Below are 69,857 nucleotides of genomic sequence, written 5' to 3'. Positions count from 1 at the left end.
AGAAAAAAAAAGAGGTGATGGGTTTTTCAATGATCCCCATCCCTGACCCCACATCTGTGTCCCCTCTGGACAAACTGCAGCACAAAAGATTGAGGTCAGATTGCAGAAGGGACTTTTAAGGGATGGGGAAGACGGGAGAGTGAGTTTCCTAGGGTAAAATGGGAAAAGGGGTGTGGCTCTCCACTCACCAATATAGTGAGTGAACTAGCTCACTGAGCTAGCTAACTATCTTTCATATAGCCCTGGCTGGTGGGGTAGGGGGTCCCCCAAAAATGTGAATAGGGAGGGGGCTGTCACACAGATACCCCAAGGGAACACTTTTCAAGAGGCCCAGCCTCCAGAGACGTGTCTGTGTGAGAGGAGTACTGGACCCTGCTGATTGGGACCCAGAAACAGGTCTACAGAAAGCATCTGAGAAGCCAAGGGCAGCTGAGGATGCAAATGATATGCAAATGAGTGCTTTCAAATCCCACCTCCCTACTCCCAGACCTTACTTCAGCTCTCCCTGGCTCCTTCCCCTCCTTCTGGGGGTCTGGGCAGTTGTAGGGGGAATAGTCCAGCTAGATACTGCAATACCCACGTGTGGGTGGAGATACTGTGAAATACTGTAAGGTCTTTTGCGAGGTGGAAGGGGGGCAATGGCCCACAGGGCCACCTCCACCTCTGACCCCAAGAGCCCCCAACGACGGTAGATATGTACAAAGTTACATCAAGAATTGTTTTGGCACTCAAATCTCCAACTGGGTTCAGTCTGGAGATTAGGGGTGGGGGCAGCAGCAATGGGAGGTGAGGGATGGGGAAATGGAGTCTGCCCCCCACCCTGGAGATGAAGAGGGCATGGAAAAAGTCACCCTAGTGCCCAAGCTACAGCCTCCCATCAGGTGGAAGGGCTGGGGTGGGAAATTCAGTGCAAGGTACCTTGAAGGCTATTGCTTTCTAGGGATTTTCACATTTTGATTTGGGGGTGGCTCTCTAGCGAGGGGCAGGGGTCTTCCAGGCTTTAAGGGCGGGAATTGTCTCTGGCTTTTTTTCCCTCCTTTTTTGGGAGAGAGACGAGGAGGCCGGATTCCCCTAAAGCCATGGAGAAAGGAAGGGTCTGGAAGACCTAGGAGGGGGACAATTGGAGGAGAGGGTGGGCATGGGGTGCCCCTCCCCCAGAGATGCTGATGATGGAACCAGGGCACGGAGGGCCCTGTCTTGGGTTGGAGGAAGTGGAGGTGGTCTCCATGGGGGAGGGGGAGATGGACAGGGGTAGAGGTGGGTCTCAGCTATCCTAAGTCCATAGGGTTATCAGGCCCCAAAAACTCAGCCTGCCAACAAGGTCTTAGAGCTGACCACAGCCACAGTGCCCAGGGAGCCACTCACAAACCAACTCTCGGGGCTGCCTGGCTTGGCAGACTTCATCAGAACATTCTAGGTCCTCAGAGCCTATGGTGAGAGCACCAAAACATTCTGATCCATCAGACACCACCAGAGTACTCCAGCTTGCTGGAAAGCACAAGTCAATCTAATACATTAGACCACACGAAGCATTCTGGCTCAAGAGACCCTGCCATAGCTCACTGAACGCTCCTGGGCCACCGTGGCCTGACAGAGCCACCATACATTTGGCTCACCAGACTTACGAAACAAAGCCACGCAGACACAAGCATGCACACAAAAGGCGGGGGTGGGAATGGGGGTCTTTAACGGTTTTCACTAGCATCATCTCCCACCCTTCCCTGCCGGGTGAGTCGGACTTGGTGTGTTTGGATGGAGATGACCCTGACAGTAGTGGGTCTTTTTCCTCAGAGTCCTCCAGATTAGATCCAAGTCCCTCCCCTTATTCTCCTCCTAGGAAGACCCCCAAGCCAAGACTCACCGAAGAGGGGTGTGGGTAGAGAAGGAGGAAAAGTGACTGGCCATGGCCCGATACAGGAAGTGCATGCGTCACCCTGATGACATCACAGGAAGTAACATGCCTCCATGATATCACGGAAGTAACCTTCAAGGAAGGCTCATTGAGACCTCATAGGAAGTACCTGTCTCTCCTGTCGTCATAGGACATGACCTCTGGTTGCAGCTACTTCCTGTGACATCACAGGGAGTGCCAGAAGCACTCCTAGAAAGTACTTGACTCAGTGACATCACAACAGGGATCTTCATACCCATTACTCTAGGAAAAGCCACAGGAGATGCCACAGGAAGTTGGTCTAGCCTCTTGCAAGAGTCTTACCCACCAGACTGGCCGAATCCCAGAGCCGGCCTCATTCCCAGCAGCACCGCACACCCCCCACACCCCTTTACCATCTGACAACAAGAGTGAAAAGTTGCACCTAGGAGGGGCAACTCCAGTGGGGGGAGATTAGCTGAGAAAATCTGGGAACTCTGGGGTCCCTGCTCCAAACACCCCATTTCAGCTCAGACTCCTCTGCTCCCTCTCCTCCCATCATTTCCCTCAGATCTGGAGCTGGAAGCAGGAGAGGTGGGGTGTAGTTTCAGGGAGGCCCCTCATTCTAGGTGACCCAGAGGCTCCCTCCCCTCCTCCCATATGGAAACAAAAACTTATAAAGGGGGAAAAAAATCCTTATCAAAGGGGAGGGGAAAAAAGGAGGGAAAGAAAGAGAAAATAACGCTTTGTTTTCTATTAAAATCAACAAAATGCAATATATACAGATATCACACAGACCTGGGCCCTGGGAGAGGAGGGTCAGGCCCAGTCAAGCATAGGGAGGAAGGAAGGAGGGGTCAGTTCAGGGCTGGGGAGGGAGCTTCTGGGCCCCATCCCCAGCCATCACTCAATCCTGCCTATGACTACCAGAAAGGAGGGGTGCAGTCAGGCCTACCCCAGCCCCATCCCAAGAAAAGCAGGACTATACCGAGCTGAGGTCAGGAGTTAGGGGCGGGTGGAGGAGAAGGAGGAGGAGGAGCAGGAGGAGGAAGAGTAGGGACAGGGAGACGGGTGGGAGCACACACCACAGGCCTCATCCCACCTTCTGGGGGTTTGAGGCCCTCACTCCCTGCTCGTAGGTGACCCGCTGGCTGATGAGGTATTGAGCGGCTTGCGTGGCCGCGGGGCTGCCAGTGATGGTGACCCGCCGGTTCCGCGTGCCTGGCAGGAACTCTCCCTTCTTGGAGATCTGGATGCGGGCGCCTGTCAGCTCCTGGTACTCCACCAACGTCTTGCCCCCCTTGCCCAGGATGGCTCCCACCAGGTTCTCAGGCACCGCAATCTCCACCAGCTCCTTGGCACTCTCAGCTGCCAACTTCTCCGCCGTCAGGAAGCCCCCAGCCGCCCCCGCGGCGGCAGCGGCGGCCACGAGCGGGCCACCCCCTCCGCCTGCCCCGCCACCCGCCCCGGCCCCGAGGTAGCCATTGGCGGCGGCGGCCAAGGCAAAGGACCCCAGGGCTCCGGGTGGCGGGGGTGGAGGTGGGGCAGCCCCTCCGGCTGGCCCGGCCCCTGCTTCACCGGCGTAGGATGCCAGGAGGTTGGCAGCGGCGGCGGCGGCAGGGTTGGCACCGGCAGCCACGGCAGCCAGGACCCCGGAGGCTGCGGCCGAGTTGAGGCCCAGGCCGAGGGAGTTGGTGTTGTAGCCGTAACTGGCCAGCGTGTTAAGCGCCGTGCTGATGGCCAGCAGATCGGTGCCTGAGAAGGCAGGCAGGGCGGCAGGGAAGGCTCCCACGCCCGCCAACCCCGCAGGGCCCAGCAGGCCAGAAGCGGCAGCGGCCGAGGCAGCGGCAGCGGCAGGCAGCACATCAGCGGGGCTGGCGTATGGCGAGCCGGTGGGGTTGGAGTTGGCCACGGGGCCGGCCACGTTGGCGTAGCTGATATTCAGGCAGCTGCTGCTCTGGGGATCTTCCTGTACCTTCTGCACGATGGCGCTCACGGCCTTGTGCACCTGCTCCGGTTCACCGCTGACCGTCACCACGCGCTCCTGCAGGTTGATGCCCTCTGGCTTCTGGGACAGCTGCACCCAAGCACCCGACTGTTCCATCACCGCCTTCACCGTCGCGCCCCCCTTGCCGATGATCAGGCCCGCCGTGCTGTTGGGGACGATCAGCTTGGCCTGCGTGTGGAGCCAGAGGGAGGGTCATCAGAGACTGAACAGTCACATTAGTCTATGACTTGCCTTCTCAAGTCATTCCCACCCTGACTCTCAAGCGTCCAAACTCAGGCTCAGTATGCCCCTTTGATATGCATCAGTATGGTCCTACTGGTTGTTAGAAATATTGAACACCTTCCATATTGGTTGGTGAAAAATGAGTTAGTACTGCAAGTCCCCTCAGTAGCCTCTCAGCCACCCTGTTCCACACCCCTGGGACCTCTAGGACCTCCCTTCCCTCCAGCACTTCAAAGCTTAATGACTGACCCAGTAGGGGCCCTCTTGGACCCCTACTCCAAGCTTGCCTTGGTGCCCACGCCCTTTTCTTACATTGAGTCTGACTCGCAGCCCCCTAGAAAAGGCCTCACAAGTCTCACTTTACAGATGAGCCACTCGAGGCCTAGGAGATGAAAGGACTTGCCCCAAGGTCACACAGACAGGGAAAGAACTGAAACCCAGCCTCATGGGTTCCACTCCATTGTGCTCCCTGCTCTATGGTGTGGTCACCTCACTCAACCACACTTTTGTTATTGTTATGGGCTGAATTGCTGCCCCCTCCCCACTCTCCAGTTCACATGTCAAAGTCCTAACCCTAGTACCTCAGAATATGGATGTATTTGTCACATTCTGTATTTGGAGATTGGGTCTTTGTTATTAAGGTTCTGTTTTTTTAATGGAGGCATTGGAGACTGAATCCAGGACCTCGTGCATGCGAGGCACAAGCTCTACCACTGAGCTACAGCCTCCCCCTTGGAGACAGGGTCTTTAAAGAGGCCTTGAAGGTTCAACGAGGTCATTAGGGTGGGCCCCTACCCAATATGGTTAGAGTCCTTGTAAGAAGAGGAGATTAGGGCACGGACATACACGGGGGAAGACCATGTGAGGACACAGGGAGGAGATGGCCGACTAAAGACAAGGATAGAGGCCTCAGAAGAAATCAACTCTGTTGACACCTTGAACTTGGATCTGTAGTCTTCAGACTTACGAGAAAATGAATTTGTTTAAGCCACCCAGTTCATGTACTTTGTTACACAGCCCTTGTAATCTAATACAGTTGTCTTATCTGTAAAATGACGGTAACAAAACCTTACAGCTAAGACGGAGAAAACTGGTCACTTAAGTATGATGGTCCCCCTTTCAGGTTATAGGGCAGCCCATCCTTTGCAGCTACAAAGCTGATCAGTCTTAATTCCAGTGGGGATATTTCAAAACCAGATGTCTCCTTTCACATCTCCAAGAGCATTTCTACACATAAATTCCTCCTTCTCAATCCTTCCCGCGTTCCCCTTAGACTAGTGGATTCTACTCTCTGAAGCTCTTATCTCTGCCTCTCCTTTCCACCTGCAAGCCAGACCCCAGGGGTGTTTGAGAAATTGTTGGAGTTGTTTTGGTTGTCATAGTACCTGGGGGCAGATGCGGGCATTCAGTGAGCAGGGACCCGGATGTCTGCACCTGCAACTTGAGAGTCAGATTCTCACAATGAAGAACCGTCCCAGGTCCTGTATGACTTTTGAATGTCCCCTGTAACATTCATGTTGGTGAAAGTCTATTTCCAAATCTCCCAACCTTCTGATACATGTAAGTACCAAGTTTTGTTTTTGTTTTTGTTTATTTTGGCACGGTTTAAAGATCTACTGAAATTTCCAGGAATGTAACTCTCAGTAAATCGAGGGATGATTGTACTTTGGTTCTCAACTTTACCAAGAGTCATTCACCATTTGAGAAAACTGTGGCATCGGTAGTAATGCCATGTGTAAAACTTAAATCCAGTACTCTGCTCTGGATCACCATGCTTGTCTCACTCAGGCTACGTTAGGTGTGAGCAGCTGACTATTTCATGATTTCTTCTACTGTGGTCTCCGGGCTGAGCATTTACATATTAAAATTCATCTTACTTTCTAGCAAATCAACTTCCATTCACTTCTCCTTTATTTAAAAAAGTCTTATGGGATATAGAAGATGTACATCCATACAATGGAATATTATTTGGCAATCAATTTATCATCTAAATTTTTGGGTGGGGAGGTAATTAGATTTATTTATATATTTATTGGAGGTACTGGGGATTGCACCCAGGACCTCATGTGTGCTTAAGCACGCGCTCTACCACTGAGCTATACCCTCCACGGGCAATCAGTCTAAACAAACAAAGTAAGGATGCATGCTACCACATGGATGAACCTAGAAAACATTATGTGAAGGAAGTCAGGCGCAAAAGACCACAGATTGTATAATTCCATTTATATGAATGTTCAGAATAGGCAAATCTATAGAGACAAAGTAGATTAGTGGTGGCTTAGAGCAGGGGTGGAGGGAGCTGGGAGGATTGAGGGGTGATAGCTAAGGGGATCAAGATTTCCTTTTGAGGAAATGAAATGTTCTAAAATTGACTGTGGTGGTGGATGCCCAAGTCTGAATATAATAAAGCCATGGAACTGCACACTTGAAATGGGTCAATTGCATTTATGTGAATTATATCTCAATAAAACTGTTAAAAATCTTACAGATGTAGCTATGTTTATTTATATATATATACATATATATACATATTACATATACATTATTTCAGAGAGGAAAGTGGGCATGCGAAAATATTTGCAGGAGAAAGGGGACATCAGGTGTGACAGGGCTGAGAACTCTACATGCTGTTTTCTGATACTGCTCTGACTTCACTCTTCCCTGTCCCTTGCTAACTCCACGGCAGACATATCAGATTCCCTCCAGTTCCTCCAACTTGATCAGCTCGGCCCAGACTCAGGGCCTTTGCACCTGCTGTTCCCTCATCTGGAATGCTCTTCCCTAGAAAAGGCGGCTCATCCCTCTCTCCATTCAGGTCTTTGCACAAATGCACCTCCTCAGAGAGACCTTCCCTAACCACCCGATGATCAAAGCTTGTCTACGTGTTTATGTCTCCAGCATCGACACCTCTAGACTTGTAACCACCAACCTCACATCTCTAGTATGATGTTGAGTGGACATTCCAAACATAAAGTCCAAAATTGACTCCTCATCTTCCTCTTCAAAAGCGCTTCTGCCATGGTCTTCCTCATTTCAGTAGATGGAAGATGGATCCATCCACCACTCAGGCCCAACCCTTACGAGTCCTCTCTTCCCTTTACAAGCAACATCCAATCAGCAATTCTGCTGGCTCTACCTTCAAAAATATACCCCAGACTATGCTAGATTAAAAGAGATTACTGAGGGGGGAGGGTATAGCTAAAGTGGTAGAGCGCATGCTCAGCATGCACAGGGTCTTGGGCTCAATCCCCAGTACTGCCACTAAAAATAAATAAATAAACCTAATTTCCTACACCTCCCCCCAAAAAAGTTGAAAAAAAAAAAAGATTACTGAGGTATAACCACCAAATGCAATGCATGAACACTTAAAGAATCATTAATAAAAAATGTTCTAGAGATATAAAAGCTATTTTGGGGCAATCTGAATATGGACTTTTTATTAAATAATATTACAAATTTAGTATTAATTTTTATAGGAGTGATAATAGTAACATAATAATACAGGAGACTGTCCTTGTTCTTGGGAGATACATGCTGAAATATTTAGGAGTGAAGAATCATGAGGCCTACAACTTATTTTCAAATGGATCAGGAAAAAAGAAACAAAAAACCATGTGTGTATGTGTGTGTTTGTGGAGATGAAGCAGATGCTAACAATCGGTGAATCTAAGTGCAGTGTAGACGGAGTTCATTGTCTTGTTCTTTAAACATTTTCCAAATAAAATATTAAGAGAAAAAAAAACCCCAGTATTTCCTTTCTTTCTCTGTTTTTTCTTCTTAGTAGTTTCACTCTCTGACATCCTACATATTCTATTTATTTACTTGTTTATTTTCTGCTTCCCATGAAAGAATTTTAGATCCACAGGGACAGAGATTTCCATCTGTATTGCTTACTACTGGGTTCTCAGTGCCTAGAGGAGTGCCTGGCACATACTCAGCAAAGGGTGGGTGAATGAATGGATGGATGAAAAATGGATGATGACATGCCCAAAGGACCAAGCAGGAATGGGACTGAGTGGAGGTGTGGCTCACCTAGTGGTGGTGGTGGGGTGTTTGTGTATATGAATTTAGGTAGCCAAACTCAGCCTGATATGAGTTTTATAGACTAACTGGAAATTCTGACTTGTAAAATGTGAAGCATCCTAGTTTCTAAATGTTGGCAATCACTTAAAACTGTGTGAGAACCACTGTGCAGTAGCGAGGCCACCAGACTGCAATCTGTGCACACAAATCCCTGAAAAGCTGCCTTGGACTCTGGAGACATCTGCTCAGGTTCAAGTCCTGGCACCATCACTGATGCTGGGCAAGGGACATAATCTCTTTGAAACTCAGTTTTCTCATCTGTAAAATGGGGATAGTCATATCTCCTCCATAGGATTACTGTGAGGTCTAACAGAGATCATGAATGAAATGATGAGTTAGAAATTCAACCACGGCCACAGTCAGCTAGAACTGTGCATGGCTGCCCTTCAGGTGACATGCAGTGACTACCACTGCCAGGTTATACCGAGCTGCCTCCCCTCAGTTATGTTTCTGCTTGGTCCCTGTGAGCATGTCATCATCCATGCATTCAAACCAGCAACATTTGCTGAGCACCTACTATGTGCCAAGCATTGGGTGCCATGAGAGCATGCAATTAATATGTACCCATAGTAGGTGGTCAAGAAATGGTTGTCATTGTTATCCCCATGAGCAGACCTGGATTTAAATCCCACATCTGTGGTATAGCCACTTGGGAAAAAAGTCTGGCAGTTCTTCAAAAAAGTTAATATACATAAAAGTCATAGATCATGTGACCCAGAAATTCCACCCTAGGTACATACCCCAGAGAATTGAAAACATATGTCCACATATATGTTCATCACCACCATTATTCATAATAGCTAAAAAGTAGAAACAACCCAAATTTCTATCAAGCCATGAACAGACAAACAAAATGTGGTATATCCTTACAATGAAATGTTATTTGACCACAAAAAGGAATGGAGTTTTAAAAAAAAAAGGGGGGGGGGATTAGGTTTATTTATTTAATGGGAGTACTGGGGATCAAACCCAGGACCTTGTGCATGCTAAGCACGCACTCTACCACTGAGCTATAGCTTCCCCACCAGAAATGGAGTTTTGATATATGCTATAATATGGATGAATCTTGAAGACATTATATACTAAGGGAAAGAAGCCAGACACAAAATGCCACAGAAATAGCACTCAACTTATGTAAACTATTCAGAATAGGCAAATCCATAGACACTAAAAGCAGACTAGTGGTGGGAAGGGGGTGGAGAGGGAGAGGACTAGGGGAATGGAGAGGAACTGTTGATGGGTATGGGGCTTCTTTTTGGGGTGGTGAAAATGTTTTGGAATTAGATAGTGATGATCAATGTGCAACTCTGTGATTATACTGAAACCACTGAATTTTACATTTAAAAATAATGAACCATACAGTATGTGGATTATATTTCAAAACAGCTGTTATTTTGAAGAAATCATTAGGAAAAAAAGAAGTCTGACAAGTCAAGGGGATAGAACAGAAGAATGTACAAAATCAGACCTAAGAGTAAAGGGGTATTTAGTATGTGATACAGCATTTCAGAGCAATGGGGGAAGGATGGAACCTTTTCATCCAAGGAACAGTGTTCACCCAGAAATGTTTCCTCTGTACTTGTTTCCTCATCTCTGAAACTAACAAAACCACAGCTACCCTATACAAATATTGGGAATACTGAATGACTGAAGTGACCTTCTACTGCCTGGCACATGGGAAGCCCTCAGAAAACAGTAGTGGCCTTCATGATCGGCCCAGATCGCAGAACCACAGCATCTTAGAGAGATCTGCAGGTGCAGTTCAATAGAATCCTGGAGTCCCAGGATGTCAGAACAGTAGATTCTATGAATAATATATGTTTAGAATGTTGGAATCACAGAGCCACAGAATTATAGGAGTTTTAGAGCCAGAAAGACCTCAGAGAACACCTGCCCCAGGGGGTTGCAAGTCTGGAGATTTAAAAATAATAGTAACAACAACAACAACAGTAGCAGCAGCCCAGTAGCTGCTAGCATACCACATGCCAGACACTTTTCTAAATACTTCCATATAGTAGCTTACTTAATCTTGGCAACAACCCTACAAGGCAGGTATTATGATTATCACATTTTATAGATTGGGAAACAGGGGCACAGAGAGGTAAGGAACTCGCTTAGAGTCACAGAGATAGTGAATAGTAGTGCCAGGATCTTATCCCAGGCCACAGTCCATGTTAAGATTCCCAGGCCTTCTCCCCAGGAATTCTGATTCACTGGCTCCAGGCTGCAGGGTTTTTTGTTTTGTTTTGTTTTCTTATTTGTTTTTGGGGGGATTGGGTTTATTTATTTATTTACTTACTTATTTACTTTTTTATTTAAATGGAGGTACTGGGGATTGAACCCAGGACCTTGTGCATGCTAAGCATGGGCTCTACCACTGATCTATACCCTCCCCTGAGAAATCTGTGTTTTAAGCTACCTAGATGATTCAGATACCAACCAGGGCTGAAAACCACTGGTCTAGCCCAGAGGTGGCAAACTGGTGATGCTCTAGCCAGAGCCAGCCCACAGCCACACAGCAGTTTAAAAACTAAGCCAACCTTGAAAAATCAATTATTTTAAAATATTTTGGACTTCTTTCGAAAAATGTGGAAGATGTGGTAACACTACGTCCACATTCGCAAAGGGCAAGAATCAAGTCATGCTGAGCTTCCCCCTTTAGGGAGGGTATTATATCTCTATGATGAGGCCACAGTCCCCAATCGTTTATGTTCCATTTCTGAATCCTGGAGGCATTGCAATTTATAATCCCTGGTTTGGCCCGGCTTCCCCACTGTAAATGAAGGGAAGCCTGAGGTACACAGAAGGGAAGAAGCAGAGTAACACAGCAAATCCAAGGCAAATAGGGAACAGACCTGCCTCCTGAGTAGAAAATCCCGTAACAACAGCTAACATTTTTGGAGAACTTTCTATGCCTTAGGCATACATGCTAAGTGCTTTTCAAACATTAATGAATACTAACCATCACTCTTAAGTAGTTACCATAATAAACCTCATTTTATATGAAGAAATCAGGTCACTTGCTCAAGTTCACTCAGGTAAGAAGTTATCAGAGTAAAATTCAACTCAACATCTGACTCCGGAGCCTGAGCCTTCAGCCATCATCTTTCTTATTCTTTGGAGCCCACGAGTAATAAGGCAGAGAAAAATCCTGGTTCTGTAACCTTTCGACTCCACTAAGTCAGAGTTCTGTGGCTTAGGGGGTGGGGTGGGAAGCTCAGGCACAGATGGTGCTGACCCCATTTTCCCTGTAACACGTACAAACTCTTGATGAACCCGGAGCCCCTTGTGGCCACGACCAAGGCGGAGGGAGGAGGCAATACCCTCGCCTCGTGTAAACTGGGTAAGCTGTGGCCTGTGATAGGAAGGGATTCAGAAGAGGCCTGGCAGGGCGCAAGGAGCGGAGCTGCTTCAGCACCAAGGACAGCAGCCGCGCTCCAAGCCCCAAGCCCGCAGTCTTTTTTGGGAATGCTCCGCTCTGCAGCATTCTTCCGGGGTTTTCTGCCACCGTTTCCCCACGAGCTTGGAGGGACTCAGGCCCGTGGTCTACCTCACCTCAGAGCCACAAGAATTCCCAACAATTCCAGCTTCATTTTACCGAGGCCCTCTCTCTTCTGCTTTTAGGCAGACGTTAAGGAACCCTCACAAGAGGGCTGTCCGTCTGCCCAGGACTTCTTGTCTCTTTGCATCGTGTGCTCATGTATATGGGAGCTGAGAAGGGGAGAGAAAACAGGGAATTTACTGCAGCCAACCCCGCGTTCTCCTCCTCCTTGGATCCGTAGCCAGTCAGGACCGCGCTGCCAAGGGCTTTAATGCAAGCCCACCTGTCTGGTACCCACGGTGGTCCTGGCAATTGGAGAGGCCTGTAAAGTGATTGGATCTGCTCCTTGCCAAGTCCCTACGCCACCCCCCATAACCCAAGAGGCTCTGCCATCCTCCTTACAGAGACCTGCCCCTCTCTCCCTAAGGAAACACCATTTCTCCAAAATGGTGGCCACTCCTATTCAGTAGTTAACGGAGAGATGAAGTACCAGAGGCCATTTCTAAACTCTTCTGTATGTAGATGAGGTATTACTGAGGTTACTTCCAGTGAGAACAGTAAGTGGGAAGCAGATGGTTTTGGAAAGACAGCGGGATGAGGTGGAAGGGAAAGAGGATCTAGAGAATCCAGGAAGGAGGTATAAGGAAGGGGGTCTGGGTCAGATTCTCCCAGACCTTTACTCTCTGAATCAGATCACCCTAAGATGTCTGGAGTCCTTAGGCTGACTCCCCAGTAGTGGAGTTACTATGCATTTGATTGATAAACGTTTTATAGCCATTATCCCAATGAACGTCCATTGCAGTCCAGTGATGTGGAAGAATTATCTTCTCCCAGAACCCCACCAGCTTTACAGAAACACAGTCTCTGGCCCTGCTAACCTGCTTGGCTCTGTCAGGGTTCATTGTGGTTTGTGGTTGAAGGATGTTGACCACCTCAGGCTTGGTCATTGCTTGTGGGATTTCTCGGACCTTCTCAGCAATAAAGCTGTGCACAGCATTCAAGGCCTCTGCTGTGCCCTGTACCAGGCATACTCGCTCTGTGGTTCCTGTGGAGGAAGGAAGAAAGAGGGCACACTCATCAGATAGGAAAAGGGGCACTCCTGAGAGACAGGTCCCATTTAAAGGAAAGAGAAAACTGAGGTCCAGAGAGTGGATCTGAGTAGCCCCAGGTCACATGGTAAGTCTGGGCAAGCTGGCATGGGCTCCCAGGCCTTGATGGGTAGCTGGGAGAGTGAGTGGAATCCCTGTTTCATTATCTGCACTTCCTCTCCCTCCCTGAAAACAACCCCCAGGGATGGAAGAATGATGCTTAAGTGCTTTGCGATGCCCACAGCAGCCCTGGGCAAGGGAGACAGGGCTCAGCTGCCTCTTCCCAGTCCTTGCCGGCTTTCGGTTGCTGTGGCAACCATTCACTCACTCAACACTCCCCCCACCTTCTAGAAGCCGAGAGCTCAGGCCTGCAACGGTTGCCACAGTAACTGGAACCCCCTTATCGGTGTGGCTGGCCGGGTCCTCAGCCCACCCCCAGGGGGACGAGGGACGAGGCCCCGTTGCTATGGCAACCCCTGAAAGCCTGCAGCGATGGCCTCTGGGCTTTTGGAGAGGATGGGGAAGGGCTGGGGGATGGGGGAGACAGGAGAGAGGCCTGAGTGCCTGCCTGGACCCACCAGATGGAGGGCTGGGGGTGGGGGAGGGCATGGGTGTGGATAGGGAAGAGCAGAGTAGGTCAAAGGTAACTTGTGGAAGAGTGGAGACGGGGATGGAGAAAGGTGGGTAGGGTGGGTGCCTTTACTGGAGATTCTCCAGATATTGGCTGTGGTTCTGAGTTGGTCATCCTCATGGTGTGTGTGTGTGTGTGTGTGTGTGTGTGTGTGTGTGTGTGTGTGTGTGTGTGTGTGTGTGTGTGTGTGTCAGTGTGTACTGGGGGGGCAGCAAGAAAAAGAAGCTAACTGTGGGTGATGTTGGCATATATGTGTATGGGAGAGAGACTCTGGGTGACACTGACTGGCCAGTGTGAGTACATCTGTGAGGCTGTTTGGGTGAGTGTGTGTGTGTACTTGCGTATACTTGGGCAGGACTGGATGAATTATCTTTATCTATGTATGTGTGTGTTCAGGAAAGAGCAGGAGAGACCGAGATACAAACTGCATGACATAGTGATTCCAAAAAGACGTTTGTGTGTCCTCTTGTGTGTAGGAAAGACTTTGGTGTTGCCGTGCTGTTCAAGGTTATGTACACTGTTTGTGAGACTGAGCTGGGTGTCCGTAAGGGTTTGAGAGTAAGAAACAAAGAATTCCACGAAGCGGCATTGAGGCTGAATGATGAATGTATAGCACTTTGAGACTCTATGACAGTGTGTGTGTCTGCGTGTGTGTGTGTGTGTGTGTGTGTGTGTGTCTGCGTGTGTGTGTGTATGTAAGGGAAAGAGGTAGCCAGACACCACTAGGTATTCAAGACTGCTTGGATGTCTGGTGTATGGAATGCACGTATATGTGTATGAAGGCACGCGTATAGGAAACAGACAAGACTCTGTGACTGATGTGCGTGAACATCATGCGCTCACGCATCACAGAAGAGAAAGAGGCCAACAGGCAGACCCAGGTGTCAGTATGTAAGATTGCTTGGAGGACTGATATATCTGTGTGTGTGTCTGAGTGTATGTATTACAGCCAGACAAAGAAGACTCTATGAAGACTTGCTGTGGTGAGGCTGATTTGGGCATGGCAGGTGTGTGGTACGTGTGTGTGTCTCTCCCTGGGTGGGACTCTGTCTGCAGGACCAGTTGGCTCCCTGGTCTGTAAAAGGTCTGGAATGTGCACCAGGCTGCATGTGCCTGCGTGTCTGGGACACTGCGGGGTGAGTGTCCAGTGTCCTGTGGGCATTTCAGTGTAGTATGCTGATGTTACCACCCTGATTACTCCCTTGCCATCTCTCAGCCTGGCATGCCAGTCTTGCTGGATGTCTGAGTGTCACTGTCTTGGGTCTCTTGTGTAGTTGACATCCCCCATCTCCTTTGGGCTACTGTTCCTCACTCTTACTCCCCTCCACCCCAGAACAATGGCTTGGCCTGAGCCAAGCGTGAGTCAGCGTGCAGGCTGCCTTCGTCTGGTTGTAAATAGGAAAGGGTGTGGGTCAGGGTGGGAACTGGGGGGTGGGGTGGCCCCAGGGAGAGCCCAGCTGAAGTGGCCAGGCTCTCCATCTCTGTGAGGCTTCCTTCCAGCTCAGGGAGCCTGTGATCTCACATCCCCTTGTGGTTCTTAACCAGGGTCCACAGGGGCTTTGGGGGACTCAGTTAAACCCTGAAAGAATGTCTAATAATAACAGCTGGTGCTTACATAACACCAATCGCCAGGCACAATTCTAAGCACTTTACATATATTTGTTCACTTTAATATATGAGACAGGCGACATTATTATTCTTGATTTACTGCTAAGGACACTAAGGCACAGAGGTCTGGGGTTTGTCCAAGTTCCCTCAGCCAGTAGTGAAAGATCAGGGTTTCGAACCCCAGGTGTCTGGCTTCAGAGTCTGGGCTTTTAACCACTAAGCCACACAGTGCTCAATTTGGGGGGTGTGGAGTGTGTGTGTTGGGGAAAGGCATACAATGACTGCAATTTTGCTTTTGTGTTTTTGATAGTAAAAAAGAATATATATGAATTTATTAAGTAGTCACTTACGATTTGGTACTTCACTGCAAATGTGTTATAAATCAATAAAAAAATTTTTTAAAGAGTGTGTGTCTGTTTTTCTTCTGGGGCTCAGGTCCAGGGCTTCAGGCAGGTGCTCAAAATTGGAAGGAGTGCTAGAATCACTAAACTGGTGAGCCACACAGGAGACTATGTGACTTTGGGCAGGTATCTGCCTTTTTCTGGGTCTTAGTTTCTCCGTGTATGACCCAGAAGGATTGAATCTAGTGTTTGGGGTTTCCTGTACCAAGGAGGGGACACCCTTTGTGTGTTCTACTCCTCCCTTCGGGTTAAAGGCCAGGTAGATTTTTGTTTCATGTAGTAGACACGTAAGTGCAGTGTGTGTGTCTGCATGTGTGTGTATGTCTTTGTGTTTGAGTGTGTGAACCGACCAGGCCCAGAGGACCCTTTCAATTTCTCCATTGTCCTTTCTCACCTGTTCTCTTATGCCTCAGCCACACTCCCCCTCTTCCCTAGCCTTTGAACATGCTACTTCATCTCTCTGAAGCACCCTTCACTGCTCTTTACCCAGCTCATTCTTACTTATTGTTCTGGCCTCTTCCTCTAGGAAGCCCTTCCTGACCTCCCCCAGGCAGGGTCGGGTGCCCTGTCCGGGCTCCCTCCATCCTCTGGGCTTCCCCATCCCAGCCCTGACCACTCTAGGACATCACTGGTGTTTGGTTGATCTCCCCTACTGGGATGTGAGATCTGTGAGGACCAGACTGGGGTGTCTCAGTCACTGCTGTGTCCCTATCTCTGTCCAGCAGGGCGCTGGCATAGAGAAGATGCTCAGAGAATATATGTTGAATGAATGAATGAAAGGTGTCGGCCAGGAGCAGAGGAACACATGCTCAAGCAGTAGGACCACCATTTCTTATGTTCCTGTGGGTCCTAGGAAGTCCTAGGGACAGGACTGGGATTTTGGGGCCTGTGGCCTGCATCTCTGAGTTAGAAGCCAGCACATGCCTATGATCTGAGAATTCCAATTCAGAGGTGGGGAGTGGGGCTGGCTGCACGTCCAGGGGCTGGGGAGAGATGCTGGCTCACATTGCTTGTTTGAACACTGGCCCAGGAGAGCCAAGGACTGTCCCGTCCTCTGGGGTTCTCAGCTGCCTGGCCTGTGGGGTGTGTCACTGAGATGGGAGGGGATGACGTGTGTCATGTCACAGAATGAGATCCAGGGGCAAGGAACCAAGTGTCCTTAGATGAATGTCCCAAGCAGAAGTCTCATCTGTATCTTGTGGGCTAGAGGGGTGTGGGGGAAACTGGGCCAGGGTGGATGAGAGAAGGGGGTTGGGCCAGGTTCCCTGGACTGTTCTCTAAACCTCTTGCCAAAGCTGCTTAGTGAGATGGGAGGCAGGGGGGTGGAGGGAGGAGAGAGAGAGAGAAAGAGAGACTGAGAGAGAGAGAGAGAATATGAATTTGTCCTGACCCTGGGCTCTAGCTCTGGTGTTTGACCTAAAAAATCCAAGGGGATTAAGGATGAACTAGAACCAGCGCTCGACCAAAGATGCAATGCAGGGAGCCTTCCCCGGATTCCTAGATGTCAAAGCTCAGGCATTGGTCTGGGGAGGGAGATAGACACTGAGGGGGATGAGAGAGAGCAGAGGGGCCTTGAAAATTTTATGGTTGGAGGGAGGGAGACAACTGGAGGAGAGGCAGAAAAGCGGCTGGATTTGGAGAGAGGAAAAAAAAAAAACAAGAGGAAGCTCAGACTTAGGGAAAAAAGAGAAACAAGAAGGTAGAAATGGGCAAGTAAGGGAGGCAAGAAATAAGGGATGATCCAGGTAGAGGATGGAAAGGTGCTACTAAATACTGGGTGACTGAACAGAGAGTTGGGAGAGCAAGAGAAAGAAAAATGTGAGAATCTGAGAGTCGGAGGGGAAGGAAAAGATGGAGAGAGATGGGAAGACAGCGAGGGAAGGGAAGAGGAGAGGAGGGAGAGGGCAAAGCAGAGACAGACAGAATGTCTGGGAGACTCAGAGGACAGAGATGGGGGATGTCCAAACAGAACCAGTGAGCCAGAGCCAAAAGCAGAGCAGGATGGGAGTGGAGACTAAAGGGAAAAGAGATGGGAAAGTCAGAAGCAGAAGGAGAGAAACACAGAAAGCATGACACAGACAGAAAACCAGTCCGACTCAGACTGGGCAAGATGGGGTGACAGAGAAATCCAAAAGGAAAGAGTGAGGGTCTGTGTAATATGGATGGCTGCCCCCCCAGCCCTAAGGGGCACCCTAACACCTGCCTCCCTGACCCCCCCCCCAGCTCCTCCAACTGACCCAAAGGGGCAGGTGTGTGGGAAGGGGCACATCTGCCAGCACATCATGCAAATGAGCTCATGAATATGCAGCAGCCCTATTGTCTTGCGCTGCCCCCACCCCCATCTGCTGGGGCCTGGCCCCAGGGGGCCAAGGGCAGCTCAGCCCCCTTAGGGGGAGGGGAGGCCCCCTACCACTCTCACTGCCCCTAGGGCAGCCCTTCCCCCTCCTGGAGGGCCCAGGTGGGTGGGATGGGAGGCCCGGGGAAGAGGGCCGGGCTGCGGCTCACCCGGATAGAAGTCTTTGGACTTGGAGAGCTTGATGGTGGCTCCGGTCTCCTTCTGCAGCTGCACGATGGTCTGCCCGCCCTTGCCAATGATGGAGCCCGCCGCGTAGCTGGGAATCAGCACCTTCAGGAAGTATTCCCCTTCCTCTGCAGGGGCACACAGTGGGGAGGGAGGTCAGGGGAGAGGGGTCTTCACCTTTGGATGGTACTCCAGGGAGGGAGGCTGGGAAACCATGGGGATCACAGTAACATATAACAGTAATGACCAAGAGAATAGCAGTAAGGAAAATAATACATGTAATGATCTTCATTCATTCATTCATTCATTCATTCCACCAATAGTTACCGAGCACCTGCTACGTGCTTGGCACCGTTCTACTGAAACATCCATGAAGAAAACAGACAAAGCTCCCTGATTTCGCAAATAAGGCAAGTAAGGCCAAATGAGTGTCAGTGTTTCAGCCAAGAGCTCACACAGCTACATTCTTCTAGAGGGGGGAAGACAGACAGTATGTAGTATGTTTCTTTGGATGGTACTAAGAAAACAAAATGAGGCAGGAAAGAGGATGGGGAGTGTAAGGGGCTGTACTGTCAGATCCGGTAGCCAGGAAAGCCCTTCCCAGGAATGTGGCATTCTTTGTTTATCAAACTCTTCTAGAGCGCCTGATATGTGCCAGACTCTGTTTCAAGTACTTTATGAATATGAGTTCTTTTAATTTTCACACTGATGCTTATGAGGGAGGGCTTAAAAACCCATTCTACAGATGAGGAAACAAAGGTGAAGAAACTGCTCCTGCTCACATAGCTAGTAGATGGCAGGGTTGAGATCTGAACCCAACCTGGTTCCAGAGTTCATGTTCTGAACCATTACAATATCCTGCCTCCCGGCTGTGGAGGAGGGAACAGAACCCTGTGGCTCTGTGGAGAAAGAGCAAGTGCAAAGGCCCTGGGGTGGAATTGTGCCTGGGTTGTTTGAGTGGGAGTGCGGCTTGGGCTGACAGAGGATGAAAGGGAGGAGATGCAGGCTGAGAGGGGTTGAGATAGTGGTGGGGCATCCTGGCTTCTAGGCCAAAGTGAAGTCTCTGGGTTTTATTCCAAGTGAGGTAGAAGCTATGGGAAGGCCCTGAGCAGAGGAGGGATGTGATCTGACTTAGGTTTTAAGCTCCCTCTGAGGGCCATGAGGGGAGGAGACTGTGAGAAGCACAGGTGGAAGAGCTGGGAGGCCAGTGAGGAGGCAACTGCAATGGTCCAGCTGGGAGGTGATGGTGGTCTGACTGGTGGAAAACAGCGAGCAGAGAGCAGGGAAGAGGGCTGGACTCTGGGATGCTCTCAACCCTCACTACTGACCCGCTGCTGTGCTGGGTGCTTGCCAGCTTGATCTAATCCATTCCTCAAGACCGCCCAGTGAGGTGAGTAGAATGAGCTCCATTTTAACATAAGGGGAGAGGAAACGGATGCAGCTTAGTGTTAGAGCACATGCTTACCATGCACGAGGTTCTGGGTTCAATCCCCAGTGCCTACATTAAAGTAAATAAATAAATAAACCTAACCGCCAACCCCCACCCCCGCAAAAAGTCTAACATAAGGGTAAACTGACGCACAGAAAAGTAAAGGTACCAGCCCTAGGACACCAAGACAGTGGCTGGCCTGAGATTCAAATGCAATTCTGATTCAGTCTTGGCTGGCCCATGCTTAACACTCTTCCCTGCTGGCAGCTAAAGTCCAACCTGCTCAGTCCTAGAGGTGGTGAGGTGGCACCACGGGTCGTTAATGGGGCTTCAGTCATTCTTTGCAGACCAATTTTCTTGGTCACGTGTAAAGCGCTTTGTTCATGAAGTCTCAAGGCAAGTACCTAACCTTTTCTACCTTCTAACCAAGCTGTTGCCCTTAAGTCTTCACAGGGTGGAAATTCAGGAGCCTTCTGAGTCTAAGACCCTTTTGTGATTTGGCCTCGTCCACCTCTCCAGCTTCACATCCTCATCTCCCTGCAGACACACTTTCCTTTTTGTTCCTCAAACTCCCTGCCTCCCTCCTACCTCAGGGCCTTTGCACAGTCTCTTTGCCCGGAACTCCCTCCCCCAAGTGAATTCGTCTTGTCTGTTAGGTCCCCCCTCAAATGTCCCTTCTTCTTAGAAGCTTTTCTTAAACCCTGAGGAGGGGATGAATCCCTGGATCCCTTTTTTTCATGCTTTCAGAGCAAACTACCCCAGAAGTCCAGTGTGGATCACATCACTGAAGCTCATCTTTGTGTCCAGGGACTCACGCAGTGCCCAGTGCATAGTAGGCACACAGTAAACCCTGGGAAAAGGAGGGGAGGAGCCAGGCCATTTTGCTTCCAAAGCTTAAGGTCAGACCACCCTCTAGTGGTTTTTAACTCTTTCTGTTAAGCAAAGGAAACCGATTTTCAATGTCTCACATGAAACTCCAACATACAGAACAGATAAAAGAGAAACTGCTGTTAAAAGTGGGAGCAGGGTGGGGGGCTGGCAGCCCTGCCCCTCTCCACCTGGTCCCTTAAGATGGAAGGTTCTGGGTTCCCTGACATGTTAAGATGGAGGTGTGGGGGCAAGGAGCTGGATGTGGCTTTGCAGGCATGGGGATGGGTGCCCAGAATTAAGGGGTTTCCTTTAGCCCAAGGCGATCCTCTTAAACTTGCCTAATCAGGCCATTAAGCCTATTAGGTAATTAACCCCTCAGGGTGCCTTTCCATCAATCATCCTGACACCACCCCCTCCCCGGCTGAAATTACTTTCTTCCCTGGGCTCACAGAGGTGGCCCTTTGCTTGCCCCGCCCCTCCACCTGACACAGAGATGGGGGCCAGTGCTCCATCTTTGGGAGGTTCAGAAAGATGGGGAGGGCGTTCTCACTAGAACTCTGTCCTCTTTCCTTCTTGACATCATTCTCCATCTTCCTCCATCCAGGGCCATCTGCTCTGAAGAAAACTGGTGACGCCCCCTGCCCCTGTTGTTCCCGCTTCCTCAGGTTCTGCCCGAGTAATCTCCAAATGAAAGGGCAGAAACAGCCCTAGGCGGAATGCGAATTCTGTCTCTGATGGGTTCCATGGCCTTGGGTGCATCACCTCACCTCTTTGGGTCTCAGTTTTCTCATCTGTAAAATGGGGACAGGATAGCGCTACTTCCTAGGGTGACTATCATTATTACATGATAAACTATAAAGTACTTAGGAGGGTCTTAGGCATGTAGAACACTTGAGAAATGTTAGATACTACCGCCATCATCATCACTATTATCAACGTTATGATTAATATCACCTATTTCATGAACACAGGTGAAGTTCTCATCACAGTGTCTGGCACATGGCAAGTGCACTATAAATGGGGAAATGTGTCTCTATGGTTTGGGGTTTTGTTGGGAAATAGGAGGAGGGGAGGCCCCACTTCCTCCATTACCTGTCCCCAGGCTTCTCCCTGCTTCTGGGAGGAGGGATGTCCTCTCACTGATAGAAACAAGACTCTGCTCCCACTCCCCACCCCCAGCATATCTCTAATTTTCTTCTTCCTCATGCCACCTGCCTGAATCTGGCCCTTGTTACAGCCTTCTGTACTAGTATTTCTTTTCTTCTTCTCCCCCTCTTTTCTCCTTTCCTCCAACAAATCCTTTCTGAGCACCTGCCTTGTTTCAGGTCCTGGGGACACAGCAGGGAACAAGACCGACAGTCTGTGCCCTTTAAGTCCACTCACTTTTAAAATGTAAATGCATTTATTTCAAGAGGACTCTTAAAAAAAATCACTGCTAAGAGTCAGAGTTTGAAGGGCTGGTTATATTTTTTCCTCCCAAAGTGCATTAATATAAAAAAAAGATCTAAAAAAAAGTTTGTTCGTGGACCCCCTTAAGTCATCTTGTGGGCACTTGGGGGTCCCTATATCAACGTAGGGGAAGTTTGGAGGCCCATCCACAGGCCAGCGTCCTATGGAGAGTGAGCAGCTGAGACCTCACACCTGTAGAAGGTCAAGACTTCAAGTCCCAGGAGTCCCCACAGCGGCCAACAGTCTGCTCTGGGCCTCTTCAGAATCTTCTACATTCCAGGCCATGTGAGGCCCGCCTCCTCCAGGAAGAAACCAGGCCTCTGTCAGTCTGCCTTGTAGCAAAGGGCAGACACATGACCTCAGCTGACCCCGGAGCCCCCAGCCCTCAAGCTCTGCTTGTGAAAAAGTTCCTCCTTCTACCGAAGCAGAATCTAGACACCAGAACTTTCCACCCATCCACCCCCGTCCCCTCTTCGCTCTTCCCCTGGGGTCCAGGCAGCTCCCTCTACACCCGACAGGGATGGAGGATACCACCTTCAGCTCTCCTGGTTTCCCTCTGCTGCTATTTCAATATGACCTTGGGAAGGGGCTGTTTTTCCGTTTTCTAGTCATTCTGAGTCTCTGGTCTCCCCCTGCCTTTTGTGCCTTTCTCTTCAGAAATGCTTACAAAGACTTTCAGAAAGTAACCAATACTCCCCTACCTCCATGAATAAAGTTTACCTACCCAGGAGATCTGGGATGCTGTGGTCAGAGTGAGGCTTTTTTGTCAGAGAGTTGACCCTGAAAGGTGGCTCAGATCTGGGAGGGTGGCCAGTCACAACAAAGACAGGGCAGAAGTGCGAGTGACAGAGGTGTCCTTTGCGGGGACAATATATTTGGGGGGGAACCAGGGTTGCGGTGTATCCTCATGGAAGCTGCTCTTGTCTGGGGGCCGGGGGTGGAAGTATCAGTGTGTTCTGTGGTGGTATGAGGCGGCTGGGGTGGGATGTGTGTATTGTCATTGGGAGCATGTGAGGATGCTGTTGGGAAAAGTCAAGAGATGGTGGGGGCGTGGTGTGGGAGTGGTACCACCGAGGAGGGTGGGACCTTAGGTGGGTGATATCTTTCTGTGAATGACGGTGTTGCCTGTTCCTGAGAGAAATGTAATAACGTAACTGACATGGGTTCTGAAGGGATGAGATGCTGTGTGATGCTGACTTTGATTCGGACTTTCTCTCCAAGTGAGAGAAAGGTGGATGGAATATGATTTCCTTGGGGCAAATCATCACTGGATAATCAAACAGGACTGTGACATTCTCCACAGCAATAATGATGATGATGATGATGGTGACTATTGTTTATGGAGCACTTAGTATCTGTCAGGCCTGATGCCGGGTGCTTCACACACACAATCTCATTTAACCCACACAACAGACTAGAGAGGTAGGAGGTAGATCTTACGGTTCCCATTTTCCAGATGAGGAGACTGAGGCTCAGAGCAGGGACACCATTTGCCTGAGGGGCCCACACCAAGCATGTGACAGTGATGAGATGTACCCTTGAAGGTCTCCCTCTTGGGCTCTTAACCTTGGTGAAACTGGCTTTGTGTGAAAGAGTGAGGATGTTGGGAGCAAGACTTGGCGGGAGGAAGCTGCGTTTGGGGTGTGAGGTGTGTATGTGTGTGTCTGTGGTAGGGAGTTGCTGTTTCCATATACATGGGGGTGCCAGAGGTGGGAATACAGTCAAGAGTATGGAGGCCACTTAAGAGTTATCACCTGTGCTCAAGGGGGACACTCCTTGTTACTGTCCCACCAGACTGGGATTATTTGTTTCTCTGATGCGTTCCTAACTAGAGCCTCCATCCAGCCTCTTCATCCAAGCCCCCCTGTCCTTAGTGCCTCGCCTCCCTCTCAACAGCATCTACCTGCCAGTCACAGTGCCCAGAAGCAAATTTTAACAGCCACCATCTCCTCTCTCAGCCCCTAGGATGGGTAGACTGGCACCATGGGCAAGAGCTCAATCTGTCCAGGCTGGCCCGACTTGCTGTGACACCCTTACCCCTCTGAGCCTCAGTTTCCTCATCTGAAAATGGGGTTCACAATCATGTCTACCCATACAATGGAACCAGCCTCCCAAGTTCAAATCACGCTCTGCCTCTTCTTAGCTGACCAACAGTGGGCAACTTAATTAACCTCTCTGTGCCTCAGTGTGTCACTTGTAAGATGGGTAACATAATAGGATTGTAAGGATTATTCAATGATTGGTCAAGTGTTTTCCATAATACTTTCTGGTGCACTGTAGCACCATAAATGTTAACTATTGTTATATTAATTATTATTATTAATATTACATCATAGAGCGTTAGGAGAATTAAATGAAATACTGCATGTAAGCCATTAAGCAATAATATTGGTAGCTACTATGACCATCCTCATTCTGGTTATCGTTATTTCCCCATTTGGCAGATGGTGACACAGAGGCTCAGAGAAGGGGTGAGGTGGACCCAGCAGCCAACAGACATGAAAGTGTTATCGGAAGGAGCCCTCAATTTTAAGATGAAAGTCCTGGACCCTTGCCAACGTCTGCCCCTGAGTCTTTCTGCAAACAGAGGACTGTTCTTTTGTATCTCTGGGCCTCAGTTTCCCCCTGGGTCAACAGGAGGGGAGGTGGAAGAGTCTGGAGGAGAGGGTCCCTAAGGGCTCATCCTGGTCTCCTCACTGCTGAAGAAGGCAGGACGCGCAGTGGTTGAGCACATGAGCTCTGGACCCGGGCAGCCCAGAGTTGGAGAGATCCTAGCTCCCCTACTTCTAAGCTGTGTGACTTGGGGTAAGTGGCTTCATGTCGCTGAGCCCCAGTACTTCTCATCAGAAAAAGTCGCTCAAGTCATCTCCCCTGAGGGTTGCCTTGGGAAATTAACTGTATCTCCGAGCCTGACTCAGAGTAGGTGCCAAACACTTGGACCTGACTGTCCTTGGCAGCATCACACTGTTAGGTTGTGCTGCTCTGAAAGATCAGATTTTGAGCACTTTAGCCCCTTTAAGAGAAGGATGAGACCCCCACCCCTACCCCCCAGCAGGGGTGGGGCTGGACCGTCAGGCTGGGCTCAGGGACTGCCTGGGTTCCCAGCTCGACTCTCTGACTCTCTCCAGGACTGGGAATGGCAGGGAATGGCAGCAAGGCAGGAAGGAGGGAAGGAAGTGGCGGGGACACATTCATGTGTGTGCTGGGGGTGGGGGAGCAGGAAGAAGGACAGGAAAGTCCAACCCACCCCTCCCCCAACTTCCCTTTCCTCCAATTTCTACTGGACACCCTCACAGGCAGCCAGGGGTTCCCTGAATCCTGTCCCACCTGGACAGGAGAGAAGGGCAGTGCTGGGATGGGAGGAAAAGACTGGGCTGGTGTTCATCAGAGGAGAGGAGGTGGGAGGTCCCCACCCCACCCACGACAATGCCTGGTGCTGCGGGAAGACTGTGCTCTGCCCTGAGGCCATCTCTCTCCCATCCGGAGGAAAAGGAGAGAGGAAGTGGAGATTTTGGCCAAGGTGACCGCCAGGAGGGGCCTGTCTGCTCTGGGGTCTCCCTCCTTCCAAGCAGCTAATGGACCAGGGTCCGAGTCCCCTGACAAACCCTACGTCTTCCCTGAGTCCCCGAGGGTAGAGCAGACACACACCTAGAGTGCCCAGCTGGTCTTTTATTCTCTGGTACACACACATCCTCACACACACACAGTAAGATCCCTCTTGTCTTACACACACCCCCCTTCTGTGTTGTCAAACATTCAGCCATCTCACTCACACACACACACACACACACACACACACACACACATACACACACGCACTCCCTTGTCATACACACAGAATCAGCCCCACATCAACCATTTCACACATACCCTCTCCCCTTGTTACACATACACACACATTTGGGTGTCACACACATACACTTTCCCTTTTCACACTCCTTGGGTGTCACAGGCACACATTCCTGCTCCCTCTCACATGGTCCTCCATCCTTCCCTTGTTACACACACATCCTCATGCGTTTCACCAGAGCCCCAGCCTCTCCCTCGTCATACACCCACCTTCCTTGTTGCACACACCCCCTCTGATGTCACTGTTGCACACCTCCGTGTGTCACACCCAGCCCCAGCCTCTCTGGAGTCACACCCACACTCTTTTCTTGTCACATCCTCTCACCAGCTTCTCCTGGTCCCACCCCACCCGGGACACGCCTGTGTCACACACACTCAACTGCCTCCCTCTGATCCACACAGCCTCTTGTGGCTCACACCCAGATCTGGCCCATTCGGCAGCCCACACACACCCCCTGGCATGTCACACACACCCTCTCACTCATGTGTCACACTCTGCCACAGTCCCCTCTGGGGTGACAGGCACACACTTGTCACATCTACCTCTTTGAGGGTCTCAAACATGGTGCCCAGCCCCTCTCATCTCACCCTGTCTCTTACACACACACACACACACACACACACTCACAAACACACCCTCTTTCCTGTCATGTCCATGATCCCTAATGTCACACATCCAGGCCTTACAGGGCTCACACGCACACACAAACATACACACACACCTGTCCCAGCCACCTAGTCTCTCCCTGAGCTTTACACACCCACCCATTCCTCCATGTCACCCAACACACCCACCCAGCTTGTCCCCACGCACCATCCCGCCCATGACCCACACATGCCTCCCTCCGGGACAACCCTTGCTCAGGACATCCCCAGGGAGGGAGCTGGGAAGCTCAGGGTCCACAGGCCTCCTCAGCTCCTTCCCCTCCCCCTCCTCGCCAGGACACGCCAGCCCGGGAACACCCCTGCCCTGAAAGGGTCACATCACACACCCCTCAAGGACACAGAGACACCCGCTCGGAGGGACCCACGCCCCCCATCCTTTGCGAGCCCCCAAGGACACTTACCACCCCCTCCCCCCCAACCTCTCTCAACGCAGACAAAGCTTCCAGCCCCGGGCCGAGGCAAGACGGAGAAGGGGTCCGGCTCCCTCCCCGACTGCCCTCTCCGTTCCCCAGTCTAGGGAGGGGCGCCCTTCCCCTCCCCAGAGCCCTTGCACCTGCCGTTTGTGGGGGAGGAGGATGGAGAAAGGCGAGGCCCCCTGCCCGCTCCCCCACACCGAGCCGCAGCCCTTTCTCACCTCCCGTGTTGCTGCGCTTGGTGCAGACCACCTCGGGGGGCGTTTCGAGGGGCCTCTTGCGGGAATCCGGGGCCTCGGGCTCCATGGGGGGGGCCTGGGGCGGCGGCTGCTGCTGCTGCGGCGGCTGCGGCGGCGGCGGCGGCGGCTGCTGTGGCGGCGGCGACGGCTGCTGGGGAGGCTGGGGTTGCGGCGGCGGCGGCGGCGGGGGCGGCGGCGGCTGAGGGGCCGCGGAGGCCGTGAAGAGGCCGTGCACCGCGCCGGCGGCCATCATCCTCATGGTGGGGGGGGGCGGGGGACGGGGGAGGGGAGGGGGAGGGAAGGGGATGTGGGAGGGGGAGGGGGCTGTGGCGGAGGGATGGGGGAGGGGGAACCCCGGAGATGGAAGGAGGGAGGGAGCTGGTTCTGGGGGGCTGACGGAGCCCGGAGAGCGGATGTGAGCAGGATGGGAGGGCAGAGGGGGTCTCAGATGGGGCCCAGAGAGAACTGAGGGGTGGGGTCTCTCTCAAGATCACGGACGCCGGGGACTAGCCCCGCCACTGGGGGAACTGGACACCCCTCTTTGCTCCCCGGGGCGGAGGGCCGAGCCCCCCAGACCCTGCCCGGGGCGGGGGGCCGGAGGAATGTGGCCGGAGGTGGGAGGTGGTGGCGGCCGTTAGTGGGGACCCGGGGGGCGGCAGGCGCGGGCGGCAGCGGCGGCGGGGCTGGCGGTGGCTGCTGGCCCGAGCATCTTCTTCCCGGAGGCTCCCACAGAGTCCTGGCCCCTCCCACCCGCTCAAGGCCACGCCCATGCAGGTCAGGGCCACGCCCTTCGGCGCCCCCATTGGCCTGCCCTTGAAGCCTGGACCACGCCCCCTGAATTGACCCCGCCCCTTCCCGCAGCTGCGAGAGGGACCAGGCTCCCCCAGGCTTCGATAAAGACCCTGGGCTCCTCCAAACCTTCCCTACCCCTCACCTGTAATGAAAGTTTATTGAGCACTTACCATGTGCCAGGTCCGGTCTAAGCAAGCACTTCACAAATGTTATCACATCTAATCCCTAGAGCAGCCAACTCTGTGAGGTACTCCTGTTATCCCCATTTTACGATGAGGAAACTGAGCCTCAGACACTTGACATCACTTAGTGGCGATAAGAGATCCCGCTTCACATGTCACCCAACCCTGACAGCTGGGAAGTTCCTGCTGAAATCTTTCACCCATCCCTTGAAGAATCAACACAGTGTTACTGCAAGGACCTAGGGAGTTGAATTCAATGAATATCTGACTTAAAGCATGTCAGTTAACTAACTTATCAGCTAACACTCGATTCAGTCAACAGCACTTATAAACCTATTAAGTGCCACGCACTATCCCAAACACTGGGATACAAGAGGGAACAAAACAGTTTTGGCTCTTAAAGAGTGAGTATTACTATTTATGTCATTAAGAAAACCTGATTTTCAGATGGCAAGATGGAGGCCCAGGAACATGCAGTGTGGCTTTGTCCAAGGGCACACAGGTGGACAGAGGGAAAACTGGGATTTGAACACAGGACAAGCTTAATTTCAGAGCCCGAAGTCCCTGGAAGTAGAGGTCCCTTCCTTGGAATGAATCATTGTTAATATTCAATTTCCACTGACACATGAATTTTCTTCTCCCTGGATTTCTGGTCTCCAAGGATTCTTTCCTTCCTAGGTCAGTCAGAGGCAAGATCAGGCTCAGAGGGGGCCTGAATGGGGGTAATTGTGGCAGCTGGGGGTCCCTCCCTCAGCTCCATCCCACTCCTGTCCCTTCCTTAGCCATGCTCTGAGGTCCCCAGGATGGGGAGGGTAGCAGATGGCCTGGGGTGGATAGGGTGGCCGCCCCTCTGTCCCCTCCCCCTCATTGTCCCCGGAGCCAAGGGCGATGGGAGGGGGTTGTGGTCCACTGCAGTCCGGATCCTCCCCCTCCATCTTCTTGGAGGGAGCTGAGGAGCTGGTTGCCATGGAGACAGGGAAGAGGCAGAGGGATGCAGGGAGATACTGGGGTCAGGCCGAGATCCACACCTTAGACCCTCTGAGTCACATACACACACCACATAGGTATATCCCAGCATCCATGGAGTCAGATGTGAAGTTCCCCCCCAAAAACAGAGTCACACAGGCCCCCCTGCAGACACACAGGTGCATGCTCAACAGTTTTACACAGGCACACTCTGATGTATGAAGAAGACTCACAGAGGATAGGCACACACACACACACACACACACATACACACATACCTATAATGCATAATGCACATTCAGTCATGTGGACCCAAAGCCACACCAGAGGCTCTCATGCACAGATAGGTAGACACAAATCTAATATCCGAGTATGTCCCAGGTACACCTATTTAGAGCCAAAACAACTCCACACTTGGCCACATACACCCTGAGAAGTTACAAGTACATGATCAAAGCCACAAGACATACACAGCCTATGTTACATAAAGCGTACATGTTAATGACATGTAATATACAGACTGACAAACGGAATTGTGTCTTCCACACTTATGGGGTAAGCACACACATTTAGATACGTGGTCCACATAGTCCAATGCACAAAATTCATAGGACCTCACAAACCACTCAGCGAACACATAACACACATAGAGTCCGTGTGCTGCTCAGCTCTCATTCCCACGTCATGCCTGTAGCCTCAGCTCTGCAATACCCCCCCAACAAGCCCTCCCATTTGGACACACACAACAGCACGGTTGGTCACGCACTCACACTCACACACAAACACAAACCTCCTCCTAGATATTTTTAAACCCAGGCTAGTTCTGCTGCTATGGCAACCGCCCCAAACCTATTGCCATAGCAACCCAACGTCAGCTTTCCAAGCACCAAATCCTGGGGGATTGCAGGGCCCCAATCAGAGGCGGGCGAAGGGGGCTGCTACACCCTCTACCATCATCCATGCCACCCCAGTACCCCCACTTGAGAGCGTTCAGGGAAGCAGTCACATTCGGCTGAGCAGGGGCTGGAGCCAGCGACCGAGCTGGAAGCAAGAGCAGCCCTCAACTTGCTTTCTCCTCCTGCCCCATCAGAGCTTTATGGAGGGGCTCATGGGACAAAGGTCAGCCTGTACTGGACACACACAAGCCTGGTTTTGAAACTGGGCTCTGCCATTGACATGCTGTGTGACTTGGGCATGTCTTCACCCTCTGAGTCTCATGTTCCTTAATTTGGAAAACGTTTTTGCTGCTGTCGCTGTTGATATGAATATCCCAAAGGACTATTGAGACTTGCTGGTTAAAGGCTCAGGTAGCTCTGCATCCAAATTTGGACTCTCCCACTTTCTAGCTTTCTCTGTGACAAAGTTAGGGGGCAAAACATTGTCCAATTTCACAGGGTTGTTGGGAAGATTCCCAGCCAAGGGGTGTGGCCATTGATCTAAGAATTTTGTATGTATGCAAACTTATTTAAGTCTTAAGCATGGCTTTATGGGTAGGCACTATTATTATTCCTATGTTGCTGAAAAGGAAACTGAGGCTCAGTGAGCTTGCTTGAGATCACACAGCTACAAAGTTTGGAAGCATGGGATTTGAACCCAGGCAGTCAAAGACACATCCTTAGCCTATTCTCTCTCCTGCCTCTCAAAGAGGGGAGCTGGGAGAAGAATGATAGGATGGCAGATTCTTGGAAACGCTTTCTAGCCTCAGTTTACTAGTCTGCAAAAGGGGGCTTCAAACAGTACTGCTGGCTGGGGTGTTGAAGGATCTACAGCTTGCAACTGGGGGCTCTGAGGATGAGCTGGCATAACTGAGTTCTCTGTGTAGGTGGAAAGCAGCTTGAGAGGGGCCAGAAAAGCGGGCAAGTGGGCAGGCCCAGGAGGGAGGCTGGCTGGGACTTAAGCCCTGCTCTTCTTCCTCCCAGCCTGGTGGCCTGAGGCATGAGATTTCTCTAGTCTGGGCCTCAGTCTCACCATCTGTCAACTGGGAATCACAATGGTGCTTGGGGTGTGCCAAGGAATCCAAGAACCAAAGCAGGTAAAACCACTTGGCCTGAGTCCCAGCAGAGAGAGGAATCTAAGTTGCTGTTAATATCGTCCATCCAGTCTGTACATGGGATGAAGGAGAAGCAGGTCGGTGGAGTGCAGGGTTTGGCAGACTTTTCTGACCCACAGCAAGAAACAAGTTTACATCAAGATTCAATGCATATAACACTGAAATGCAAGTTTCTTTAGATCATACTTCATCTATACTTTCGTCTATATACTATGTCTATACTCTGTGCACAGACTGTGATCTATTCTAGTCTATTGGAAAATGCTGGTTGATTTCTAACCAGTTGTGAGCAACAGTATGAAAAACCCTGGTGTGTAGGTTACAAGGTGGAATCCCAGAGTCTTTGGAGGATTTTAAGCAGGGGAGTGAGTTGGGCATCAAAGGGGCATGGAGGCTGGGATTGAGCCAGAACAGACTCCAGGGAGGAAGGGTTCTTTTCCTGGACCCCAGCAGGAGCAGGGAAGCTGGAACCCAACACATAAATCAGTGAATGCAGTGTATCATACACAACGTAGAGAAGTTACAAGCATCAACTGTAAAGGCAGATCCTCACTTATCCATCTGACAAAAATTTTTTTTGAGTACTTCCTATGTGTTGGGGATTGTTGTAGGCACTGGAGATATGGCAGGGACACAAATTCTTGACCTCATGAGCTCACATTCTAGGGAGGTAGACAATAAACAAGCAAAAGAAGTAAAGCATAGTTTGTTAGGTGATTGTTAAGAGTTGAAGAGAAAAAAGTACATCAAGGAAGGGGAAGGAGGGATTGGGATGCAGGGGAGTGGAGAGAGGCTGCAGTTTAAAATAGAGTGGACAAGAAAGGCCTCCCTGAGGTGACATTTGAGCAGAATCTGAAGGAGGTGAGGGAGTGGGCCATGTGGGTCTCTGATGGAAGAGCAAGTGCAAAGGCCCTGAGGCAGGAGTGCTGTGGCCTATTGGAGGAAAAAGGAGGAGCCAGGGAAGCTAGAGAAGCATATGGGGGTGGGAAGGGGGCAGAGTGGGAGGGATGAGGCCAGAGAGTTAGGTAGGGAACAGACTGTGTCTGCCTAGAGGGCCACTGGTAAAGACTTAGCTTGGACTCTGAGTGAGATGGGCACCATGGAGGGTTTTGAGAAAGAACCTGAGTTGACTTGAGTTTTATCACAAGATCCTTCTGGCTGCACATGAAGAACGCTATGTTGGGGGCTGGGGTAGAAGTAAGGATCCCAGTGAGGTGACTGGGACTATCCAGGTGAGAGGTGCTGGTGGCTGGACCAGAGCGAGAGATAGCAGTGCAGGTGGGGACTCATCACTGGAGCCTTGGTTCTCCCATATGCCTTTGGGCAAATCATTTCACCTCTCCGCAGCCTCAGATCCCTGTTTACAAATGGGAGTGATCATAAAGCACCCACCTCTCAGGGCTCCAGTCTGGTCTCAGTATGTTGGAGCGCAGATAGCCCTTGGCACAGAATGTGTACTCAACAAACACTGGCTGCCAGTGTCACTGATACTGCTCCCCAGGCTCCCAGCCCAGAGAGGTTCTATGTCCTGTCCAGTGGGGTGAGGCTGGGCTTTGGGAAGGACAGTGAAGACCTCACACGATGCTTGTGTGTTTATCTGACCTTGGGGATATTTAAGTCAAGACAATCATAGTGCAAAAAATTACTGTGCTGAGAGGAACTAAAGGGTCTTTTATTTCTAACAGCCTTTTTATAGGATGGGGAAATGGAGGTCTATAGAACAGCTTTATCTTGCCCAGGAGCCCACAGTGAGTTGGGGGCTGAGACGGGCTGGAATCCATCCCCCTCTCCTGTCTCGGGCCTGTGTTCCTGGTCCTGGCTGCCTCCTTGGTGATGATGGCATTTGAACACGTCCCCTCCCCCACCCAGCCTCAGCATCTTCCTATGACTTCCTACAGTCTCCGGGATAAATTCCAAACTCTCCCAGTTGCTCAGTCCAAAAACCTCCATTCGCCCTTGACACCTCGCTCTTTCCCACACACCCACATCCAATCCATCAGCAAACCTTTGCTGCTGCACTTTTAGATTCCAAATCTGACCCCATCTCGCCACCTCTATCAACACCATCAAGGTCCAGGCCCCCATCAGCTCCCATCTGGACTCTCATAGGAGCCCCTTTCCTGGCCTTATCGCTCCCACCCTGGCCTTATCCTTTTGACAGCAGCTGGAGCCAACCTTTAAAAAGGCGAGGCAGCTCATCCACTGTGTCATGTGCAAGAAAAATAAAAGTGGGGCTTCTGTAAGAACATTGAGGAACAATATAGATTTCTTGCCTTAGGCTTGGTGGAGGGAGAAGGAGCTTTCTTTGCATCTCTCCACTGGGTATGGCTTTACAAATGTGGATGGGTAAGCGGAGGTACCAGGAGGTTGTCACAGTGTAGCCAAGCTGGGAACTGAACAGGGCAGCCTGGCTGCAGAAGCCACCCCCTTAACTTTACTACGCTGTCTTGCTTTCCCACATGTGCCTCTCTGCTCAGCCAAATTTCTCCAATGTATGCCCCTACCCCTTCCATAATCTACCTGAACCCCCCTCCCCCAGGCCCCGACCCCAAACCTTGATGCTTTTCTAGCTCAGAACCACAAGCTTACAGGCTAAAGCTGATTTGACGCAATAATCTTTGGTCAAATTTCATTTTAGTAATTCCCTCCACCTTGCATCTGCCCCCCTCCCATAGGCACCCACACTAGTGGGCTCCGTTTTTGGCCTCGGGTCCTTCTTTTAGTCTTTTACAAAGTTCCCTGTGCATCCTTCAGGTCAGTTTCATTGTCCGTGTTTTAAATTGGCAAAAATGTCATCGAGCAGCAAACCTCATTGTCTTTCTTCCTTGGTGCTTTTTTTGAGAGCTCTTGGTGTGGCTGTGCTGATTTCCAGCTTCTGAGGAGTGAGTCTTAAAGACTCCGGAGAGACTTAACCTGGGTTCAAGTCCCAGCCTGGCTGCTCACTAGCTGAATAACCTGGGGTAAGTTACCGAACCTCTCTGGGCTTCAGTTTCTCTATCTGTAAAATGAGCGTTGTTAAATAATGGCAGCTTTCAGGATCGTTGCAAGCTGGCATCTTAAAGCATTTAGTAAGCATTACTACGCATTGTATGGATGTCAGCTTCTATCTTTTATATTGCCGTGGGGTGTTCCGGCATATATGCCACATTCCACTACTTGAGACTTAATGAATGGACATCAAATTCTTTCCAACCCTTCGCTACTTAAACTCCACTCAATGCTTACCCTCATACACACTTTGTTTGTTTGTTTGTTTGTTTCATACACACCTCATTTAGAGAGGGGGGAAATAGAGCATCCTCAGATTTAACTTCTGAAAGTATTGCCAGATTGTCCTCCAGAAAGGATACACTTATTAATACTCCTGCCATCAGTACCGAATGACCCATTCTTCCACATACTTCTCCCGGACTTGGTGTTCTTAGACTGTCTAGTTTTTGCCAATCTAACGCATTTAAAAGTAATCGCTTTATGTCCTTTCCTATGTAGATCAGTTTAGCTTCTCTGGGCTGCTTTAGTTTTTAATCTCTACCCAGAATTACTATAAATTTACACATGTGTATATGAGGCTTTGAATACTAACACTTTAATATTTTAGCCACTGTCACAGTAAACAAGGACTCATAATAGCACCTCCTTTCTATATTGTTAAGAAGTTTCAATGTGATGATATTGACCACTGATTATTATGCGCTTACTACATCATGGGTGCTGTGCTAAGCACTTTATTGGTATTAACTAATTTATTCTTCACAACTTGGTATCACTCTCATTTTACAGATGAGAAAACTGACACACAGAGGTGACCAGAAGAAGGAGAGCTAGGATTTAAACCCAGGCAGACACATTCATTCACCACCTCGCTGCCTCTGAATGAGATGATGCAGGAAAAGCACTTAGGGCTTAAAAAAAAAAAAGCACCTAGGGCTTAATGAAAGCTCTGTATTATCACAGCTGTAATCATCAGACAGGACAATCCAGAGGGGTTTGGGGCATATTTGTTAATTGCCTTGGTAAATTTCATGATAGATTTAGCTTTGGGGACATTTTACAAGTATAGTAATAATAGCATCTCTCATTAAAAACTCACGTTAGAGTGTGTGAAACCTGGAAAGGACTCAACTGGACCTCTGTTCCCCTATCTGTGAAAGGATAAGGTGGGACAAGACCCTAGTCCCTATTCTTTTCACGGTCCTTCTGTTTCCCAAATCAAAGCACTTATAACTATCACAATTGCCCTCCTTTCCAGTATTAACCAGGTGCCAGGTCCCGTTCCCAGCTTTTATGTGAATGAGATCGGCAGGCAATTCTCACCTAACTCGCCTGCCTGCCTGCACCCATTTAATGTGGCTAGACAAAAACACACTGCAGTGAGACTGGGCTCACCGTCATTTCATGCCTGAAAGCTCTGCTCATGCCCCTGCACTCTTCCACACTTCTGGAAGCCTGTGTCACACCTCCTCCCTCCTTCAACCTCTACCACCTCCTTCCTGGCCTCACTCTCACCCTTGACCTTGCTCCCATTTCTCAGAGAGAAGAGAAGCCATCAGAAGAGATCTTCTGGTTCCTAACACATTTATCCTTGCTACCTGCACCAGAGACCCTATTCTCTGCCTTCCTTCCTGCTGATGATGGAAACACACCTAGCCAAGGCCACTTCAAATGTGCACGACATCCCATTCTCTCTTGCCTACTCAGGGATGTAAATCAAGCCATTCTCTCCTTCTCTCCTGCATTATCAGTTCTCCCCTCTCTTCTAGATCATTCCCATTGGTGTAAAAACACGCTCGAATAAAAACAAGCTTTATTAACCCTGTCTAGCTACAGTCCTAATGGTCTGCTGCCTTTGACAACAAAACCCTCCAAAATAGTTATTGGTACTAATGTCTCCAGTTCCTTTCCTCCAGTCCTTCCTGAATCACTCCACTTGGGGTTTGGCTCCACCACTTGACCAAATCAATTCTTGAGGTGACCAGGAACCTCCCTATGGCTCAATCCAAGAGTCCAGTGACCTGCCCATATGTTACTTGAGACTTCCCTCTGATAATCACATCCTCTTCCTAGGTTTATTTTCTTCCCTTGACTCCTAAGACACCCCACACTCATGAATTCCCTCCTATCTCAGTGGCTGCTCCTCCCCAAATTCCTCTGTTGTTTCTTCCTCATCTATGAAGTCTTTAAACATTGGAGGGTCTTGGGGCTCAGTCCTTGGTCCTCTTCTCTCTCCACTTACTCCTCTGGGGGTGGCCTCCCAAATTCATATTTATATCTCTAGGCTGGACCTCACCCTTGAATTCAGACTCATCTATTCAGCTACGTTCTCAACACTTCCTCTGGGAAGTCTATTAGGTACCTCAACGCGTCCAAAACCAAACTCCCAATCCCCAGTCTCCCCCTGCCTCCCCCACTTGCAATTCATCTAATCTCAATAAATGGAAACTTCATCTTGGCAGCTTCTCAGATCAAAAACCTTGCAATCATTTTTGATGCCTCTCTTTCTTCCCCTCCCAACACCCAATCCATCAGCAAATTGTCAGCCCTACCTTCAGAAAATATGCAGATTCTAACCACGTCTTCCCACCTCCATGGCTACCACCCTCGGAAAAGCCACCATCATCTCTCATTTGAATTATTTTTTAAATCTTTTCCTTAAAATTTTTTAAATTGAGGTGAAAGCCAGAAACATAAAAATAGCATTCAATGGCACAAACCAGAGGCATTTCATACATTCACAGTGTTGTGAAAACATCATCTCTATTTAGTTCCAAAACATTTTCATCATTCCCCAAAGGAGACCCCACACCTATTAAACAATGACTTCCCATTCCCAGTCTCCATGTCCCAATTCCAGCCCCCACCACCACTAATGTGCTTTCTATCTCTCTGGATTTGCCTGATTTAGACATTTCATATGAATGGAATCATACACTATGTGACCTTCTGTGTCTGGCTTCCTTTACTTTGCACAATGTTTTCGAGGTTCATTCATGTTATAGCATGAATCGATACTCCATTCCTTTTTATTGCTGAATAATATTCCATTTATGGCTAGATCACATTTTGTTTATCCTTTCAGCTACTGATAGACATTTGGGTCATTGCCACCTTTTGGTTATCATGAATGGTACTGCTATGAAGATTCATGTACAAGGATTTATTTGAACATCAGTTTTCAGTTCTCTTGGGTATATACCTAGGACCAGAATTGCTGAATCATTTGATAATTCTATGTTGAACCTTATGAGGAGCTACCAAAATGTTTTCCATAGGTTGTACCATTTAATCTCATTCGAATTATTTTAACCCAGCCTCTTCTTAACACAGTATGATCACTCATGACGTGATTAAAATGATGTCCCTGCTGCCCTCCACTTTCAGTGGGCCCCTTCTCACTCAGAGCAAAATGCAAAGATCTCAAGATGGCTTACAAGACCCTAGATGACTTGGCTTCTGGCTCTCTCCCAAACATCTTCTACCACACTTCTACTCACTCAATATTGACCGCCTCACTATTCTTTAAATGCATCAGGGATGCTCCCATCTCAGTGCCTTTGCACTCACTGTTTCCTTTTCCTGGAATGCTTTACCCTTGGACTACAAGGCCAGCTCCTTCACTGACCTCAAGTCTCTGCTCTAAGCCAGCTTCTCTGAGACACCATCTCTGACCACCCCTTCCCCTTTACCTCTGCTTTATTTTTTCCATACCACTTATCACCACCTGCCATTTATTTATTTGTATTTTATTGCCTGTCTCCCTTTCACTAGAGCATGGGCGTTTTTTGTCTCTTCACTGAGGTACCAAGTCCCGGGATCCAGAAAAATGCCTGGAACACAGCAAGTGCTCAGGAAATGCTGGATGAATGAATGAACAAATGAATCAAACTCCATTTACAGATGAAGAAAGGGAAGATCACAGAAAAGGCATGACTTGTGGGCAGTCCCAAGCTGGTAAGAGGAAGCCTTGATTTTTTCCCCCCTGGGATTCTCATCTAGGTCTCTCTGACTGCAAAGCCCCCAGGTTCTTAACTGGACCGTTTAGTGAGCTTTATATCTGGGCCTCATAATAACCCTAAATGTTAGTCTTTTAGTATTACTCATTCTCCAGGTGGGAAAACTCACACACAGAGAAGGAAGGAGGCCCCACCAACAGCTGGTGGCAGTGTCAGGACTAGCTGTTATATTCCAGGGCAGGATTTCTGGCACTAGCCTCTGGCACACATTCAATAAATGGACATTCAATAAATGCATCGTGATCGGTATTCAGAGTGGGTTTATAGTAAAGCTCACAGAAGCTTCAGGGCCCCTGATTTGCATAGGCCCTTCCATGGTCCTAGCAAGGTGTTCCTAAGATCTGATGTCTTTGTAAAATTTGCAAAAGGAAGGTATTTAAAATGCAATTGGTTTAGACCACTGGCTTTTCCCAGTTCTATTTCCGCATGTTGCATTTCTCCTTACCATGGGTGGTGCTGGAGCGGCCTCAGGCACTGATGGGATCTAGGGAAGGGGCAGGTGAGTTGAGGGTACATTTAGGTTGGGTTCCATGGAATATTTTGATGTGGTTCATAGATATTTTTAGCTATATTTAAATTATTACCTAACTAGTTGTCCTGGTAGGAATGGCTTCCAGAATAGTCCTATTGTTCAAGGTGCTGACTCACTAGGTGGAAGGCCAGTCTGTTGTGGTATGAACGGTCCTCTGGTGGCCCCCTCCAGCAGCACCTGCATAATGAAAATGAGTCAAGAATTAAAGGACTGAGCCAGAAGGTAGCCTTGAAACGTTTTCCAAAGTGTAGCTAACACGAGTTAAACTTCATGAAAAGTTTTGATAAGTTTCCAAAAAACTTAGATGGCATTGGCAATGCTGCCTTGTGAAGTTGAAATTTTTTAAAATGAAAATGACTTTTAAAAGTTCCATCAAGTTAAAAAAAAAAGTTCCATCAAGTATGCTAGAGGGAAGATCACTTACTTTCCCCCTCTCTCTGTAGATAAGGATGTTATGAAATAAGTACATCAGCCAAAAAAGTAGGAAACATACCCCAGAGGTGTGTCATGGCAGTAAACTAATAATAACATTACGTTATCTTTTGGGATTTTGCAATGTTTGTGGTATTTGTCAGCTCTTTAAAATATGTAATTTGTTATTATTTCTTATTCTAAGAAAATTTTCATGTTCATATCCAATTCTGTGTGTGATTTTGTATTCTTTTTCTGAAAGAGAATGCTCCCCTCCCCTACTTCCCTACCAAATTCCATAAGCAGTATCCGCCCTATTGACGACTCATAAGCTCAAAATAGAGGTGGTTTTCAGGCTGTGTGATCCCAGGCCAGTGGCTGTACCTCTCTGAGCCTGTTGCTTAAATGGGAAAATGGGGATCGTAATAGCCTCTACATCGCGGGATTGTTAACTTTAAATAAGCCAAGGCCTGCAAACTGCTAAGTGCAGGCTTGGAACGCACTGACAGATGACATATCAACGAGTCTTTACGCTAAGAACGTTTCCACAGCTTCAGTACCCGCGTCCAAGACGTCCTCTGTGCATGCGCCTCCGACTTTCCTTTCCAGCCTGCCGGTCGGGGTGGGTGCAGCCTACTCTGAAGCACGGGTTGTGGGCGGAGTCAATGAGTTACTTCCGGGATTTCCTCCCCTCCGAGGAACAACCTTCTTTATATGACTGGCAGTAGTTATCAGCCAGTAGTGATTGGAGAGGAGATGGACGACCCGACCCATTTCGGAACCTCTCTACGGAGTTGGCCAATTGCAAGCTTCGGAAGGCGGGTTCTTCTCCGACGCGGGCTAGAGTGACGGGTGTCTGTTTCGACTAATGGGAACTTGGCAGCTAGTAAGCCAGGACCAATCAGAAGCGAGAAGGCCGGATCCTGGGGCGGGGCTGGAGCTTCGGCCGTTGAGCCGCTCGCGAGGATGGGTGTCTGCGGAGAAGGTGAGAGGCGGCGAGAGCGGCCGATGCGCGGGCTGGGGTGGCGATCCTGGGGGGAGGGGGTGCTCTGAGGGTAGAGTGAGTTGGACAGGCAGCTGACCTGGCAGTGTGGGAATCAGGAGGGGTTGCCCTTTAACACGGATAGGCGCTTTAATGACAGGATGTGAGGCGGAGGGCAGTAGGTGAGTTGAGGGGGGGTGTTTTCTGTTTCGTAGGAGGCTCTTTAATGAGGGAAGTGCGTAAGGTAGGAGACAGCAGGTGATAAAATGTAGAAATGCCCTTGTAAGACAGCCTTGGGATTTAATGAGACTTTTTAAGGCAGAGGTTTATTATAGCTCAGTGTGGAGGAGCGGAGGTCCCTGCCATCAGTTCTAAGTTTTGATTTGAGTGGAGGGTAGATGAAGAACAATATTGAGGGAGAAAATGAGTGAGGACTCCAGGGATGAGGATGTGCTTTTACGAGGTGTGAAGGCTTATGATACACGTACCCTTTACTGAGGGCTTACTATGTGCCAGGCAGCTACCACGTGTTTTTTTGTGTGACAACTCTTAAACTTCCTAACAACCCTACCAGTGGTTAAGAGTGGGGGCTCTGGCGTTGGTTTGCCCGAGTTTGAATGCTAGCTTTGCCTCCAGCCCTGTCACTAGGTGAGGTTTTTAACCCTCTTTGCCTCAGTTTCATCATCTGTAGAATGACCTCATCTCTTCTCTGTATCATTCACCTTGCAATTTCACCCAGTCTCTTGGCTTCATTGGCTCTTTAGATAATGATATTTCCAAGTGTTTATCTCCAGTCGAGATCTCTGCCCTGGACTCTAGACTCAAATGTCCAATGGCTGGTCCTTCTCTACTTGGAAGTCTAGCTGACATACAGACTTTAAAACCTTGTCCCAAACCAAACTTGGAGTTTCTCCCCTTCAACCTCAAAACCCAGTTGATGGTAGTTCCAGCCTTCCAGGACAAAAAGCTTGTGGAGCTGTCCTTTACTTCCTCCCCTTCTCTCACCCACATACTGTCTGTCAATCAGCAAATCTCACGGACCGACCTTCAAATACAAACAGAATCCAAACGTGTCTCACCACCTCCCTTGTTATCACTCTGGTCTAAGCCATCACCTGTTCTCACTTGGTCTGTTGCAGTGGCCTCTTCACTGGTTTCCCCATCTCAGCCCTTGACCCCTCAGTCAAGTTAATAGAAAAGTCAGATCATGTTGCTCCCTTGTTCAAACCCTCCCATGGCTCCCACTTCATGCAGTAAAAGTCTTCACCAAGCTTACAAGACCCCACCCGATCCAGCTTCTCCTCCTCCCTGCCCTCAACTCCCACCAATCCCATTTGTTCACTGTCAGACAGCCTGGCCCCCTTGCTGTCCCTCAAACAAAGCAAATACATCCCCACCTGGGGAATGTACTTGCTGTCCCTTCTGGCTGCTTTGAGTTCCCCCCAGATGCCTCTGTGGCTTCTCCCTCATCTCCTTCAGAGTCTCTTCAAATGTCAACTCCACAGTCAGGCCCTCGCTGCCCACTCAAACTATAATAGCTCCTGTCACTCTGGCTCTTCGCTACCTGGCTTTATTTTCCTTCATAACACTTGCAATTACCTGACATATATTAGTGTTTGGTTGTATCTACTCGGCTCCTTAGACATTCCTCACTAGAGTGTTGGCTCCAACTGGATATAGAACTCAGCACCTAGAAGTCCACATAGGTGCTTAAAAGATGTTACTTGTACTGTTCCACCATTACCACCACTTCTTGTGGGGGGGTCTCCCCGTGACACAGGGCAGGGTTGTTGAGTTGGGAGGGTGTTGGGTCGGGTGTTCGGGTATAGATGGGGTCATAAACTGGGCAGACTGTGGTGGCCAAGGGCAGAAGGTCTCAGCTCTAGTTAGTGCTGAGGGAGCTTGTAGGAAATGCAGATTCCTGGGCCCATCCCCCAGAGATTATGCTTCTGTAGATTTGGCACCCTGCCTGGGATCCTGCATTTTCATCAAGCTCCTGCATTGATGGTGAAGGTCTGCAGCCCTCACTTTGAAAAACAAGCCAGTTCAGAGCTTGGCCTGGGACTCACCCCTAAACTCCTCCTCTGTGGCTGGCTGGGTGCTGGGCAGTGCTGGGGACACTGTCATGATCAAGACAGCCCTTTAACCAGTCTGGAAGTCAGGAAGGGCTTCCTGCAGGAAGGGACATTTGAGCTGAAACCTGGAAGATGACAAGGAGTGAGCTGAGAGGAAACCTTGGCTGTATCTCCAGAGCTTTGAACCCTGTTTCCTGGCATCATTAATTCACAAGCAGCCCCTGATCTATGCCAGGCCCAGGGTGCGGAAGATACAAGAATGATCAAAATGGTTGTGCCTTCATGGGCTTCTGGTCTGTCAACTAATCATTGACTAGTTGCACAGATGGTAACAGCTGACCGAGTGCCAGGCACTGTTTGAAGCATCTTATATGTATTAACTCATTCGATCCCCACAGTAATCCTATGTGAGCCCTTATCTGCACTTTGCTAATGGGGAAAGGCCTGGAGAGGGTAAATGCTTTGCCAGGGGTCACATTGTGGGTAAATAGTGGAGCCAGGATCTGAACCTGGGAGTCCTCAGCCTACAGCGTGTACCATGCTTAAGATGTGAGGCCATATTTGGATTAGTGTTGGGAAGGAAAGGAGCAGAGAGTTTGGAAGGAAATGGAAGGTAGTCAGGGAAGGGCAGCTGAGTGATGAGTAGAGGGATGAATGTGCCAGTCTCTCACTGCAGGATTCGAGGTGACTGTTTCATCCTCCGTAAAATGGGGACTGTTTATAATACCTACGAGAGAGCAGAATTAAGGGTGAGTCACTGGGTGGTAGGTGTGCGTGGTCCTTATCTAAGGCAAAAAGTGTTTGAGGGACAGTGGGAGAGAGAAGGACTGGATACCCGAGGAGGGTGGTGATGGGCTGCAGTGTGCACTGTGGGGGTCTGGATTGTGGGGTATTCTTAAGGGCTTTGGAGATCTAGACAATTCCAGGGGGATAATGTGGAAGGCTTTGGTTTGTATTTTGGAGGTATGCAGGAACAGGGGAAAGGGTTCTATCTAGTTCAGATTCACCCACATGGTGGGGAGGTGAGCTCAGAATGAGGGCTCAGAGGAGTCACTTGGGCTAGGCGTGAGTGTGTGTGTGTGTGTGTGTGTGGTGGGGAGTACACCGCATGGAGAGTCCTGCTAGGTCATGGCCGCCTGGAATATGCAGTGTGGGCCATGGTGGGGTGGCAGATCGTGGGAAAACAACCATCAGGGGTGGGAGCTGCCACGGGGGACTTACCCATGTCTAGTGTGGGAGATGGTGATGTGGATTTATTTGGGAGGAGCCCAGCGTGGTGGATTGTCAGCCCTGGTCCTGCTGTAAAGGCTGTGAAATCTGAAATATTCAGGGAGCACAGTTTGGGAGGAGGAGCCAGGGCCGGTGATATCACACTGGAAATGGAGAGGGGAGTCCCCTTCGTGAAAGATGGGGGTGAGGAGGGGGCTGGAAAACTGAGTGTGTGTGCTTGTGTGCTGAAGCCATGATGTCATGAGGCCCGAGAAGTGGAGTCAGGTCTGTGGACCAGAGTGGGGCGCTGGGGTGTACACGCGGAGCGCTCAAGGTGGAAGTGCTGATGTCACGGGTTAGCGAGGGCGGAGCCTCGGAGGCACGGCATCCCGGCTGGGATGCGGGGTCGAGAAGCTGAGGCGAAGTATCTAGGAGAGACTTGGGACTGGAACAAGACAGCGACCATGATGGGTCACTGGTCGAAGGTCACAGAGCAATGGTTGGAGTCACAGAGCAAGGATGGAGGACGCAGGTAGAAGGACAGAGTCGGCGTTTGGGGGCAGGTGCTTCAAGGAGGGAGGGAGGAGCTCGGTCCTGGAGAATCCCAGAATTAGGGAGGTTAGTATTCAGGGAAGGCTCTCCGAAGGGAAGAGAGTTGGAAAATGTGTCAGTGGCGGGGTCGGGGGAGAGGGAGTTTACACAGAATTTGAGAGGGAACAGAATTCAGGTGAAATATGAGGGTTATGGAATACAGGCTGAAAATGGGGTGTGTATGGAGTAGAATGTTGGGCAAATATGCGGACAGAATTCAGGTGGAATAGTGTGGGGGACGCAAAATTCAAGTAGAATATGAGAGGACCCCACTAGAACATGGGGGGCTGGGAGTGGCCAGAATCTCGAGGCTCTCTAGGGAATGAGTGACGGGGAGCTGGGGTCAGGAAGGGAGAGTTGAGCTGGCGGGAGTGTGCGATTTATTTGGTCTAGAAGAGGGGAGGAGGGGAGCGGGCGAAGTTTTTACAGGTGAGGGAGGCAAGTGTAAGGGGAGGGTTGAATTCAGGCAGAATATTCAGGGGCTTAATATCTGGGGACTGAGATGCGGCTGTGTCATCAGGGCCGTTGGATGCAGAAAGGCCCTGCTACCTAGGGAAGGGCTATGAATGCGAGGCTTGTGTGGCAGAGTGGGGAAGGGGGAGGGTAGGGCCAGGTTGGTAGTGGTGATGGGTGGGGCGGGTCCCCTTCCTCCTCTGTCTCCTCGGGAGAATTGGTACCACAAGTAGGGTGGTGAATGGGGCGGTGAGGCTGTGTGGCGCGTCCGGTGTTCCCGTGCTGCCTCTGACGCCTTGGTAATCGGCACGGCGCGATCGCTGATTGGCTTGCGGCGTCTGAGGGGCGGAGTGTAGGACACCCGGTGGGGCGGGGCCAGCGCTGCCTGGCACTCGCGTTGGGGGCGGTTGATGAGGGATATGTTGAAATGTGTAGCTGTTTGTTTGCCCATAGTTCAGGAATGATTAACCCTCACTTTTGAAGTCCCAGGAAACGAAAGTACAATTGTGAGAGTGAATTTTCCGAGGGAAAGGATTTCCCAGATTTCGTTAGCCCCTGCAAAGCACCAGAGACCCATCCCCCAAATAAAGTTAAGAGCTTGGGTCTAGAGGTAGAAAGGGGCCTGTTAGCACGTCTGGGGTTCAGGCGCTTGTCCTTGGGCTTTTGAGGAAGGGGATCTGTGGGTGCACCTGTTGGGTGGTATTCTGGGAGACCCTGAAATTACTTGCAAAGGTTATGGGCCTATTCATTTATCTGGGGAAGGATCGGAGATCTCGTAAGATTCTCAAAGGCACAAGGACTCTAAAAAGGTTAGAAATCACTGGCCTGGAGTTTCAGGGCTCATCTTTTTCTCACAATATTATATTTTCCAATATCAGACTTTAGGAAGGACTAATTGGGGAAAGTGTGAGGACTAAAAGAGGTGATGGGGAGAGAATGAGATCAAGCACTGGAGGGGTCCTCGTGGTCTGGGTTAGGGGCAGCCCTGGGTGGTTCTGTCTTTGGAGTAGCTCTGGGACTCTGGACAGGGCCCTTTTTCTTATGGAGCCTCAGTTTCCCCATTTGTACACTGGGGAGGGATTGGGCTTGCCTTGTCGCTATAGCCCCTTTCAAGCTCAGAAACAACAACAAAGTAATAGTAACAAGAACAATGATGATTGGATGTGGGGATGAAATAGATGAAGGGAATTAAGAGGTACCAACCTCCAGTTAGGAAAAAATAAGCCACATAATCTGGTCAATAATATTGGAATAACTCTGCATGGGGATAGATGGTTACTAGACTTACTGTGAAGAGCATTTCATAATGTATGCAAGTATCAAGTCACTGTGTAATACACCTGAAACTAACATCCTGTTGTATGTCAACTATATTTCAATTTAAAAAAATGATGATGCTGTTACGTACTGAGTGTTTGCTGTGTGGCTGTGTGTCAGGCATGGGTCAATTTTGCCAAGGATTTTGACATGATTAATTCATTTAATCCTTACACCAATCCAAGGAGATGAACGCTGTTATCCTCCTATGGGCTTACAAAGGCCTGCAGGAACATCATCTGGCCCGTTACATCTCTGATCTCCTCAATTTCCCCCTCTCCTTCCCTCACCCTGACCTCCTTGCTGTTTCTGAAAAAAACTAGGAACATCCCACCTTGGAGCCTTTGCCAGGCTGTTCCCTTGCCTGAATACCCTTCCCCAGATATTCATCTGTCTCCCTCCCTCACTCCCCCCAGGCCTCTGCTCCCTGCAGGGTCGGGGTGGGGCTTCCTTGGCCACTTTAGCCAAAAGAGCAACCCCCAACCCCTAGCATCCTCTTTCTCCACTACTTGACATTTTTATGCCTCTGTTACCGCCCTCTTTTCATTTATTTAAAAAATTTTGGGGGGGGAGTTATTAAGTTTATTTATATATTTATTTTTGATGGAGGTACTGGGGATTGAACCCAGGACCTCATGCATGCTAAGCATGTGCTTTACCATTTGAGCTGTATTCTACCCTTTGTTGTCACCCTCCTGAAGGTAGGGACATAATCTGCTTTCTCTACATATCCCCAGCACTCAGGATGGCATGTGCTTTAAAGATAAGGAATCTGGCTCCAAGAGAGGTTAAGTTCCTTGCCCACATATGTGCACAGAGCTGAACCCAAGCAGCCTAGGGCTCCCATTCTGAACCACTCCCTAGAATCCAGGCTGAGAGTGAACACATGACCCTCTCCTCCAGCTCCTCGTAGAACTAACAATGAGTAGTAGTCCTATTGGCTAAGAGAAAGTACTTACGCTTGCAACAGACCAATGAATAGATCAATTATTAATTCATTTAAATGATTTAAATGTACCATGGATAATATGTTATCCATACACTGGCTGTTCGCTCCACTTGGACCACGTTCCCTCAGGATAGCACATGACTTGTTCCCTGACCTCCTTCAGTTCTCTGCCCAAATGTCACTTCCATGGGGAGGCCTGCCCTTGACCCCCCTATTTAAAATCTCTGCCCCACTTGATCACAATACTCTGTTTCCCTTTCCAGTTTGACTTTTCTCCCCAAGTGTTTGAATAAATGAATGAATAATAAATCTATAATGAGTATAAGGATGAATAAATTAATAATCAGTAGTAGAAATTATGATTCTCTTATTGGAAATCATATTCTATGAACCAGTGTGTATTAGGCATAGTAATGTGCAGGACACAGTTCTGAGTGCTTTTATGCATATTGTCCAATTTAATCCTCATGACAGCTCTATGAGGTAGGTGCCATTACTATACCCATTTTTTCAGATGAGGAAACTGAGGCACAGAGAGGCAAAGCCTCTTTCCTAAGGTAACACAGCTGATACATGGTGGAACCAGGATTCTGGCCTTTCAGCTCCTCTGAGCCCCTCTGAGTCTCTGTCTCATTCCTCTCAGCGACACTGGCCATGGACCAGCCAGCCGGCCTGCAGGTGGACTACATCTTCCGGGGTGTGGAGCATGCCGTGCGGGTGATGGTATCTGGGCAGGTGCTAGAGCTGGAGGTGGAGGACCGGATGACGGCCGACCAGTGGCGAGGCGAGTTCGATGCCAGCTGTGAGTGTGCCTGTCTGGGTGGGCTCTCCTGTCCTTCCCTGGGATCAGCTTCTCCCAGAAGATGAGACCAACCAGGATCCTGTCCATCTGCCTCTTCTACCTGACCAGAGGCTCTCTAAGGTGGGGAGGGGGTATATGGCTCATTCCTCGGGCCAGAGGCAGTGGTATTGGGGAAAGTGAGAAAGCTTGGGTGCATTGCCCTTGGGTTGGGCAAGTGGTCAAACCTCAGGAAGGACTTTTCTCCCTACCTAGTCATCGAAGATTTGACTCACAAGACAGGGAACTTCAAACAGTTCAACATCTTCTGTAACATGCTGGAGTCAGCCCTCACCCAGGTAGGGGCCAGGGCTGGGGGCTGGGGGAGGTTTCTGTTTCCTGAATCTCTGGGAGGGTAGATACCCACCTGATGTATGCAAGACCTCTGCCTTGTCTTTCATTGAAAGAACAAGGCTATCTTTGTCTTTTCTTCTTCGTCAAATGTAAATGGCTTATTCTGATCGTAATTCAAATGACAGTGATTCTCATGTAGAAAATTGAAGTCACAGAGAAATGTAAAGAAGAAAGTAAAAATCACTCCATTCCTAATACTCCTGGTAATATTTTGTTAATATTGTAATGAAAATCACTCCAGCCATTTCTCCATTTCCCTATTCACTTGTGAATGTGTGTGTATGTATGTATGTGCAGATCTATAATTTTATAGATAAAGTTGATATATTTCCTAAGGAATTCTGTAATCTGCTTTTAAAAGATTCAGCAATATTTCAGTCGGGGTAGGGTTTAGCTCAAGTGGTAGAGCACATGCTCAGTATGCATGAGGTCCTGGGTTCAATCCCCAGTACCTCCTCTAAAAATAAATAAATAAATAAACCTAATAACCTCAAAAAAAAGATAAAACAAACAATATTTCATAAAAATTTACAAAAAAGGATAAACAATATTTCATAAAAATTTAGTCACATCAATGAGTACAGCTAATCATTCATCTCATTTACTAAGCATCTATGTTGTGCCAGGCACTGTGGTAGGCACAGGGAATACAGCTTTGAACAAGAGACAAAATTCCTGCCCTGGTGAAGCTGATATTCTAGTGGAAGAGACAGACAATTGAAAAAAAATATAATGTCAAGTAGTTAAAAGTATTAATAGGAAAAAAAAGCAGGTTGGAATTTAGAATGACAGAATTTCTATTTAGACATTTAAAAATTGTGAACTACGTAATTTCTCTGATTACAGATGAAATATGCACTCATAAAACTGATGATACTAAAGTAATGTGTGACTGAGAAAGTGAGAGTCTAAATCCCTTACTGTCTCCCATCCAAGACTGTTAACATTTTGGTATCTCTAGGTATAATGGGCTGTATGTATATAACAGCACAATGGCCAAGAGCATGGACTCTTAAGTCAGATTTATCACTACCACTTACTACTTGGAAGCCCTGGGCCAGTTACTTCCCCTCCATGTCTTAGTTTCCCTATCTGTGCTATGAGGATGATAGTAGTCCCCATTTCATAGTGTTGTGAAGATTAAATGAGTTATAGGTAAAAAGCTTAGAATAGTGCCTGGCTCATAATATACATGTATTGTCTGTTTTTATTATTATTACAACTTCTGAGTTTGTTATCCTTGTTGGTGGTTGCCTAGTATTCTACTGTGCCCATGCATTATGATTTATTTAACACAGTGGTTCTCAAACTTTTTGGCCTCAGGACCCCTTAGGCTCTTAAAAATTACCGAGGACACCAAAGAGTTTTTGTTTACGCAGATTTCACCTATCAGTATTTGTTTGCCACGTTCTAAATGAAAACCGAAAATATAAAGATATTTATGAATTCACTGAAAAATAACAATAGCAAACCTGTTATTTTTTTTTTAATTTGTTTGTTTTACTTATTTATTTTTTTAATGGAAGTACTGGGGATTGAATCCAGGATCTCATGCATGCTAAGCATATGCTCTACCACTGAGCTACACTCACCCCTCCAAACCCCAAACCTGTTATATGTTAACTTAAATAACATTTTTATGAAAAATATATTTTCTAAAACAGAATTACTTAGTAAGAAATATAACAGCCTTTTTTTTTTTTTTAACTTTTTGCAAGTCTCTTTAATGTCTGGCTTAATAGAAAACGGCTAGATTCTCATGTGCTTCTGCATTCAGTCTGTTGTGATATGTTCTGGTTGAAGTACATGCAGAAAAAAAATCTGCCTAAGAAAGATCTGTAGTTGGGAAAGAGAGTCCTTTAATAGCTTTTTCAGATAATTGAGTATATCCTCCTTCGCTAACACATTAAAACTGGACATGTGGTAGTTTCTTAAAGGTTTGTTGTAATGTGGAGTGTGAGACCATATCAATGGACTTTTCCTATTTTGTGACCTTAAAATCTCTTGATGTACTTTGCCTGGATCTCTTAGCCATTTTGTAACATCACGCATTTGTAACACCATTTGTAACACCATACGTTGGTCATTTGGAAAATATTGGTTCACTGAGTTGTGCAGATCTTCTTGGTCATTTGGAAAATATTGGTTCACTGAGTTGTGCAGATCTTCCAAAAGTTGACACATTTCATTGTACAATACCAGGAAGTCACATTTGTTAAGATTCTCACCGATATGACCCAGGAAGTCTTTCAACATTGAGAAGCCATCAAGCACACAGTGGCAGAGACAAGTTTTCCAAAATTCTAATTTTCGCTTTGAAGTTTGAATTTTCTTGTTGGCAGCCAATACCGTGAGCTGTTTTTCTTGAAGTGACAGGCTCACTTTGTTCATTTTGGAGAAAATGCTTGCCAAACATCCCAGACTGAATAACCATAGTGTTGTCTGTCAGTCCTTTTTCAAGTAAAAAAATAGCGTTCCATGAAAAAGTGGCTAATTTAGCTCAAAATTCAGTCGCACAAGTGCTTTTCCTGAGAAAATGTCATACTTTGGTATGTGGCCCAACGTGTACTTTGCATTTTGTCACACACAGTCGTAAAAATCTCAATGGTCAAGATTCAATAAAATGAATCATTTTTACGGGTTCATCAAGAATATTCCTAGGCTTCATTTTCTGTGTCTTTTATCTATTTATTTGTGTGTTTGTTTCTCCCTCCTTCCCAGCCCCACTGCATGGCCGTGAATACAATGGCTACAAGTACCTTTGATGCCACTGGCTTGCTTTCTGCTTGTGGGCACCAGCAGTTCTACCCACCAGGACTTTTGCACCATCGGTGTAAATGTCAGCACAGCAAAGGAAGCAAATGAGGGTGGGGGTATAGCTCAGTGATAGAGCGTGTGCTTTGCATGCACGAGGTCCTGGGTTCAATCCCCAGTGCCTCCATTAAGGGGAGAAAAAAAGAGGGGCAGATGACATCTTAGTATTGACCTCATGGACTCCTCTGAAAGGGTGTCAGGGACTGTCAGGGTCCTCGGACAATACTCGGAAGCCACAGCACTAAGCCATTCCCCGTGCTTAAGCATTTAGGCTCTTTCCAGTCTCTCCCTCCGATGATGTCCTGTGCCAGCCCCTATGGGGCAGGGACATCTTGATTACCAGCCTCAGTGTCGGAAAGCCCAGCAGCCCACAGAATGAATGGAGTGTGTGGGCTGGGTGCTCTGGGTATGGCCATGCTGGGTCTTGTGGCGACTCCTCCCACTCTCTCCCAACAGAGCAGTGAGTCGGTCACCCTTGACCTGCTGACCTACACAGATCTGGAGTCCCTGCGGAACCGAAAGATGGGGGGCCGCCCAGGCCCCTTGGCCTCAAGATCGGCCCAGCTCAACTCCAAGCGCTACCTGATCCTCATCTACTCTGTGGAGTTTGACAGGTGGGTACAAGGGGATGGCTCCAGGTCCAGGCTGGTAGCTGGTGGGCAGGTGGGAGAGAATGGATAGGACTTAGGAACCCCTGGTACCCAGGGCGAGGTGGGGATGTTGCTTAAGCCTTGCCTTTGGAATCTTCAGTGTTAAGGTTTATATCACTTAGTATTGTGTTTGAGTACAAGTAGCATGGTAACAGCTACCAGTGTCTTAAACAAACAATGGTTTATCACATAACAGGTTGTCTAGGTTGGTGGCTGCTACTCAACAGTTTCATTAAGGACTCAGGCTCCTTTTGTTTTGTTTTTGTTTTTCTTTCGTCATCCTTAATGTGTTGGCTTTTTGACGTCATCCTTATCGCTTCATGGTCACAAAATGGTTGCTGGTCGTCCAGGCGTAGCATCTGCTTCAAAGCAGGAGGAAGAGGAACAGGGCTGTGCTCGCTAATTGTATCTACTGTTTTTATTAGGATAGCAAAAGTGTTCCCAGAAGATGCCCAACAGATTTCCTTTAGTGTTTGGCCAAAAATGTTCACATGTCCTTTCCCAGAAGGATTCTTGGCCTCTGAGATGCCACGGTTCTAATCCTCCTTCTCAGGATTCACTACCCGCTGCCCCTCCCGTACCAGGGCAAGCCAGACCCTGTGGTCCTGCAGGGCATCATCCGTTCATTGAAGGAGGAGCTGGGCCGCCTTCGAGGGCTGGACGGCCAGGACACTCGGGACAGCCGGGAGACTGAGATCTGGCACCTACGGGAGCAGTGAGTCCAGGGTGGGGTGAATGGGCGGTTGGGGCCAGGGGCGCACGTCCCATCATGCACTGAGGGCCCAGTGCTTAGCCCTGTTGGAAGGACAGCCATCCCTCGTTCGCCAGATATTTATCCTGAGCTCCTCCTCTGTGCCCGCTTTGTGTTAAGTGGTGCTGGGGACACAGCAGTGACCAAGGCAATCCTGGCCCTGCCCTCCTTGGGGCTCCCAGTCTGAACAGATCTGTATGCAGACAGTGAAGGCTCACCATGGTTGGGGCTTGGGAGCCCAGAGGGAGAGTTGACCGTGCCTGGTAAGGGAAGGGTGTTCTAGGTAAAGGGAACACCATGTGCAAAGACAGGGTGTGAGGTAGGGCTACATTCAGTTGAATCTACCTTCACTGAGCACCTCTTTTGTGCTGGCGCCTTCCCTGCCCATCGTGTAGGGCCAGCCCAGGGGCCAGATAGACATTGATCACATAACCCAGTGTAGCATTGCAAATGGAGATGGGTTAGACAGGAAAGGGAGCCTGTGCTATGGGAGGTGGGAACAGGAACTGATGGGGTCTCAGAGTGGGCCAGGTGAAGGGGTGGGGAAGAGTGTTCTAGGCAGAGGGAATAGCATGTGCAAAGGCCTTGCATTAGATGGGAATATAGTGAGGACGATGAGGAAAGAGTGAAGTGAGGAAGGGCTCTTGGCATATTTATTGAGTGCCTGCTGTGTGCAGAGGGCTATGGAGGGGCTGACTGGGACTTGGTCTCCACCTGAAGGGGGCTCCACTCCTTGGAGAGGGCTAATACTATTTTTAGTAATAATAATAATAGAAGCTAATGTTTATTGTGCATTTAACTGTGTGCCAAGGACTCTGCTCAGTGCTGCATGGTTTAATTCATTTTATCCTCACAGAGTAGGCACTACTATCGTCCCTATTTTATAGAGGAAGAAACTGCGGCCCAGGAAGTTTGGAGAACTTGCCCCAGGTTCCACAGTGAAGTAATACGGCCAGGCTAGATCTTGAATCCAGGCAGTCAGCACAAGCCCCCTTTCGTTCCTCAGCCACTGTACACTGTTGGCAGCTGCTGGCCCAGAACTGAGCACCCAGTGCTGACAGGGAAGACCAGACTTATGCCCTCCCGGGAACGGGAGCTCATGAGGCTGGAGAATGGAGAACCTTTTGAGTCTTCCCGGTGCGTTTGCGTGGGTGCGTTAGTGCATGTGTTACCCAGGATGGCCACGAGGTGGCGTTGTCTGCCCTGAAATCCATAATCAGCCGGTTGCTTCTTACATTCCTCTTCCAATCTTGGAGTTCGGGAAGACTTCAAGATTCATTCATTCATCCATCCAACATTTACTGAGTTCACACTGTGCTAGGCACACTGCCTGGCCCTAGTTGATGTTTATTGAGCCGTTACTGAGTGCCGGACAGAATCTTAGCACTCTTTATAGATTCCTACAACCTTATAGGTAGGTATTATTATCATCCCACTTCACAGAGATGTGAAGTGAAATTGTGTCAGGTCACCCAGCTTGTAATAAGTGGTATAAGCTGGGCGTCGTCAGCCTGGGCACAGAGCCTGTGTTCCTACATAGTGACCAGACAGCTAGAGTGAGGATGCAGAGAGAGAACAGATAATCACACCCATCAGTGCCAGCTCCACTATGATTGGTGCTGGGAAGGAAATGTACAGTGAGCCAGGAGAGCAGGAAACAGAAGGGCGTGACCTAGCCTAGCTGGGGGGCAGGCCGACTTCCCTGGGGAACAGGGACGTGATGTTTGAAGGATGAATGGAGTCATTCCTGCCAGGAGGAGAGAACTGCATTTGCAAAGAGCACCAGAGAGGAGGTGGGAGGAGGGGAGGGGAGGGGGGAAGTCAGCTGAAAGGGACCGAATGGGGACGCCCCTTGGGGAGTGTGGGGGAGACACAGATTTTTAAAAATGTTTTATTAGGAAAAATTCCAGGAACACACAAAAGTAGACAGTAGTATAATGTACATGTACTTGCGCCCCAGCTTCAGCGGTTGCCTACATTTTTGCCCATCTTGTTTGATCTACATCCTTTCCTCTCTCCTGAGAGGCAAATCCCAGATATTGTATCTCCTCTGTAAACACTTCAATATGTATCTTTAACATATAAGGGGGTCTTTTAAAGACATATAAGTACTGTTATTATATCCAACAAAATTAACAAAAATTCCTTCGTATCATCTGATACACCCAGGGTGTATATGTTGACACCTCTCTGGTTATCTCACAAATATCTTTTTGCAATTGTCTTGTGTGAATAAGTACCCACATATGACCCACGTTGCAATTTGTTGTGTTTCTTAAATCTCTTTATTACACCCCCCCCCCCATTTTTCATGCTACTTCTTTGTGAAAGAAGCCAGGTTATTTGTCCTGTACAGTTTCCCACAGTGTGGATTTTGTTCATTTTGTCTCCATGGTTCATGTATTCACGTGTCCCCTGTATTTACTGTGAAGTGGTTCAGATTCAGCTAATCAGATTCAGGCTTCTGGGATGACACCTAACTCGGTGGTGCTGTGTATTTGCCTACTGTCAGGTGCTGTTGGAACTGATGAGTTTGGTTGCTGAGAGCTGGATCCCTGTTTTATAAAATTCCCATCAGCCCAGACTCTCTTGGTGGTTTTCATTCGCACTTCTCTAATTACCGATCAAGAGATGGTGCGTGCCCGCCCCGGTGGAGGAGTGAGGATATGGGACCGTGCCCCTCACCCTGCCCCAGCTCTCGCTGTCTTCCCTCTACCTCCTCCCAGGGTGTCGCGCTTGGTGTCTGAAAAGCGCGAGCTGGAGGCCCAGTTGGGCCGATCGCGCGAAGAGGCGCTGGCTGGGCGAGCGGCGCGCCAGGAGATCGAGTCACTGCGCGGGCTCGTGCGCGGCCTGGAGCTGGAGCTGCGGCAAGAGCGCGGCCTCGGGCACCGCGGGGCCGGCCGCCGGAGCCAGGATTGCCGCCGGCTGGCCAAGGAGGTGAGGGGGCCGGGCTGGGGGGCTGGGCGGCTGGGAGACCGGCAGGGCACTAACCTGGACTTCAGTCTGGATCTCTACGCTCCGCTTCCCTCCCGGCAGCTCGAGGAGGTGAAGGCGTCGGAGCGGCGCCTGCGTGCCCGGCTGAAGACGCTGAACGCCGAGCTGGCCATGTACAAGAGAGGGTGAGCGGCGCGGCCCTGGGGTGGGCGGGGCCTGGAGGTGAATGGGCGGGGTCTAGGTGACGGGGCGGGGCCGGGTAGGATGTAGAGGAGGGCGGGTGAAGCCTGAGAGTGGGCGGGGATGGAGGGATGAAAGGGGCCTAATGGAAGGCATGGGGCTTAGGGAAGGACTCAATAATTGAAAACGATGGGAGGAGTCTGTAGAGAGACGGGCCGGCCTGCGGCGGCATTCAAGAGTCTGGACATGGAGATAGGGACCAGAAAGGGGCGGGGCCTGAGGTCTAGTTAAGCGAAAGGGCGTGGCTCAGTAGGTGGGGATCTGGGTTATGTTTGCTGGCGTTGATTGGGGTGGGTGTTGAAAAATTAGGAAGGGGTTTCCAGGGAACTGTGGAAGATCTCTGCGAGAAGGGTCAGGTGAAAGTGTGTTAGGATGTAGAGAAGTGACAGATGGGTTATTTGGGGGTTTTAGTGGGGCTCTGAGAGAGGTGGACTTTGGGAGGTTTCTGTGAGAGTCGCGTGTGAGGATGTTAATGGCTAGGAGTTGATGGGAGATGAGCCTGAAGGTTCGGAGATGGTGCGGTCCAGGGAAGAGGCTTAGGAAAGGAGTTGTCGCCGGTGGGAAACCAGCAGTGGGTTCTGTGATCCCAGGAGACGGACTCCGCCGGTGGTGCAGCCTTCAGCCCGGGAGGATCGGGCTTCGACGTCTCGGGAGCGCTCCACGTCGCGTGGCCGTGGCGCCGCCCGGTCCTCATCCCGGGAGAGTGCCCGCGGGGGCCGGGGTCGAGGCCGCCCTGCCCGCCCCTCGCCCTCGCCTACAGGTCTGTGACAGCCCTGCCCTGCCGGTGGGAGGAGGTGGATGGGAATGGAACTCTGGAGGCGTGATCCTGTGACTCCAGCCTCCTCTTCTCTCCACACCCCCCGCCCGGTCCTAGGTGGTCGCGTGCCCCGTTTCGACCCAACAGCCTTTGTGAAAGCCAAGGAGAAGAAGCAGAGAGAGATCAAGATGAAGTTAGCACCCATTCCCTCCTCACCTATCCACATCCCTGCCCCTTTACCTGACCCTCTGACCTCTGGCCTCATCCATCCCCATCTCCCATCTCCATTACCTGTCACCTGCTCCATCTCTCCCCTTTCCCCTACCTGCTCCCGCAGCGACGCCCTTCCCCGAATTAGTTGGGCAAATAGGTGGGCGGCTCCTTTCTCGTTCCGTAGGCGGCAGCAGCAGCAGCAGCGGAACCGACTGGGCAGCGGAGGAAGCGGTGACGGTCCATCCATCTCCTGGTCTCGCCAGACTCGGCCCCCTGCTGCCGTGACCGGCCGAGGAGACGCGGCTAACCGCTCCCGAAACCGCAGCTCCTCCGGTAACTGGACTGGAGTGCTCGGGGCTGGCAGGCCGTCTGGAGGGACTGGCAAGAGCGAGAGGCTCACACTCTCCTTCTCCCTCTAGTGGACAGTTTCCGCAGCCGCTGCTCCTCCGCCAGCTCCTGCAGCGAATTCGAGGATTTCTCTGAATCCCTCCCTAGAGGGTAAAACATGGACTAGGGGAAGGGATGGCCTGCAAACGGGTGTCAGGGGAGACTGGAAACAGCCTTTTGTAGAGAAATTGGGTGATAGAAGCTGGAGCCTTGAAACTAGGGAAGAGGGAGAGGTGGCAGGTGCCACAGTCTCCTTCCATTGGTCCTTGATTACTTTCTCCTCTCAGCGTTCGCTGCCGTGGGAAGCCCCCCAGCCCCACAACCTGGAGTGGGTCCAACACGGTGAGTGCCTTTCCTCAGGCTTTGGACTAGACGGCTAGCATTGAACCACCAGGAGCTCTCTGTCCCTTTCTCCCATGATTCCATGCTAGGGGATCAGGTTGTAGAGGTGGTCTCGAAATTCCTCTGGAGGCAGTGTTTTGAGACCTTTGGATTGGAAGGGAGGATGGGTGGGGGCAGAGGACGCCAGTTAAGAGCACCGGTGCTGGCCTCAAGTTCCTGGGTCTTAAAACCTGGCTCCCCTTCCTGTAACCTGTGTGACTTAAGGTAATTACTTAGCTTCTGTACCTCAGTTTCTTTATCAGTTAAATGAGCATGGTTATAGCATTCACCTCAGAGGGTTCTGGTGAAGATACAAGGAGGTTATTGTGCATTTAAGTGCCCGGTAGGGATCAACTCATTTTTTATGTGGTCCTTTGGTTGAGAATTTCCGGTGGGATCTGGGGGGCTGGAATAGAGGGTGCCTTATCCCCTTTCCTGCCACCCCCAGCAGCAGAAGTCCACCCCCTTGGAACGCGGCCGCCATCAGAGACGCCTGGCCAATTCAGGGGGCTGGGTCCCCATCAAAGGTGAGCCTGGGCCTCCACATCTCCCTCTCACCTGCCCAAGAGCCGGCGGGATGGTACTGAGGGCGGCATATTGGGCTCCGTAGCTCCCTGCGGCTTCAGGCCCTGCACAGACCCCCCCGACCCCAACGCCTGCTCTCGCAGAGTACAGCTCCGACCACCAGGCAGCTGACATGGCCGAAATAGACGCCCGCCTGAAGGCCTTGCAGGAATACATGAACCGACTGGACACGCGGTCGTGACCTCGGAAAAGTACTGCCCTTCCAGCCCCACCCACCGCTGGCTTCGGCGCGGGGTGGGGCCGGTGTGTCCTGGCCCCGCCCAGATCCCTGCCCCTCCTGGTGCTCAAGAGGTCTCAGGTGTGTGTGACCTTGACCCCTCCCTCTCCCGCAGGCATTGCAGGCTGGGAGGGTGGGTATGTGCATTTTGTAAATAAATGTATTTGCCCTCGGGATCCCTCAGCTTACGACTGAAGGGTGGGGGTGGAGTGGGGAGAAGTGAAGCTTGGGTGAGGGGTAACTGGGACCTGTGTGTATTTCTGAAGTTGTCTGTGACTGGGAGGCAGATTGGGGTACAGGCTCAGGGAAAACTCCCGCACTCTCGAAAGCAACGAAAGGAGTGGGGACCTGAAGGGTGGGAGTGATCAGCTCATCCCCAGGTGGCCCAAGGAGAGATGCTGCACAGGATGTCTTTGGCGGTGTGGTGGAGAGGGGTGTCCTCCAGCATGGTTCACTGCCCAGCAGCTGAGGACCCCTGAGCTGCTTTTTGTGACATGTCGGCCGACTTGGTGCTAATTCCTGCACTCTGACCTGAGACCTCTGGGTTCTGAGCTGTGATGTTACTTCCAAGCTGGGATCTCTGGGGTCTTGGTTCAGGGGGCCTCTGGGTTCTGAGCACCAGAGAGGACTGAATGCTAAGAGGATGGGGCTGTGGTGGCTGGGGTCTTGTGAGAGGGAGAGAGGGCAGGGGACATGGGAATACAGTTTGAGCTTCACCTTTATTGGGGGAGGGGGAGGCAGTGGGGTTTCTGACAGAGTGGGGATGGGAGCGGTGTGCCGAGCCGGAGAGGGCCTCATGCGCGGTAGTGTGACCAAGTCTGGATGATTTCGTAGAGCCGGTCACCTGGAGAGAGGGTCGGCTGCACATCCCGGTGTCCTTTGACCTCGTAGTTGGATCTCAGGGCTCCCAGAGCCACACCACAAGCCAGCAGATTCTGGGCTGCCCGGAGGGCGCGGGGCGGGGGCACTCGATCTGGGGGAGGGTAGAGGTAGGGGTTAGGCTGGGGCTTCCTGGAAAGGCAGAGGTAGTGTCGGGTAGTGCTTCTGATTGTGCACTCCGAGCTGGCCCCCTAGGGCCCAGAACCCAGTCTGCCACTGCCAAGCAGTGACTTAACATCTCTGTGCCTCAGATTCCTCATCTGTGAAAGGGGAGAATGACAGCACCTGCCCAGAGGTGCCCAATAGCTAGCTGTCATTTACCAGACACTTCTTAGGTGCCATGGACTGAGCTTCACTGAAGCTGTGCAACTGAAAATGGCCTTTACCCAAAGGAGAAACAAGGCTCAGAGAAGCAGTCACTCGCCTGAGGTCACAGAGCTTGTAGCTGGCAGAGCCTCCCACTGACTACACACCATGCTGTGTCACCCCCCGAGCTCCAAGTCAGCCTGCAGGCTGGACAAGTCACTTACTCATATAGTTGCCCATGAAGGAGATGCCTATGGATATGGGGTTCCAGGTGGGACCTGCGTGGGCGCCCTTGATGTTCCAGCCTCGGCCTTCGTACACGAGCCCATCTTCTCCGATCAGGAAGCTGCATGGGTAGGTGGGCTGGATGAGTGAAGGAGAGCTTCCTGGGGGAGGACTCCCACCCATCCTCTGCTCACCCCGCCCCTGTCCCTGCCATTCACACGCCATTTCCCCAACACCCTCCCCTCATCTTCCACAGTAATAACAATGACCATGGCCCTTGCCATTGTCAAGCATAGCTCTACATGCACCTTTTTTCATCCTTGCAGCAACGCTGTGAGCCACCACTGCCCCCATCCTGTAGATGATCAGAGAGGAGGCAACACCTGCCCAAGGTCACACAGCTGGTCTGGGGCAGAGCCAGGGTTTTCACCCAGGCCTCTCATGACTCCTACCCACGTGGTCTGATTCCTTGCTCTTTCCTGCCTCCCTGGAGGATTCATTGAGCTCTTGGTTTGCTAACTCATCTGTAGTCCTCACAGGCAGGCACTGTTATCCCCCCCTCCCCCCTTGAAGCTGAGGATGCAGAGACTGAGATTATTTAGCCAACATCATGTCCTAGAGTTAATGCTTCTCAGAACTTTCCAGTGAGAAGTTCTTCTGCCCTCTCCCCAGGCTACTTCCTGCTTCCTCTTCCCTGCCAGGGTGCATTTGAGTGACAGGATCAGGGACTCGAGGGTTGGCACAGCAACCAGACACAAACCCCAAAGCCTCAGCATCTGTCTCTTTGAAGTTTCCAGTCCTGGGACTGGGAGCAGATCCTTAAGACTCATTCAGCACATCTTGATTGAGGGAGTCTGATTTGGCAATTGCAATTAACTAGACAGCATTTTGGAGACACAGGATTTTCCACCTCAGCCCCCTGGCTCACACAGTCACCGATGATGCACATAATGTGGGAACTTCTGAATAACAGATCCTGAATTTGCCACTTGGAAAGCCAAACTCTTAGAATCTAGACTGAAGAAGCTAGAAATACCACAGTGATCCTGGCCCCAGGCCTAGGCTGGTCAAGGCCTGCCACAGCCCCAGCACCTGGCACAAACCATTGGTGTTCTCTATACACTTGTTAAATGGATGCATCTAATTTAAACCTCAACCACCACCACCAGGTGGGTATAGTCAGGAGCTCCATTTTACAGGTGAAGTAACTGAGGCTCCAAAGGAGACGCAACAAGGAATGGGGATTCAAAACATTTGAATCGGGCTCTGAATCCTAAAATCTGAGAAACAGATTTCAGTTTGCTTTTCTAAAAAGTGATTTAAGCCACTTTGCGGAGTCAAGCTCTGGTCTTTGTTACTTCAAGGGAAACACTTAGAATCAGAGCGCCTGACCCTTGGAAACAAAACTTTGAAGTTGGAGACTTTGAATTGTAAAACCTTGAGCCAGAAGAGCTGGGGATCCCCTTGGAGGCATCTAGATCTCTGAGTGAGGCCCTCAGATTTCCCACCCTCACCCCAGCCCTACAGGAGCAGTCTAAAGGTGGAGCCTGGGAGCCTGCATTTCCAGTCAGCTGATTCCAAAGCTCTCTTGCTGCAGAAACCCTTGTGCAGGACCCCAGACTATTACCTTGGAGAGGGAGCTGGTGGGTATGGGCCCCAAGAGGCAGAGCTAACCCATCTCTACCCCTGTTTCTGCCCTCTGGCCCCCCTACAGTCTTTTCTCTACCCAGCAGCCAGACGGAAGCAGGCTCATATCCCTCCCATGACTCCTATTTTACTCAGAGTAGAACTCAGCTCCTCCGCATGGCTCACAGGACCCTGTGCCATCTGGCCCCTGCCAAGCCCTTCCTCACTTCATGTCACTCTTCCCACCTACTTCCAGTCACCCTGAACTCTGTCTTTCAGACATGCCCCACTCACTCGGCCTTCTGGCCTTTACCTCTGCCATACCCCCAGCTCACTACAGTCTTCCCTGGTCTCCCCTTTGCTGGAGCCCTGCCAGTCCCTCTGTTCCTTTTCTCATCGCTTCTATTGCCACCTGTCTTCATCTTGTTGACTTAGCTTGTCTGTCACCTGTTGCTCCTTGCTGGTCTTATTTAAATCCCTTTGGGTTGGATTCATACTGTTCATAGCTGTATTCCCATCCCAGCACCTGGTGCACAGCCTGGCACGTAGTAGCAGGTGCCAGGAGTCCAGGGATTTGGGGGCTGCCACTCCACTGAAGGTCATGTCCTTAGCGTTTTGCCTGAATTGGCTGGCTTAGTGATGGAATGGGCCACCATCCTATTGACTTTGGAGAGGAGGAAGATGAAGCTGAAACGGAGGGTGAATGCCTGCCCCAGGGCTCAGCCAGCAGTTAAGTGGATCTGGGACTGGAACCTGGCCATGCCTAACCGGCCCGGGACTTCCCCAAAAGGACACCTTCCTGTGTGGTGGCAAAGTCTGTCCCTTCCTTTGAGGGGCAGAGCTTAAACTGCCACCCCTTCTCCTCCTAGCATCTTTTTGCTACCTGCACACGCCCAGCCCTAAGTGGATACCCTGGGGAGAAACAATGATGCTGCACGGTTGAGTAAGGGGCCCGGGGTGTCAGCCAGGTGGCTCTAGAGCCGGGTCCTGCGGTCTCCCACGCCTGCACACCTCTCCCTCCCCAGTCCCGGTGCCAGACTTGGCTCCCGTCTTCACTCACTTGTAGCCCACGTCGCACCAGCCCAGGTTCCGCACATGGTAGCTTTGCACGTTCTGGGCCTGCTGCGCGCACGAAGCCGGGGTGTCGCAGTGGCTGCCCGCAGTGTGCGACACCACCACGTAGCGCACCGGCCGTGTTAGCCTTTCCCTGCACTCGGACGCCAGGGCCCTCCACTCTCGGCGGGGCACGATGGAGCCGCAGGCCGGCGGGTCTTCTCGAGCCGCTCCGAGGCTGAGGAGGGCGAGGAGAGCCCAGACAAGCAGCGCGCAGTGCCGGGTCATGGCAGGCAGATCGCGCGGGGACAGCTGGCACCTCGCGGCTGGCCCTGTGCTTTTATCTGCCTGGGGCGGAGTGGCGGGAAGGTCTTGCATCACACCACCAGGGACTTCCCGGTGGGACCCCAGACTCCACTTCCTTCTCTGGTGGGGTTGCAACCAGGTTGCTATGTGGTCAGATCCGGGGGAGGTGGGGAGGTGGGAGCCCGTGGTAAAGCCAAAGGGCCCCTCACCTAGCCGAGAGCAGGGGATGGGGAGAGGCACACAGGCCCCTGGGCACCTTGCCCTGTGATTTCTGGAGGACCTAGGGTCTGGATCCCTGCCCTGCTTTGTCTCTCCTCTCAGTGGGGCATTGGACGGATCACCAGGAACTTAACGCGGAAGAGAGGCCCCGGGCCTCTTCTCCCTTCCTCCTGCATGGCTGAGGAACAAAAGATCCCCCTTAAAAAACCCTCCTCCCAGGCCTAAGCCCGATGTCATTTAACCCTTGCAGCAAACTGAAGAGATGAATATTGGGAAGCTCGTTTCACAGTTGAGTAAACTGAGGCCGGAAGAGGGCTAGTAACCGTTGCTGACACATGGGAGACAGTAGAGCCTGGTGGCCCAGTGCCCCCGTTCAGAGCCAGGCTGCCTGCGTTTGAATTCAGGTGACATTCCAGCGTGTAAGCTAGGGCAGGGACTTCACCTTTCTGTGCCTAAATTTTCCTTACCTGCAAATGGGAATGATAATCGAAAGTACCTAACTCATAGGTCAATCCCTTAGAAGATGTCTGGCTCATACTGCCACGTAAGCATCACAGGGACTTGACCTCAGATCTGTCCTTGGTAGTAAGCTACATGCTTTGCTTTATATGTGTGCCTCCGGCACTTCCCTTCTGCACTAGAGGGAATCCGTGGTCCAGAGAGGAATAGCCATTTGCCCAGCATCACTCAGTGACTTGGGATCACCTGTTGAGGCAGAAGGCTTTCCCAGGGGCTTTGCCCTACCCAGGCCCCATTTCCCACTCCCTTCTAGAGCACCTGGTGAGTTCAGGGCAGGCTGCCTGGCTTGTTCTTCTTCCTTTCTTTCTACTTTGTTAGATTAAAAAAAAATTTACAGGGGGGAGGGTATAGCTCAAGTGGTAGAGCACGTGCTTACTATGAGGTCCTGGGTTCAGTCCCCAGAACCTCCTATTAAACAACAAACAAACAAATAAGGAAACCTAATTACCTCCCCCCTAAAAATTTTTTTTTCACAAAAGTAACATATGCTAGCTGTAATGAGTTGAATTGATACAAAATGTTAATCACCTGCGTTCCACTCCCTCCAGCCCTGCCCACCTGAGGTCACCAAGAACAAAGTGGTATGTTTTCTTCCACCATAATCTCCGTGCTTAGGTAGATCATGCTTACACTATCATGCTATTACTGAATGGTGCCCAAGGCAGCGCTAAGCACTTCCATGAATTATCTCAGCACATGCTCCCAACAGGTCTGTGAGGCAGATATTATTAACCTTGCCTTTTTACAGTCAGGGAAACTGAGGTTATTACCTTCAGGGAGAAGATGGTGATGCCAGGGTTTATCTGCAAGCTTCCTGGCTCCAGAGATTAAGTTCTAAATCACATTCTGCTTCCTACAAACATATATAAGGACATATTTTTTTTTAAATAATAAAATCAACATATTTTAAAAGTAATAAAATCAACAATGTCTTGTAATAACCTATAATGAGAAAGAATATGAAAAAGAGTGTGTGTATATAAATGTATGTATATAAAACTGAGTCACAGTGCTATACACCAGAAACTAACACATTGTAAATCAACTATACTTCAATTAAAAAAAAATTATAAAATCAAAACCATAGCATCAATTTGCCTTTTGTCACTTAATATTTCATATGCATCTCCAGGTCAGTATATCTACATAATTCTAATCTGTCTTTCAAAATAGTTGCATAATGTTTCTTGGTCTAGGTTTCCCATTTTGACATAATTTCTTTTTTGAAGATTTCCAGTCCCTCTCCACTGCCTGTGCTGAAAAAAAAAAAAAAATTATCAGACGTACAGCCTTACACATTGGAGTGTTTATAAGTTGTAAATATAGACTTTCCAGGTCAAAACATATACACAGTTAATAGATATTACCAGATTGTTTTCCCCAAAAGACTATTAACAATTCATATTTCTATCACTAATGTATTGGAGCCCCTGCTCACCCCAGAAGTAGGTGTTATCACTTCTTCAATTTATGGGTATAAAGTGATATCTCTTTGTAACTTTAATTGGCAATTTTATGACTACTCAGGAGATAATATTTTTCTGTTTGCTGCCCATTTGGATTTGTCTTTTGTCAATTGCCTGTTAATCAACACTGTCCATTAAAAGAAAATTGGAGTTCTCATCACCAGAGACAAATTTCTTTTCTTTTTCTTTTTTCCTTTTTATTGTATCTATACAAAAAGATGGATGTTAACCTAACTTATTTTGGTAATCACTTCACAATATAAGTAAATCAAACCACCACACTGTATGCATTAAACTCACACAGGGATGTATGTCAATTATTTCTCAATAAAACTGGAAAAATTTTAAAAAGTTAGATTGTTTGCCTTTTTGTTATCAATTTGCAAAATAAAGAAAATAATTCCACTTAATGAGATTGTTGAGTTGTTTTGTGTGTATATTTTGTATCTCAGTTTTTTTGGGGGGGCTGTAATTAGGTTTGTTTGTTTATCTGTTTATTTTTAATGGAGGTCCTGGGGATTGAACTCAGGACCTTGTGCATGCTAAGCACGCACTCTACCACTGAGCTATATCCTCCCTGCTCAGTTCTTTTTAAAAGCACTAAAGAATAAGATACATATAGAAAAGTGTATAAATGCAGTTTTTATAGCATTAATACAGCTAATAGAATTTATAGAGTTAATAGTGGAGAGCTTTGTTAATTTGCACACCATAAGTACACTTTGTATCAAGCATCCAGGTCAGGAAAAAGCTACATTTAAGATTTTAATAGATATTGCCAAATACCATTCCAATTTTTTTTAGTATTTATATTCCCCAGCAATGTGATCAGTCCAAAGAATGGTATCTTATTATTGTTTTATTTGCATTTCATCAACATTAGAGAGGTGATTATCTTTTCATGTATTAAATAGATGTTTGCATCTATCTTCTGTGAACTGTCTGCTTATCTCTTTTAATCATTTTCTTCTTGGGTTGTTGTATATGGGGATATTAACCCTATATCTGTCAAATGTGCTACAAACCTTTTCCTCCAGTCTGTTAAAATGTTTTAAAAGATGGTTTCTTTGTTTTGTCTTGCTTTAAGAAGACTTTTCCACAAACAATATTATAAAACTTTTTTCTATTGAAAAAATGTTATTGTGTGTTTTACTTTTAGACCTTTGCCTCAGCTAGAATTTATAATTGCATATGGTGTGAGGTAGGGGGGGTCTCACTTTGTTTCCAGACAGTTAATCATTTGTCCCAGCATCATTCATGAACTAGATCTGGTTTTACATTTCAGCCCTGCCACATATTAGCTGGATAACCTTGGGCAACTGGGCAGCATTTGACATAGTTGACCACTTCCTTCTTCTCGAAATGCTCATTTCCCTTAGCTTTTGTGTCATAAGACTTTCTTGACTTTTCTTCTGCTTCTCTGGCTGGTCTTTTGTTCTTCCTTTCAGACTCATTCTTTCCTTCTTGATCATCATACCTTTTCTGCCAGGTGATCTGATCCAGAAAATGGCTTCAGCCACCACCCAAATGCAGATAATTTTCAGATTTTTATGTCCAGCTGGGAGCTCTTAGTTGAATTCTGGATCTGTGTATCCACTTGCCTACTTCACATCTCCACTTGGATGTTCCACAGGCACCTCAAATGCAAGATTTCCAAAATGGATCATGATTTGCTCCTCTAAACTGACTCTCCTCCAGGAGTCCCTGTCTAAGGGAATGGTAAGGCATCAATCTGAGCACCCTTCTTGACTATTCCCTACTCTGTCCCCAAAACAGCATCCAAAACGATGCCCAGCACATAGCAGGTGCTCAGTAGATAGTTACTGAATGATTTGATGAATATCCAATCTACCCCCAAGTCAGATTTCTATCTTCTCCTAAATATCTTGTAAATTAAAGCACTCCTGTCTATTTCTGCTCTCTCCACCTTGATTCAGTCACCATCTCCTCCTACCTGGAGTTTGCTCCCACTTCTTCAGTGACCTCCCGTCACGCACCCTGGCCCCTGTGAGGCCCAGGCTCAGATCAAAAGCCAGTCACATTTTTTCTGTGGCCTCTTATAACTCTTGAGATGAGACCTAAGCTCTTCATGATGGCCGACAGAATGGGCTGCTTCTACCTCAGTCACACCTCACTCATGGCAAAGACTCTCTTCAGAGTCCCCCAGCCACCCGCACTTCTTGCTGCCTTTGAAGAAACTTTGACTACCCTACCCCTAGGGGACTCTGTACAAAGAGGAATCAAGAAATTCAGCAACTTCGTACCTTAGCTTTAAGATTTCAAAACACTCAGCTAACATTTTGTAAAAAGACAGGAATATTTACACATCAGATTCCCTAATGATACTAAGAATGCAATCACTAGCCAGGTGGGGTGAAGTCTTCCCTTGTTAGAATTGTATGTATTCTGTATCTCATCAGCCTAAAATTGAGAGATGCCCTTGTGAACATTTACCGCAACTTATAACAATGGGTAATTGTTACATTTCTTTAACCCTGAGATTGTATTACTTGAATACTTTTTTGATAGGAGGAAGTTGGGTTTACTTGCTGTGTTTTAGGAAGTTGAATTTTTTAAGTATTTAACTCCCCCATTGGCGGGAATACCTGCTCAACTCTAGAGAGCGACATTCTCCCAGCATCAACAAGACAACTTCTTAAAAGATTACACTCCTTCTTGCTCTTGTAACGGGTCACATGACCCACAAAAATGACACTTAGATCTGAATTATGTTAACTGTCAATGATATATCATTGAATGTACAACCCTGTCTCAAAAAGCTTATAAAACTGCCTTGATTTCTAACCAGCAGAACAGTTCTCAGAGCTTTGTGAGATGATCTTCCCAGGTTATACACCTCAAATTTGGCTCGAATAAAATTTTCCATTTCTTTCTTGATCGACTGATTAATTTTTCATTGACATACTTGGCGTAGTCGGCAGGACATCACAGACACTCACCAGAAGACACCTGGAGTCTACCTGGAACCAGTGCTTGGTACCAGCATGGGCCCATTGAACTTCACCGGCTTCTCCGTAGTCCTCAGGTGTTCTGGTGAGTTCTCCTGATGTTCAGATCTCACTGTTTGGGTGATGATCCTAAAATTTTATTCAGGCTGCTTTTCACCTAAGACTCAGAATCTTAAGGGGCAGCAGTGCATTTCCCAGGCCAGGGACTAGGGGGCCTGGGGGAGAGGCCCAGGGAAATGTAGGCGGCTGGTTTTTGTTAAATCTGGCTTAAACTGAGAAAAAAAAATGGGCTGATATGTGGTCTGAACAAAACTTTTGCTGATGAAATGAGAGACTGAATTACTCAGTTTCAAAGAATAAAGGGACAGTTTGCTCTTTCTGGTCACATGGTGTCCTCAGGTGACTGAGGATCTCGGGGAAGTGTCTGAGGATCAGCCTCACTATATGCAGTGGTCCCACAGGGGACCCCATCACGACCATCAGGTAAGAACCACTTGTCCCCGGCGCGGAGGGGCGACGCAACAGAGGCTGATCACCTAGTGCTCCGAGCATCCCTGATGGTTTCAGGCTGTCACAGGGAGAAACCAAGCCATGTGAAAGAAGTCAAATCAACCCCAGGGTAACTTCTTGGGAAGCTAGACTCAGAAGTAGCACACATGCAATCCCTGCACACTGTCCTCAGAAATTTGTTCAGATCATATCTCATATCTCATCTGAATTAGGTTACGAAATGAATACAGGGAAATTGTGCCTCAAAGGCCAAACAGCTCCCGTGCAAACAGCCACCTGTGGGGATACCAGCTGGGTTTATGTATGCCTGCAAGGACTTAATTGGGAGCTAAAGGAAACTGGGCCCCGAAATAGCCACATTGGGGTTCTTTTGGGACTCCAAAACTAAATTTTGAGCATGCAGTAAAAGCTAGCAGTCTTCTGTGCCTGCAGGGCCTACTGGAAATAACAGTGGTGTTTTTCTCTTTCCTAAAATGAGATTAGCAGGGAAAAAATATTTGTGGGGCCAGCTCCATGGATCCTTTGAACTGGAGAAACATTTACAGTACTAAAATTTTAGAGAGCGCTCATCTCGAACGATTGCATCTGTTTTAACCCAGGGATATTCCCTGAAAGTGTTTGTAAATAGATTACCAAAGCGAAAGGCCATTGATCTGACTAAAGGGACCGTAGCTGATATTTGGAGCCTAATAGGAATTTTGGGGGAGGCCTTCTCCCCTAAATAAAGGAAAATAAAACAATCCAACAGAGATGAATGGGGCTTTCAGTCCTTTGATATCATTGAAGTGGCCACCCAATTCTTTGAGAAACTCAAAATTCCTTGTCTTACAGATCCAGTCTTTGCAGGACCAGAGGTGTGGCTTCAGAAATAATCCAAAGTCCACCAATTCTTTTCCCACTCCCCAAACCCCCTCTATTTATCTTAAGAGGCTTGTAAGGTTTGAATTTTTTTTTTTTCCCACTGGTCTCAGGGGAAAAAAGTCATCCTAGGAGGAACTTGCATTTCTCCTCCAGGCCTTCGAAATGCAAATGTTCTACCTGCTCTTCTCCAGGAACTCTAATCTCTGCCATCTTTTTATAGATGCAAATTTTGAGAAAGGGGAACTTGACTTGTCAAGCACAAACAGAATTTTTTTTTAATTTGCATTCTTTTTTTATTGAAGTCTAGTCAGTTTACAATGTTGTGTCAATTTCTGGTGTATAGCATAAAGCTTCAGTCATACGTGAACATACATATATTCGTTTTCATATTCTTTTTTTCATTATTGGGTACCACGAGATATTGAATATAGTTCCCAGTGCTATACAGTATAAACTTGTTGTTTATCTATTTCATATATAGTAGTTAGTATCTGCAAATCTTGAACTCCCAACTTACCCCTTCCCATCCCCTTTAACCCTTGGTAGCCATAAGTTTGTTCTCTAAGTCTGTGAGTCTTTTTCTATTTTGCAAATAAGTTCATTTGTATGTTGCTGTGTTTTTTTTTTTAGATTCCATGTATGTGTTATCATATGGTATTTTTCTTTCTCTTTCTGGCTCATTTCACTTAGAATGACGATCTCTAGGTCCATTCATATTGCTGCAAATGGCATTATTTCATTGTATTTTATGGCTGAGTAGTATTCCATTGTGTAAATATACCACAACTTCTTTATCCAGTTTCCATGCCTTGGCTATTGTAAATGGTACTGCTGTGAACATTGGTGTGCATGTGTCTTTTTGAGTTATAGTTTTCTCTGGATATATGCCCAGGACCGGGATTGCTGGATCATTTGGTAAGTCTGTTTTTAATTTTTTAAGGAAACTGCATACCAAGAACAAATAGAAATCTTAAACGTCTTCCATAGACGTGAGTAAAAATTTTTAACCATCTAGACAGGTGACTTTGATTTGTTCCATCTGCCAGAAACCCAATTTGAATTCAACCTCTTTTGTAACTGATGGGTTGTAAATTGTTGTACCTGATTCATGGCTGGAATTTTGAAATGGGAATTATGAGGTCTCTGTCTGTTTGCATGTTTGTACATATCTATATACATGTTGTAGATATATGGTATTGAGAGACAATTTGTAAAAGAGCTGTATTTAATTGGCTTAAAGGAAATTAAGTGCATAATTAAATATTCAGAAATAGAAGAGAAACTGGCCAGGATGAAAACTGAGTTCACGTGATCTAGAAAATATTCAGTACTGAATTTATATCTCGTATTAAAGTTAGCTTAAGCTTATTGGTTTGATTAATAGAGATGT

The 69,857-nt window shown here is 49.0% G+C and overlaps 3 protein-coding genes, 1 long non-coding RNA gene and 1 other non-coding gene across 12 annotated transcripts in view; 2 read left to right on the top strand and 3 right to left on the bottom strand.

Moving 5' to 3' along the window:
• Positions 1–27,786, bottom strand: part of NOVA2 (NOVA alternative splicing regulator 2) — a 30,979-nt gene extending 3,193 nt beyond the window's left edge. The window contains exons 1-4 of one of the 2 annotated variants that reach the window (XM_032485740.1): positions 26,871–27,786; positions 17,958–18,101; positions 12,603–12,769; positions 1–4,046 (exon numbers count right to left, since the gene is read on the bottom strand). The exon at positions 1–4,046 is cut by the window's left edge and continues 3,193 nt beyond it. In XM_032485740.1, the coding sequence (XP_032341631.1) occupies positions 2,964–4,046; positions 12,603–12,769; positions 17,958–18,101; positions 26,871–27,147 (1,671 nt within the window). In that variant the 5' untranslated portion in view covers positions 27,148–27,786 and the 3' untranslated portion in view covers positions 1–2,963. Of the gene's footprint in view, positions 4,047–12,602; positions 12,770–17,957; positions 18,102–19,301; positions 19,451–26,870 lie in introns of those variants that run through there. The other variant, XM_032485741.1, reaches the window with a different exon arrangement.
• A 9,999-nt stretch (positions 27,787–37,785) lies between these two features.
• Positions 37,786–39,480, bottom strand: LOC106730448. The gene is made up of 3 exons (XR_001366910.2): positions 39,392–39,480; positions 38,473–38,597; positions 37,786–38,372 (listed from the first exon to the last, which is right to left on the bottom strand). It is a non-coding gene; the product is annotated as an uncharacterized LOC106730448 (long non-coding RNA).
• A 203-nt stretch (positions 39,481–39,683) lies between these two features.
• On the top strand, positions 39,684–57,704 carry CCDC61 (coiled-coil domain containing 61). 7 transcript variants are annotated; one of them, XM_032485748.1, is made up of 14 exons: positions 39,684–39,816; positions 47,051–47,191; positions 47,462–47,544; positions 50,870–51,027; positions 51,617–51,778; positions 54,541–54,751; positions 54,851–54,933; positions 55,579–55,748; positions 55,863–55,938; positions 56,143–56,291; positions 56,378–56,456; positions 56,633–56,687; positions 57,175–57,253; positions 57,395–57,704. In XM_032485748.1, exons 1-14 carry the CDS (start codon positions 39,798–39,800, stop codon positions 57,490–57,492), a joined length of 1,563 nt encoding a protein of 520 aa, XP_032341639.1. In that variant the 5' UTR covers positions 39,684–39,797; the 3' UTR covers positions 57,493–57,704. The 7 variants fall into 7 exon arrangements, with proteins under 7 accessions (XP_032341639.1, XP_032341635.1, XP_032341636.1 ...); XM_032485744.1 differs by having other exon boundaries at positions 47,051–47,209; positions 56,146–56,291; XM_032485745.1 differs by having other exon boundaries at positions 47,051–47,209; positions 57,178–57,253.
• On the top strand, positions 50,469–50,540 carry TRNAA-UGC. The gene has a single exon. It is a non-coding gene; the product is annotated as a tRNA-Ala (tRNA).
• Positions 57,705–58,228: 524 nt separating the features above from the next.
• PGLYRP1 (peptidoglycan recognition protein 1) lies at positions 58,229–62,223 on the bottom strand. Its single transcript, XM_006191155.3, has 3 exons — positions 61,625–62,223; positions 58,938–59,059; positions 58,229–58,501 (listed from the first exon to the last, which is right to left on the bottom strand). Exons 1-3 carry the CDS (start codon positions 61,993–61,995, stop codon positions 58,323–58,325), a joined length of 672 nt encoding a protein of 223 aa, XP_006191217.2. The 5' UTR covers positions 61,996–62,223; the 3' UTR covers positions 58,229–58,322.
• Positions 62,224–69,857: the final 7,634 nt, after the last annotated feature.

The sequence above is a fragment of the Camelus ferus genome, chromosome 9 (genome assembly GCF_009834535.1).
Source record: "Camelus ferus isolate YT-003-E chromosome 9, BCGSAC_Cfer_1.0, whole genome shotgun sequence".
Lineage (NCBI taxonomy): Eukaryota > Metazoa > Chordata > Mammalia > Artiodactyla > Camelidae > Camelus > Camelus ferus.
Note: the sequence above shows the minus strand (reverse complement) of the source record. Positions and strands in the feature narration are given on the sequence as shown.

Excerpts from the sequence above, each read along its gene's own strand:
- CCDC61 (XM_032485743.1), top strand. Across the intron at positions 47,210-47,461 it reads AGGCGAGTTCGATGCCAGCT|TCATCGAAGATTTGACTCAC; the intron begins GTGAGTGTGCCT and ends CTCCCTACCTAG. Across the intron at positions 56,457-56,632 it reads TCTGAATCCCTCCCTAGAGG|CGTTCGCTGCCGTGGGAAGC; the intron begins GTAAAACATGGA and ends TTCTCCTCTCAG.
- PGLYRP1 (XM_006191155.3), bottom strand. The coding sequence starts at position 61,995 with ATGCAAGACCTTCCCGCCACTCCGCCCCAGGCAGATAAAAGCACAGGG. Across the intron at positions 59,060-61,624 it reads TGGTGCGACGTGGGCTACAA|CTTCCTGATCGGAGAAGATG; the intron begins GTGAGTGAAGAC and ends CTACCCATGCAG. Across the intron at positions 58,502-58,937 it reads CTTCATGGGCAACTATATGA|ATCGAGTGCCCCCGCCCCGC; the intron begins GTAAGTGACTTG and ends ACCCTCCCCCAG.